Below are 71,866 nucleotides of genomic sequence, written 5' to 3'. Positions count from 1 at the left end.
TTATTTTTATTGTTTCAAACTCTGTGAAAGTAAGAGAAGCGTTTTTTCAATTCCCAATACAGCCTCACAGTGAGAATCGGGAAATGTATCATAATTTATCTATAAGTCTTAAAATAACTTGGGGAAAGTTTCAGTAACATTAATACTTCAAAATTTCAAAATTCACACCTAACAACATTCGTATTTTTCATGCGCCTCGTTTCATATAAATCTCTTATATAAGAAAAATGATGGGAATTCACAATTTATGCCATTATGTCCGTTAAAAACGAATCTCGAATAGTTGTTGTGTCTGAGTAGCCAAATGATGTCTTTTATTCACATGCGTTATGGGGCTTAATGATGAGGAGGGTTTAAAGAAGGCATAAAAAAGCCTCACAGCAATTTACAGCTAATTTAACCAAGTCTTAATGAAAATATGCGGATCTTGCTTTTTTAAAATGCATCATGTTCACTGAACACTCTACGCAGCTTTTCCTCCCCGAGTTAATCATATCGTATTTATCACGATGAGCTTACTTTCAATTCAACCTGCAATTCATTGTTTAAATAAACATGCTCTGGTCATCTCTGGCCTTCAGACTGCACTGTAACATGTGTTTCAAGATCTCGTTGACTTTGTACTTTAGTGGCAACACACCTATGCATGTGTAAATCCCCCAGCTTCCTGCCACCTAATAGCCAGCGCAGAGAAAATGTATTCCGCACTGAACCAGCAAAACCAAACCTTTTCTTTCCCCACCTCACTTTCACTCTTACTTTCTATCAATCACATCAACACCTATTTAAATCCCACCCACAATATTGAAACAAAATACCCTCTCTGGCTTTAGCACAGTGTCTTCTCACCTCAGTGCCTCCCATCCTCACTGCTTTATCAGTGACAGACCTGCTTTTTGGTGAAAGTACAACACAGAAGAAGAAAAAATACGTCAAGGCTGCCATGGCATTTTCTCCCCTTCACATTCTCCTTGCCAGGCTTGTGCTCCGCTCTGCCATTTCCATCCAAGCCGCCAACTCACAACCCAGCCCACTACCATCTTATGTATTGGCCAGGAAAAGTAGATTACAGAGCGGAAATGTCATAAACTCTATGGAGAGGAAGCATAGGTTGTCAATTATACATGCGCCACTCTGCTGCTATCTCTGACTCTCTTTTTCCACCCACTCCAAGCGACTTGGCCAAGGCTGGCCTGCTCTCCTCTTTTTTATGCTATCTCTGTCTAGGTCTGACATCTGTCTTTTATCACACTGCCACATGCGCGCGCACACACACACACACACACACACACACACAGCCCACATAGATTCTGGAGGAGAGCAGTTGTCACCACGGAACCCAAAACATTCTGAACTGAATTAAGCATGCTTGGAGCAGTAATGGGATAGCTAGCTGTTTTGCAGGAGATAGAACCGGTATGTCTACATGCAGATGGCTCTATAAATAAACCTCTTCAGAGGGACACACAAAGAGAAGATGAAACTGGTGCGGAGAACATGGCTTTGCTCCTGCTAAAAACCTTCTTCAGTAGGATTTTCCGTCACGCCAAACATCTTTGGAGCATTTCTTTCCACCCCAAATGGCATTAAAGTCTAGGTGCTTTGGAAAATAAGAACAAAGGAAAATGACTTCCTGCAACTAAAATCTCATACACGGCAGCATGAAATGGAACTACTTGTGTCCAATACTCGTGCTTCTCATAAGAAAATTTAAAAAGGACTAAACACATTTTCTCCGCATTAAATTTTTAGGCGTGTTCCTAAAAAATCCTGCCAGGCTGTCAGTGTCCCTCCACTTCACAACAAACTCAGCCCATTTAGGAGGCAATGTAGCAAGTTTTCAAGTTTTAGTTAAGTTTGGAGAAAATGGGTTACTTTGCTTGTTTACAATAAACATAAGGTCATTAGAAAAAGAAAAAGAGGCTCAGCAACTGAAACACACTACTGGTACAACATGTCGGGAAGATACTGATGTAAATGTACTGTAGGATTACAGAACAACATTTTCATACTTCATGCCTTTACAAACTTAAATTCAAATTTTATTTGTCACACACACAACCATACACAGTATGACGTGGTGAAATGCCCGACCATTAAACTACAATAAAGAAATTTACAGTAAAAAATAATGTGCAAGTAACATTTAGGAAAGAAATTATAAGAAGTGTGCAAGAAAATACAAAGTGTGCAATTATAAGAAGTGTGCAAATAAACAGAGTGCATATGGTGACGCGATGTATGAAAGTAGCAGGTCAGGAAGCTCTGATCGAATGATGCGTTCAGCCGAGCGCACCACTCTTTGCAGATCTCATCTGTCCTGCTTGGTGCTGTTCCCAAACCAGGTGCAGATGTATCCCATCAGGATGCTCTCAATGGTGCATGAGTAGAAGTTAAGCACCCTCAGTGGCAGATGAAAGTCTCTAAGTCTTTCTTGAACAGGATGTTGATGTGACATGACCATGAGAGGTCCTGAGTGATGTGTACACCCAGGTACTGGAAGCCGTCCATTGTCTCCACTGGTGCACCACTGATGATCAGGGCTCGTAATTCCTCGCCTGCTTTGTAGTGAAGTCCACGATCAGCTCCATAGTCTTGCTGATGCTTAGGAGGAGGTTGTTCTCTTGACACCAGTTGTCCAGGTTCCTAATCTCCTGCAGGTAGACCTTCTCTGTGTTGTCAGAGATCAGGCCCACAACAACAGTGTCGTCAGCAAACTTGACAATGGAGGTGGTGTCTGATGTGGCTACACAGTCATAAGTGTACAGTGAGTAAAGCAGGGGCACAGCCCTGAGGCACTCCAGTGTTGAGTGAGATGGAGGGGTAGACTTGTTTTTTTTACCCTCGCTGATTGTGAGGAAGTTGAGGAGCCACTGGCACAGTGATGAGCTCAGCCCTAGATCCTTCAACTTGGTAAAAAGCTTTGAGGGAATTGTTGTGTTGAATGCTAAACTGTAGTCCACAAACAGCATCCTAACATAATTCCCTCTGCCAGTGTCCAGGTGACTCAGGGATGTGTGGGGCAGGTGAGATATGGCATGGTCTGTGGAACAATTAGTCTGGTATGCAGACTGAAGTGGGTCAATGGTGGCAGGAAGTGAAGAAGTGATGTTGTCTCTTATCAGTTTCTCAAAACACTTCATCACTATTGAAGTCAGTGCTACATTGTGGCAAGCGGGCTATTGTTTCTTTGGGACAGGGACGATGATGGACCATTTAAAGCACGTGGAAACTACTGCTTGTGCCAGGGAGAGGTTGAAGATCTCAGTGAACATCGGTGCTAGCTGGTCAGCGCAGGCTCTGAGGACCCCAGATTGCATCTGATCCTGCTGCCTTCCTGATGTTCACTGTCCTGAAAGCTTTCCTCATGGCATGCTCTGTGATGGTGAAAGCATTGTCTTCACTGGTGCACTCGCAGCCGTTTGTTGTGTTATTTGCTGCAGCGTTGAAGTGAGCATAAACGTGTTCAGCTCATCAGCCAGTGAAGCATCGGCATTCATCATTGAAGAAGCTGGTTGCTTATAGTCAGTTATTGTCCGGACTATATATACTATTATAGTATTGTAGTGCATCTGTTAAGAGGGTATAAATAAATGGATGAGTATTCCTGAAAAATGTTTCAGAAGGGAGCTAGAGTGTATTTTTTAGCTTTTCCAATAATCATTTTTGGATAAAATTCATGTGTTTTTACTAGTGCTGTCAAATTAACGCGTTAACGCAAATTAATCCGCCATCATGGTCAGTACGATTGAAATTTTTAATGCAATTAACACATCTAGAGTGCAGAATGACTCAAAATCCCAGAAATGTTTCTGTCAACGCATTTCAAGCAGTTTGTCCAAGTAGAGTTACCTTTGCACATCCGCAAATGGGCAGTTGATCTGGTTGTGACAATCAATGGAAGATGATAAACGCACATTGCCCATCTCAATGGGACATTTGAGTATTAAAAAAAATAACAAGACGGAACAGTTGACCGACATAATGTACTATCACATTGGGCAAGAAGGAATTTTCCTTTCACCGAAGCACTTCCAGCTTAAAATAGTACATTGACGCAAAGCATACGTTAGTTGGGGATGCTGCTAGGACTTACGTGTCACCCAGCTTGCAACAAACCACTCACGGAGCATCGGGGACTCAGTGAGTCTACCCCGGAAATATTGACTGACACAGTTGCCAAGTGGATTGCAACAAACTGCAGAACTATTAATATCGTTGAGGATTCGTGCTTTACATAGCTTTGGTTCCTCCTTTCAAGGACTTGAAGTGCCTCCCCAAGAGTGACAGAGAGAGGGTGGATAAATGTTTATGGAGTTTTTTGTTAACATGAATGTTCTAGATGTTCAATAAACATGTTTAGTGCGTATATTTTACCTTTTTTCTTTAGTCTGTTTACTCATGCAAAATGAAATGTGATTAATATAGAATAAAAATGAATATTTAATCGTGATTAATCAAAATGAATCCATTGTAACCCTGTGATGAATCTGATTAAAAAAAATTTTGTTTGACAGAACTAATATATATTATATATTAGTCTATACTTACCTATTAGTATATAAGAAGAAGAAGAAAACTATTCAACTTCTCTTTGAATTTAAGCATACATTCTTTATTCTGCATTTACTTCATTATATTCAATAAATGTTAGTTACAAGCTTAAATATAAAGTTAAAAAAATGTAATTGCAACCAGGCTATTGATCAAGTAATTGCGATTAATCGCGATTAATTACAGAAAATTGTGAGATTAATTAGTTCATTTTTTTAATCTATTGACAGCACTAGTTTTTACATATTATTTTATCCTGTTTTTCACTTAAGACATGGACACATCACAGCTACAATGATTTAAATATATTTTATGCAAAGTGAAAACGAGAGCATTCTGGAAGTGTTGGGATTTGTTATTTGGTCATGTATAACCATTATAACTGTCAAAGGCTTTCCTCGCTGCTATATCATAAATAAAATCCTTATAGCAACTATCCATACTTAGCAATATTTACACTTTTACACTTTAACTTAATATACTATAAATTTTGGCCTGTGCCGTATTATTATTAGCCTGCTTCAGTGGTCGGCAACCTTGCTGATGATGCCATCTAAAATTTCCTCAGAAGTCAATGTGCCATATGATTGCGTTAGCAATAAATGTAATAACGCTCTATATTAACAGTTACACACTATATAGAACAACTTTATAGCATTATATTTGTTCGCAGATGTTGGTAGTAGGGCTGGGCGATATGGCCAAAAATCCATATCACGGTATAATTTGAAGCATGTGCGGTAACGATATATAGCGCGATTGTTACGGCCCTAGCTGGGCCTCCTGATACTGCCGTTGTGTGGGCGTGGTGTTTTTCTCCGCCTCCTCCTCTTTTGCTCCACCCCTCTGTCTCTCTCTTGCTCTCTCTCTCCCCAGGACACAGCTGCTGCTCATTGGACTCACTTACCACCTGGGCCCAGTCAGCAATCACCTCTCTGAGGTCATATAAGCTGGGGATGAGCTGTGAGCAGGGTGTGGGGTGTCTCTGCTTGGTGTGTAGGTAGCCTGCCTGAAGTGTGGAGTTGTGGAAACAGCATAGCTGCTTTACGTGAGTAGTGTGGGCTTGTGGGCCTTGGCAGCAGTAAAGCCAGCTGCTGTTAGTGACAGGGTGAGCTTGTGGGCCCCTGGAAGTACCTCCTCGTGGTGTGGAGTTTTTGTTTGGTTGTTGTGTTCTTTGTTGTTGCAACCTTTTTTCCCTTTTTTCGGCATGTTATTGGTAATACGGCGTTGCCGGCTCCTTATGTTATGATTATCTACAATAAAGACTATGTTATTTACTAAGAACACCTGTCTGTTTTCCTTTCATTCTGTTCTGGACTCATTTGTTACTGGTCCCCTCACTCGCATGCCTAGACCCCTTCGGGGGGGACGTAACAAAGTGGGGGCTCGTCCGGGATCGGAATGGAAGGAATTGGGTTGATTACAAGTGTGAACAGGTGTTTGTGTGTTGTGTGAAGGTCATTTGGCTAGCTGCTGCTCTCCCCGGCTAGCACAGGGGAGTGTCTAGCTGAGCATTTGCTCTTCCTTCGGACACTCGTTTTTTGTTTTGCCTTTTTTATTTTCGGAGCAAACCCGGGTGGGGATTAATTCTCTGTTGGGGGTAGGCTTGTCGGTGCCTGTGGCACTTGATGATTTGCCTTTAAAGTGGCCTCGAGCCTGGTACGCTCCAGAAGCTAGGACAGGCTAGAGTCTGAGTAGGCAGGACTGGGGGGAGTGTGGGTAGAATTTTTAATTAATGGTTGACTTGACACAACACATTTTTATTTCGCCTGTGTGTAGTTCTGTTGTGTGTGTGTGTGGCCCTTTAGTGGTTTGCTTGTGTTTTGCAGGCCGTTTTGAGTTTTCATGGCCACTTTTGATATTGCTGGGTTTACGGCAGAGCCGTCGCTTGCCCTGCTGGATGTTTGTAGGAAGAGGGATCTGCATGAGCTGGCTACATATTACGGGATCAGTGTCTCCACTGGTCTACGCAAAGCCGAGCTGAAAGCCGCTCTGGTGTCCGGGTTGTTGGAGAAGAGGGTGGTTGTAATGCAAGAACCCCCGAGCACACCTGGCCCGGCTGGACCAAGTGCGGCGCCTGACGTTCCAGGCCAGGTTGTAGAACCATCAGTGTCTACACCTATGGACCAGGGGTTGCCCGAGGGGGGGCTAGTGACGCTGCCCCGTTTTGATCCACTCTCCATCCAGTCATCAGAGGGTTCTAAGCAGGATGCTAGGCTCAAAATCCGTCTGGCTCGTCTCCAGCTGGAGAAGGACCAGCGTGAGAGAGAGTTCCAGCTGAAAAGGGAGCTAGAGCTTAGGCGTTTGGACGCGGAACTGGCTAGGGCTAGGGAGGTTGAGCTGATGAAGGTGGAGGCAGAGACGAAGGTCAAGCTGCGACAGCTGGAACTCCAGCAGGCCTCCTCCCCTCCTGTGGTGGCTTCGCTGTCACAGACAGACGTACAGTTTGATGTAGGACGGAATAGTCGTCTGGTCCCTGCGTTTCGTGACACTGAGGTGGAGATTTATTTTGAATCGTTTGAGCGGATAGCGACAGCCTTGCATTGGCCGCGGGATGTGTGGGCCATCCTGCTGCAGTGCAAGCTGGTGGGCAAGGCACAGGAAGTTTGTTCCTCGTTGTCCGCTGAATGCAGCTTGGACTATGACAAACTGAAAAGTGCGATCCTGTTAGCCTATGAGCTAGTCCCCGAGGCTTACAGGCAGCGATTTCGGGGGCTGAAAAAGGTGCAGGGTCAATCCTTCCTGGATTTCGCAAGAGAAAAGAGTGTCCTCTTTGATCGGTGGTGTATGGCCTGTAAAGCTGCAGACCTAGCTTCGGTACGGGAATTAATTCTCATAGAGGAATTTAAGAATTGCGTCTCCGAGCAGATTGCAGTATACCTCAGTGAACAGAAGGTTTCCTCATTACAGCATGCTGCAACACTCGCTGATGAGTTTGCCCTCATCCATAAAACCAGTGTCATTAAGCACGACCGACGCGATGACCTAGTGAAGGTTAGTGATGTGCCAGCTACACAGTACCCAAAGGGTGAAGTACTTGTGTCCCATTCCAAGGTAAAACGAAAGTGTTTTTTTTTGTTTCAAGTCTGGCCATTTAATAGCAAATTGTGGAGCCTACAAACAGAAACAGTCAGTCTTGAGAGTTAGGAGTGTGCCAGCTAACAAAGCCGATACAGGCGTGGTTTCAAGAGCCAAAACAAAGCTCTGTTTCTTCTGCCACAAACATGGCCACCTGGTTGCTCACTGTTTGAAAGCAAACTCAAAGCAAAATCGATCTGCTTTCAAAAGAGTGAACTGTGGTTCACAAACCGACAAAGTTGCCAGTCCTAGGCAACAGTTGGAGCATAATTGCTCAGTGGTGTCATTTGGTCACTGTCAGAGATCAACTAATTGTAATCTGCCACCTGATGACGGTCTCTCGGGTCCAGATGACCTACAGTGTGATAGATTGTGTGTGACACAACCATTTCAACCTGCACCTCTGGCTAACCAGCATGCCTTTTGCCATGACCTAGCAAAGAAGCGTCAGAGAAGTGTTGCTGTAAGGCCTTCTAGCTGCCTGATGGGTTCTCCATATGTGATGGCTCCAAAAACATCTGGCTGTCATTTGGGACATGTTGAGGGACTTGAGCCAACCCCGTGCAGTGTTTTCAACCCATCAAAAAGGTCTTGGCAGATTCGGCAGGGTATGCCTAACCGTTATTATGGTGCATGGTAGGTGATATGTTTAAAAGCTGGGTAGGACGTTCTGTGACAAACCACTGGTTTGTATTTATGGGAGGGGGTGTTACGGCCCTAGCTGGGCCTCCTGATACTGCCGTTGTGTGGGCGTGGTGTTTTTCTCCGCCTCCTCCTCTTTTGCTCCACCCCTCTGTCTCTCTCTTGCTCTCTCTCTCCCCAGGACACAGCTGCTGCTCATTGGACTCACTTACCACCTGGGCCCAGTCAGCAATCACCTCTCTGAGGTCATATAAGCTGGGGATGAGCTGTGAGCAGGGTGTGGGGTGTCTCTGCTTGGTGTGTAGGTAGCCTGCCTGAAGTGTGGAGTTGTGGAAACAGCATAGCTGCTTTACGTGAGTAGTGTGGGCTTGTGGGCCTTGGCAGCAGTAAAGCCAGCTGCTGTTAGTGACAGGGTGAGCTTGTGGGCCCCTGGAAGTACCTCCTCGTGGTGTGGAGTTTTTGTTTGGTTGTTGTGTTCTTTGTTGTTGCAACCTTTTTTCCCTTTTTTCGGCATGTTATTGGTAATACGGCGTTGCCGGCTCCTTATGTTATGATTATCTACAATAAAGACTATGTTATTTACTAAGAACACCTGTCTGTTTTCCTTTCATTCTGTTCTGGACTCATTTGTTACTGGTCCCCTCACTCGCATGCCTAGACCCCTTCGGGGGGGACGTAACAAAGTGGGGGCTCGTCCGGGATCGGAATGGAAGGAATTGGGTTGATTACAAGTGTGAACAGGTGTTTGTGTGTTGTGTGAAGGTCATTTGGCTAGCTGCTGCTCTCCCCGGCTAGCACAGGGGAGTGTCTAGCTGAGCATTTGCTCTTCCTTCGGACACTCGTTTTTTGTTTTGCCTTTTTTATTTTCGGAGCAAACCCGGGTGGGGATTAATTCTCTGTTGGGGGTAGGCTTGTCGGTGCCTGTGGCACTTGATGATTTGCCTTTAAAGTGGCCTCGAGCCTGGTACGCTCCAGAAGCTAGGACAGGCTAGAGTCTGAGTAGGCAGGACTGGGGGGAGTGTGGGTAGAATTTTTAATTAATGGTTGACTTGACACAACACATTTTTATTTCGCCTGTGTGTAGTTCTGTTGTGTGTGTGTGTGGCCCTTTAGTGGTTTGCTTGTGTTTTGCAGGCCGTTTTGAGTTTTCATGGCCACTTTTGATATTGCTGGGTTTACGGCAGAGCCGTCGCTTGCCCTGCTGGATGTTTGTAGGAAGAGGGATCTGCATGAGCTGGCTACATATTACGGGATCAGGGGGGGGACGTAACAGCGATATATTCTGCATCCACCACCTTTCATTGTTTATACCGTTACAAAAAAACAACAACAAAATCACCATCGCCCGGTATGCCCGATGTCCAGTCCCGCTATGGTCATGCCATCAGCTAACCCTTCGTGCCCAGGTTATTATGTTCTTAACATATCTGTTAATTCACTCGGAGTTGGCTTTTATTTTGAAATCAGGTTTCCACATCTCTTCCCGTATTACTTTGAATACACAGGGAACAGAAAACAAACTGGAGGATGGCTTGACGCCAGTGGGTTACAGTGTAACTATAGGTGAGCTCACTGGAAGTTGAGGGCAACAAGTCAGGTTTTTACAGGAAACAAAGAAACTATACAATAAGAAGTTTACTTTTTTTGCTAAAAATTTCCCAATTTTACATAGTAAATAAACGGTACTTTTCAGGACATGGATATGGAGTGGATTAATCTTACCTTTTTCTATTTTTTTTTCATCTTTATTTATTATTTGTGATGCTGCTGCCTATGTGATGTTATAATGATAGAGACAATCCTCACTTATGTTTCTGTTTTTCACAATCACTGCTCAAAGATAACTTTCAAAAGGATTTTACAGCAAAGGAGTGCTGTAAAACACCTGGAAGTTAGGGAAATTTAAGTTACATTGAATGTAAGATGGGGAAATAGTGTTACTGTATTTTAAATGAATAATTATTCCTTCATTCCTACCGATTATGTGAAGTTATGCAACCCTTAGAATTACTAACGCATTACCTTGCATTACCTGGACCAGTGTTGTCTCATTTCACTGTGTACTGTGTCAGTGCACATGGTTGGAATGACAATAAAACCACTTGACTTGACTTGACCTTAAATCACAGAAAGACTACTTAAATTTATTTACAGTGTACTTACATCTTTGTTTCCTGTAAAAACCTGACTTATTACCCCTGAGTTCTAGTGTCTCTGACTTTAAGTATTTGCAGGTAAACATAATTACAGTGTTTTTTTTAAACGAAATACAGTGAAATACCATTTGATTACAGGGGAATTAGCTCTGAGCTGCAGGCTGGAATCTAAAGTTTTACGATGTGCATTCAAACCAGCGGCAGGAAACCTTGTGCTTTGAGAACTTTCACACATTTTAGATTTTGTTGACTTGCAGGCATGTTGCAATTGCTAGCATAAGTCTAGCTAGCCTAGTACGTTATTCTTTACACTTCAAACCTCAGATCCCCTGCGAACTTAGACTCGCAGCTAGCCTAGCGTGCATGTCTTTGGACTGTGGGCAAAGGAAGAGAAACCTTCTTGCTGCAAGAGTGAGTGTGCTAACCCTTCCACCACTTTGGCACCTTATTACAAATTTCATGTCTGCACTTTGAGAGAGGGTTTCTTGACATGACATAAGATCTATTTAATAAGGCGCTACGATGGTGGCGTGGTTAACACTTCACCACTGTGGTGCCTCATTACACATCTCATGTCTGTGTCAAGACGCCATCTGTCAAAGCACAGACATGAAATTTGTAATAAGGCGCCTGTGTTCTCAGTATGACCTCTGCTCCTTATTTGTACCATATATGATGGCTCTTATCAAGAGTCCACCAGCCTTTAAAGAACAACAGGTGGCTGTTTCTGCATGGACCTGGGCAAATGTGGAGTCAACACAGAGAGTTCTCTTTACTGTAATTCTAAAATCCATGTAAATAGATACCAGTCAAATCCAACCTGGAGCAGTTTCAAAGACTTGGCACACCTAAAGTACCATTAAGAAGTATTTGCCCCCTTCCTGATTTATTAGTTTGCATATTCATTACACTTGAATTGGTCTGAAACATGCAAGTGTGACAAATATGAAATGAAACAAAGAGATCAGGAAGCAAATACTACTTCACTGCACTGTACTCAATCATATACTTTTCACAGGTCATCAAACTTGAAGCTAAAAGAATGACATTTAGGGTATTTTTACTGCTGTCAGGTGTCAAAACAGGACAAATTTGACCCAAACCTCAGGTTAAATAAACTGCACTTCATTGTAACGAAGTGGTGTGATGAAGCATACTCTTGTAAATCCTTTGCTGCTGATTCAGGTTAGTGCTGGAAGCAGGTGTGAGGTGGAATTTAACTGTGTTAAGAGGTGCTTATACTGCCTGGGGCCTGGATCAGGCCAGGCATAACTTCTGCCAATTTGATTATTTTTTAAGACTTCACTAGAACCCCCTCCCACTCCTCATTTCTCAGTTTGTGCATGCCCCGATTTCCTCCCTCCACAGATGTGGGTGGAGGAGGTGAGAAAGCGACACCAGCAGAGAGGAATTGAAGCAACAGCCATTTAACTAAATAAGACATCCCACATTTTAAAGGCATGCCAATTAAATATGATGTGTGGCACAGCTGCATCATAAATTGTTTTGCTGTAGCCCAACAAAACATTTAACCACAGTTGTAATTTATGTTCCAGATGTAACAGCGTTTGTGACATTTTTAATATTTTAGGAATAATTTTAATTATTGTGACAATTTTTTTAAGAAAAAAAAATAACAGATTGGCAGAGTTTAATCACTGTTGATTCTGCCAAATAGTTCAAACAACTTAATAATACAAAAGAATAGCTCTTTGAAGAGTCGCCCCCACACACCACAGTGGGTTTACCCACTGTAAAGCCTCATTGTGGATTCGCTCACGCAGGCTCTACAGGAAATACCATTACGCTTTTCTATACACAAACCATAGTGGACTTTCCCATAGAAAACTCATACAGGAACCCGAAATGTCAAAACTGCTATCGGCACTGTGTAGGCATACCCACTTGGACCCTGCGTAGGATCAGTGTGGGTTTGCTTTTACCACACAGCCCCGCAGTTCACCTACACCTGCCCACTGTGGACCCACATAAGCATCTTTGCTGACACATCTTTTATAACGAGAAAACACCATACAGAGAAGTGTAACTATTGTGGAGAAGATGAAGATGAAGATTTTATTCAACTCTGAGAAATATCACACTGAGAGAAGGCAACTGATTTTCAAACTTAAAGTGGAAGTTAAACTGGATCTTATTGATATACCAGTGAAAGCTATCAGGCCATATGCATTTTTGATAGGACTTACTAGGTCAACATGTTTGACTATTAAACAAAAGATCCTAGTTTGAGTGTGGAAAGAGACATAAAAAGGAAGGAAACCCGCTATAAAGGTCGGCCAAAAGTTGCCACGGCACACACTCCATACCAGTTGGTGGCAGTAATGTACCACGTGACACGAGATAACTGGGACTAACACAAATGACCCGAGGGCGCGATCGCACCTGCAAGAATTCGGCAGGTATCTCTCTCTATACGTTATTCCACCACCCCACCTCAAAAACAATCAACTTCACCACATTCTTTCAGAGGAGTTGTCAGAAAGCTATTAGCAGTGAGCACGGAGAAGACACTCCAGCGTGCTTCATAAGAGTGCGTCACACTGTATGTGATAATCACTCTAACAGAAGTGTTGCCACATCAGTTGTTGGATGGTTTCTGAGTAGACTCTTACTTACAAAAGTTGGGTGAAAATGAACTATTCTTTGAAGTAAGAGCGGAAAAAAAAAACCACACAGCTGCGATAAAAACACCCCCATCTTTTTTTCAAACATCCACGGCGCACGAAAGTCTGTTGATCTTCCTACGGTAAGTTACTCCTAACTAACTCAGCTTAAAAAAAGTGTTTATTCCCTAGTTAGGGTTTTCCATCCTCTTTGTTGGAGATTGTTTAAATTCTATTCAGTTTAGGAAACTGTGGCAGTAATTCCAAACACTTTAACTTGTGTTTCTTGAAGTAGTTCGTGTTCAGTGTTTATGAAGATGGAGATAGTTTTAAAGTTGTAGTTTCTTGGCTTATATTTGTATCCGTAATTTACTGATATTTCATGCAAACCCTTTCCTTCCTGCTGCCTTTGAAATGGGTCTGATGCCACTGGCTGCCACAGACCCTGTGTACAGAATATTTCCAGTGCTGGTGTGTTTTTATGAATCACAAGAGAGCAGATGTGCTCTAACGAACCTAAGCTACTAATGCTGATGTACCTGCCCCCTCCCCCCCGGGTTACGTTTGGCTATGCTTCTTTTACGAGCACCAAAGCCAGTATATTTCTGTATTAAATTAATCTTACCTTCCTTTTATTCATTTGTCTGGCCTTTCATCTCCCTGCCTACACTTTTATAGACCTTTTTAAATCATAATCTACAGAAATCTATCTTCAGGAGATTTGCATTGTTTAAGTGCTACAGTGGAAGTTTGAGTCATGAAAAACAAAAGAGTGGATGACGCACATGATAAAGGCTTGGAAAAAAGGAAGAAGGCTAAGGGGGAGACATCGACAACAGGAGCAGGGCTCTCTGTGCAACTCATCAGGGTAGCTATTGTTCTATTTACAACATATTGGTGTGTAGGAGTCCAGCTGACAGTGAATGACATTCAGAAGGTTTACGGGGATATTCTAAGCTCTGTCAGCGGCCTTCTTCTTTTTAGACTGCTATTAGATCTCACTGCTGGACAAATATCAATGCTGAGAAGGACGCTAGTGTTCAGCAAGAGAAGGAATAAACTTCTGTAGGGATGGTTAGTGCTGAAAGATTTTCAAGGGTCTCTGTCTCATCCAGCAAATTCACAGAAGAAGGGGAAAGATGAATGCTACAACATGGAGTGAATTGCTCATTATGGCCGGTGCTGCAGTGAATTACACGCCTACCTATATATGTGTTTGTGTTTGTGGGTCCATTACAGTCCATTAGGTCCATATCTTCTGACTTCCCCGCAGCATGTCTGCACACTAATGATCTGCCATCACTTCTGAACCTGGATCCGGCGTTTTGCGCTGGCCCGACCACAGGGACACGTTCCTACGGAAGAGCTACTGCACTTCGGCCCTCCGGCCACAAGATACACAGAAGTACACACAGGCACACTTAATAGATTGGGCTACTTCCACAGACATAAAGACCCAATGTGATAAGCATTGATCTTGGTGTTCGCCTTATAGCACTAATAGATGTACTATGGTCTCATGTTGTTGTTTCCAAATGATCTCCCTGGTTATGACACTTAAAGGGCCAGTCCACTATAAAACCACAGAGATACATCCTTACCCCGCTATCTGCTATCGACCGATGCTGGCATCGTCCGTCATAGAGCTGAAGCTACTCCTCTCTAATACCCTTTACACTGCCTGGAATGATTCCAGTTCTTAAAATAGTGTCGGCAACTTGGAACAAGGTATGGCGCACTATGGGAAAAGGAAATTGGGTGGGGAAGACGAGGGAATATGAGAGGGAGGAAAAATGACTGCGGTGGCACGGATAAAGAGGGCTCCCATTAGGGCAGTGGAGGGAGAAATATTGGCGAGTGTAGCCCCATCCCATTTGTCCTCGTCAGGATCTTAAATAGAATCAGGATCAATTATTCATACGGTCCATAACTTGCAATAAATGTTAGCCGAGACAGTGGAGCGTGGGCCAGAGCGAGGCAGAAAAGTGAGGTTAGAAGGAGTCGTGAAGGCCCAGGTTAACAATTCTGGACAAAACTGCAAATAACCAATTACAGATCAGACCTGGAAGTGACATTCAAAAAGCCCTTTCACTTGTTTGATACGCCCCTTTAAGCCCACGATAAACCTCCAGAACACAATGAACCCCTCAGACCCATGGCAACATCACATCAGCTCGGCATGAATGCGGCTCGAAGTGAAAGCTACCACACACACACACACACACACACACACACACACACACACACACACACACACACAGAGAGAGACACACTGACCTCAGAGCTCATCTTTTGCCTCAGAAGCAATGCATTATTGCTGGAACACACAACACGTTTTCAACTCAGCTTGTCGCATACTGACGTACTGATGTCATGCCTCCTTGGAGTCACATTTCAGTCACTGTGTAACCCCTTAGCTTCAGACTGTGACCTGCAGGGTATCAGCTGGCTGAATAAATTAGGAAGAACAATGGAAGTCTGCATAAGTAGGCAGTGGCATAAGGGAGCTCATACAAGCAGGCAGGAGCTTGTGCCCTTTTTTTAATCATTATTATTATTATTATTATAATTAGTAGTAGTTTTATTTTAATTTTATTTCTTTTTGTTTTCTTTGATTTGTAGTTGCTGTTCAGCTGAACAAGTTAAGTACCTGGTTAAGGACAGGAAATGATCATGGTTTGAGGTACCCTTTGTAACCTGTTCACCACAATAACCCGTTTAACCACGTGTTAGAATGCTTGTTCCTCCCATCTGCAATAGTTTGAATATTTAGCCACAGTTTTATGATGTTTACATCATAAAACTGTGGCTTCCACTGAGGCATACAAGGAGGCCTCACGGGATGAGAACTGGTGTTACAAGTGTATCCAGTGTTTTAAGACATGATGCAGAGTGCATCCTGAGCAAATGACTGCATATTAGGAGGGCCTTGTATTACCAGGTTGAGATGTGTTGTATCAGGTTGCTCTCTTTATTAGGGCTTTAAATGCTACAGGTTTGTCAAAGCTGCAATTGCTGGCCACATGGCCATACGTGGATGTCATTTTTCAGTCTACATTGTTACCATGGTGTTGTAGCATATTTGAACATTACCATTTTCTTCTTTGTGTCTTTGTGAACTTTACCAGCAAAAGCACAAAACACAAAGTCTTCAAACAGTTCACAAACTGGGGCCTCTTGGCTGGCACACTCGTGACATGCTCCCATATAACCCCTGCAAAGACCTAATGTGGACTTTTCTGTTCCCTAAAATATGACTGTTGCACCAAGACACACACACACCTGAGATGAAAACATTTGCAGTCAGGCCTCTTTGATGGTATTTATGGTAAAAACGAGGTTATCCTATCAGTTTGTAGTGCCTGGAAGTGGCTCAACATACTCACTGGACTTACTCTTCACACAGCTGTCTGAGTGCTTTTGGTCACTTCAAGCAGAAATTATATTCTTGCTTGATTTTTGAAGTGAAAAGAACTATGTAGGAAGTAAACAGAACTCAGGGCTCTGCAGATAGATTATGTTGTAAAACTGACTTCAGTTTCACTATATCCATTCTTACACTTAAATTTAACCAATTCAGGGCCCTGAGGGCTGGAGCCTATCCCAGCTGACAAAGGGTGAGAGGCAGGGTAGATCCTGGACAGGTCACCAATGTGTTGCAGGGCTAACACAGAGAGACGGAAAACCATTTAATCATTGTCTGTGAGACGGTGGGCTCAATCCCAGTATGTTCTTACTGTGAGGCAACAGTGCCAACCACCGTGCCACCATCTTACGCTCAGTTAACTATAAAAGTATAAAAATATGTTTAGCCTGCAATGTTGGATCATTATGGAATAGTCACTAAGAAGAAGTGTATCAATGTGAGATGTGAACAGCCAAGTTTGCGAGGGGGGGCAAGGACGCTTGTTACTATGGATGCAATTTAACTCTTGCAGTTACTTCTCTCAGTAACCTGAAGCTGCTATGCTACTTTTCTTCAGTTGCAATAATGAAGTGAAATTGTGGAGTCAAAATGTTAAGGCTGCTCTGGAATGTCATATATGTATGCTCTTATACATCAGTACAGACAGAACATCTTTAAACACTACTTGTAGTAGATTGATTACATCATTATGAGCGTTCAATAAACAAGTTTTAAATTGGAAATTATTTCACACATTTTTCTGTGGATGTTAACCAGTAGGTATAGGTTTTATTTTGAGTTACAGTTTTATTATAATATTATATTTGCTTTTGCTGAGCTTTCAGTTGACCTAATGTGACATCATAATATTGGAGAGATCCCAACTGTGTACTCATCCAAAAATGAATCCCAAGAATTGATGACTAATTGATAGCGGATAACGGTCCAGCTATGTGCAGTGAACATACCGCCATGGCCGTATAGCTCTCTGCAAGAAAATAACGATTTTGAGTAGCGGTTCATTGTGGAGAAATTGCTTGTTTAGGTTGCCTAAGCAAAAGAATTTCACAGAAATAGATGCAAAGAAAAGACCAGGAAATGTATTTTTCAGTACTGATGCTGTAATTTTTTTTCTTTTAAAAAGGGAAGCTTGTGTTGCAAGGACCTTAGTACTGGAAGTTGTGCCCCAAACAGGCAAATAACAGTTGAAGAAAAAGGAGAAGGAAGCAGGAGGATGGTGGGGGTCAGCTGATCTGTCAGCCAAACAGGAGAGAACTGCTTAAATTTTTCAATATAACACATATTATGCCAAGAAAACAGGGTTTAAGTGATGTGTATGGAGTAAAAGTTTAACATCCCTGTGTCATGATGCATTTTGTGTTTATATTTTTTAAAAAGAAGCACAGAGCTTACTGAGGCTACGCTTTTTATTCCGGGACTGAGAGAAAATATATTAAGTAATAAGTAAGCCTTTTTTTTTTTCTTTTTTTTTTAATTTCTGTAATTACCAATACTGTTACTATTATAATTATTATTTTTTATTATTATTATTATTAATACGCCCGTATTTTCTATGCTCGGTCCTCAGATGGTTGAGGCTATGTTTGAAAGATAAAGACACTAGAGTGTGTTCCTGAGAGAATATATATATATATATATATATATATATATATATATATATATATATATATATATATATATATATGTGTATTTTTTTTTTTTTTTTTTTTTTTTTTTTGTCATAATGGCCAGTCAAGCTTTGGCTAGTTGATGATACCTCTGTCCCATAGCTGTAAATGTCTTTTATTGTTTGTTTCTGTTTGTTTGTTGTTCGTCTTCAATTTAAAAAATGAAAATAAAAAGTCTTAAAAAAAAAAAAGTAATAAGTGGTAATAAGTGTCTAAGAGCATCTGCTTTAACTCCTACTGCCTTTTCATTAAAAATATGCAGTAAATATAAAACTACATGGACCTATCTGTCTTTAAGTCTAATGTCATTCGTCATGTCTGGGCCCAAACTACGCTGCAGGTCCCAAAGGCAAACGATCACTGTGGGATCACTGAGAGTTGAAAAACTGTCTAAATTCTTTCATCTTTAATAAAATTTAATAAAGTGTGGCTGCTCTACTAGGTGTAACAATTAAGTTTAAAATCCAGGCATCCATGAAAACAGAATTTATTATATTTAATAGAGTTAGAAGTTAGCAGAGAGTTAGCTTGCTAGCTTCCATCTAAATATAATACACCATGTTCAGACTGAGGGATTTTTGAAACAAAGTAAGACATACAGCTCTGCTATCACTTCCAACATAAATGAAGACAGGAAAGTAAACAGCAGGGACATTTGTAGGGTTACTGAAATTTGGCTAGCTGGTATATAATGATGTGCTACGTGATCGCTAGCAACACAGCTATGTTAGCTTAATAAATAGTGAAGGTGGAGCTTCTACATTCATTGAGGTGGAGGATGAACGCTAACCTTTTTCCACTCAATAAAAGTTAGCGTGAGGGTTCCTGACGGTTAGAGACAAATGCAATTGCATGGTGGGATGCTATAAATGGACCAAACTTCAGCCAGGAGAACAACTGAGATAATCCATCCACAATATGAAGTTACCGTAGTCTTTAATATATTGCTGCATCGGCTGGGCTGTAGTTATGTCAAAACTGAGCTTTAAAATGAATAGAGGTTAAAAAAAAAACTGACAGAGGCCGACAGTGATCACTGACTGTTTTTAGGGGCTTGCTGAGATTAAACAGAAAAAGATACAAAGCATTAAAACATGTTAAAACACAATAGTGTGTGGAGGAAAAGCAAAATTATGGCATGAACAATAAATATGGTCTGTTCAGACTTGAAACACTTTTAGCCACAACAGATAAGCTAATGTTATACACATCCATATTCATATCCACATAGAATGCAGATTTCTCTGTATGACAGTCTAATACATGTGCATTCAGAAGCATCATTTCACTTCAAGCTTTCTCTATTATTTCTTTTTTTTTCTTTAAACAATAATGCACTCTATACAGCTAGTTGCACAATATCTAACATTCCACTTTTACTTGTATTAAATCACTCATATGTGAGTATGAAGCAGGGATGGCTGATTGCTACTTTGAATTTGGAAGCTCTGCTCAAAACCTCCATCAACATGTCCCTTGTATACCCACCCTGGCACAGAGACACAAGCCCGAGGCCTGAATTATCACACAGAGACAGTTCTGGTGATAATTGACTGAAGGAATGCCAGACACTTACTGATGAACATGGAAAACACTCCACAGTGCATCTCCAAATGGCTTTAGCGAGCTAATGGCGGTGTGGGAAAAATGAGCTCACATAAGGCAGGGGAGGTAATGTAGCTTCCAGCTCAGCTCATTTTCTCCAAACGAAAGAGATAATCTGGACCCCCCGAAGGCCTCAGAGATTGAAAGCTCCGCAAGCGGAAAGGCCAAATAACTAAGAGAAATTAGACAGGAACCTGGCCCAAAGTTTTCTCATTTCACTCCCCCACCTCAAATCAGAGTCCCCGACAATGCTCCTACAGTGAGGCATAAACTCCAGATAACTAAATTAACCTATGTTTTCCTCCATTCCTTCCACATTTCACTTATGTTTGCCTTCCTTTCCTTGTTCCCACAATGCTTTCACATCGCTTTTTCTTCAGTCATTCCTGTCCTTTTCACCATTTCTCTCAGTAACACAGGACAGAAATGCAGACTGTTTGTGACAACTGGAGCACTTTTCATACCCAGATGGACTGGCAACCAACTGTCTCAGCACAACAGACTCTCATTTCCGCCAGCAGCCTCTCCTCTCCTCGATCTACACATGAAATATCTAAGTGAAGTGAATACACTGTTAAATAATGCACACTTCGCATGCAAGAGGTGTCGCAAAGCGAAGCTGAGCTAAGGTTGATTTTTTTCCCCCAGTCAGTATAATGATACAGAATGACAAACTATGAAATAAAAGAAAATGACTTGTGCAATAATTGTGTTCTTTGCTAGTGAATTACTTGCAGTACTGACAGGTGGAACAAAGGTAAACCGCTGCCGTCCAGCCATTGTCCTCACAGTCAAAAAGTCATAGTAACACAGTATGAGTATCTTACTTTCCCCCACTGACGTTGTGTTCAGATATATTGGCAACAATATCAATTCAATTCAATTCAATTGTATTTATATAGCACCAAATCACAACAAAAGTCGCCTCAAGGCACTTTATCGGTTTCAATTAAATAGAACAAAAGTTTAGAACAAATTATGTTCATTCTGATAGTAAATGTTTTATTTATAAGACTCAGTATGTGTCTCTACTAATGACAGTGCCCCCCTTTTACTTATTTCCTTCTTGATTTTGTTAGAGGAGAAAAACGCACTTTCATGAATAAATCACAGTACGAGCCATATAAACCTGAAGAGTCATGTGATGGGAAGTTATTTTGGTCACTTTCTGAGCCAGAGGCAGGGGCACCGTGGAAGATGTGCGCAGGGATTAAAAAGATAGAAATAATATGGGACTATCATATAACCACTCCAAGGTCTCACAACGAAGACCTTGAGCAGTGTTTGGGAAGCATCTTGAAATTAGAGGACGGTCCTGCTACAAATTTTGTTTTGATCTTAATTACACGCCCAAAGACATCAAGTCCCGGCATCAGTTGCTTTTTAGTGTTTAAAGCAGGGGGATTTAATCATTCGAGATATATATATGATGCTTCTAAAGTGAACACATTATATATAGGCTTCTTCTTCCAAACTCTGGCGTTTTCTTTTCTTTTCCTCTGCTAATTACTTAATCAAACAAATGTTTGAACACAAGGCAGCGTCGGATGTAAGAGAATGAATGCTCATTATACAAATCCAAACTTGCACGACAACAGGTTAGCAGCATAAGAGTCTACGGCGCACTGGTTTTTGTCAACAACTGGGAAGAAGAAGAAGCAGTGCACTGAAATTCATTTTCCATCGGGGAGGGGCTATGGATACAAGCATGAGTGTGACAGCTGACATGCCTGTGCATACTAATGTTTAGAATAAACAACTGTACGCGTGAGAGACGCACAGAGATTCTGTTTCAACACAACAGGAAAACACTGGATTGGCAGGATAAAAGCCGCCACGCTGCGCAAAAAAAAAACCAAACCCAGCGTCAACTCTGCATAAATATGCCAAGGAATGCACCGATAGCGCAGAGCCTCAGATTTACTTGAACCACCACAGGATAAGGGATCCACAATGACGTTGTCAGGAACAGATAAAGCAAATCTCTTATGAGGCAGTCTTTACATGTCATTTCTACAAGTCCAGCTGTCTTGCCACCTAGGTCAAAATCAGATTTGTCCCAGGAATGGAAGGCCTGAAGGCATGACAGATCAGGCATCAATGACAACACTTGGTGTTGGTTAAGTCAGAAATACAGTAGCATGAATAGAATGAAATGGAAAAAGCTGAGATAGTGGTGGGTTCCTAAGTGGCTTGCAGTTGCACCACCAACTCTATGAACCAAAGTAGCCTATATAGCAGTTAGGTCCATAAGTATTTGAGTAACGACATAAATCGGTTTAAATTTTTCTCTTTTCAACACCACATCAAACAAAAAAGAAAACTGTCCAAATACTTATGGACCCATGTGTATGAGATTTGACAGCTGGATGTGTAGAATCCTATCAGCTGACCATCAGCTGATGTGAGCTGGCAGTGAAATCAGCTGATCTGCCACAGCTTGACTCCCATGGAACGCCTGAACCAACACGGTGCTCGAATATAATATTATTTGAATCATAAAAATTAAATACACACTAGAAGAAACTTTCAATTAATAATAGATTTGACAAAAAGAGCCCTACATTTTCTCTCGTGGCCCTGATTTAGATGAAAGCCAGTAAGATATCTTACAGTAATCTGAACAGGAAATTTTAAAAAACACACAAACTTCATGTTTTCCTTCAAGCTCCGTTTTCTTTTTTTTTGTTTTGTTTTTTTGAGGTGCCCAGCCCCATGCAGCAGAATGTGAATCTGGACACCCCTTTCCCAGGCTGATCCCACAGGACTCACAGCCCTTTCCAGAAGCACATAGGAAGCCCCATGCATTATGCATCACCACCCAGGCCTATTTTGGAGCAGAGAGGCAAAAAAATAAAATAAAAAAATAAAAGAGAAACACACAGCTTCCCAGGCTCCTGCAATCAGTCCCAAAGTTGCTCATGTTTCTGTGGAAAACGAGGTCTCGTTCCAACCGCACGGAATTACCAAGAGGAAAACATGAAATATTTAACATTGTCATTCCCCTCTCCTCTTCTTTACTTTCCTGCTCAAACTTCCTGAGGGAAAAAAAGTTAGTTACTTTTTTTGATTTTTTAAGTGAAAGATGGCAGCAGAGAGTTTATTTACAGTATGTGGTCTTGCTATATCTGAATGGTTGGCGGGGGGGGGGGGGGAGCCACGATGTGGATTGGCAAAGGTCAGAGTTTTTTTTAAAGGGGTGGGTTCCCCCTCTCTGGGGAATGAGTCCACACAGAGGTGTAAAAAAAAGATTTTGATTTATTGTGAGAATGATAGACTCGGTGCAGGCAAGCAACAAAGAACACATGTAGCGATGCTGATTGGTTGGGGGTGAATCATTTAGCATGCATAAATGGACAAACAAGCACAGCTGAGTGCATGCAGCACGTGCATACATTCATGGCAGCATTCTGTACAAATGACAGGAAGCAGAGCTTGCTTTGTAGATCTGACTGTTGGGGGTTTTTTTTCTTCTTTTTTTTCTTTTTGTTATGAAGCAGCCTGCAGTGCACATTGAGTGACCTTGACAAAGGATACCTCCACAGAGCATGTCTTTGACACCTGAAAGGACCCTGTGTATTGACAGCAACACTGTATAACCAGCAGATCTATTATTTTCTGCAGTCTAAAGCCCTGCATATCATTTGTAAAAGTGCAGAAGCAATAAAAACAGACTTACACTCTACCTGGATTGTGTCCTCTGTCTGAAATTGCAAAGGTTATTTAGGATGAAAATGTCTTTTTATGCATCTTTTTGTGCGCGTGAGCATGCTTTCCCCCTGTTTGCGCAATTTCCTCTAACACGGCTATTTTTCAGTGCGTACTGATGCATGTAACACTGCTGAGCTTCTTTTTTTCCCAAACAGGCTTCCATAAGGAGGGTAAAAGCAAAAAAAAAAACCATTCATTTGTGTGGGAACATTGGGGCCCTTTCAATTCTCACTGGGACATCAAAGCACACAGCAAGACACTGCACTATTAGAATCCATGGGTGGGATGAAGGAAAAATACTGCAAATATATCTATTCTCTGCTGAAATCTGCAACTAAGATTTCATAACAAAGAGCAGACTTCTCTCAGTCATCCGTCTCCTCTGAGGATTGTGATTAATCTAACCTTTGATGTTTTTTAAAACAACGGGGAGGAGGAAGAGATGAGGGAGGGATGAGAAGCCCACTGCGGGAGCTGCACGGGGGTGTAAAGACTTCGTAATGCAAAGCTTTGAATGCCACACTAATGAAGCAAATTGAATTGAATCGCACAGGATATTGAAATCGCATTTTGTGGAGACTGATGCAGAATGCGAGCACAATGCACGACATCTCACCGTTAAAAAGATTATGCTGAGATAAGTGGAATAAGGCACTCACAAGTTGGGGTGGGGAGGTGGGTAGGTGTGAAGTCTAGCAGGAAACAGAATCGTGAGACTATTTCAAAGATGTGTATCAGTTAGATGCCAACGTTGCAGGCAAGTTGTGAAGATATCTTGAAACACACACACACACACAAGGAAGTGTGTAATCAGCTGACAGAAGTAAATGCCAATGCAGTGTGTGCCTACAAGGTTACGGGGGCTGTGCCATTAGGTGTGAATCAGGCAGAATTGAAAATGTGATGCACTGTCATGCATTATTAAAACTACCCTAATTGCATTTGCATACGTTTATGAGACGCCGTGCACACATGTGCACATAGTTGCAGCCATTCTTTCTTAGGGGACTGCTTGTCATTCTCTGTGTAATTAACCGTCTCTGTCTTTGTGTTTACTATAAATCAGCTAATACTTTTCTTTAACCTAACAAAAAAAAAGAAAAAAAACATGAACAGATTTCCACTAAGTCGGCCTCTCAGTTCCCAGATGGCTCCGTGTCGTCTTAACTTTGATCGCAGTATGAAATGTGCTAATATTTTTGCACAGAGTCCAAGATATTCTCACAAGGTCTCACGAGGTACTTTGTCTCGTGTGTAGCAACATCGCCCCTGTGTGGTAAAATGGGGAAACTGTAGAGAGGGAACTTGAGAAGAAAGAGACTTTTTCGTTTTCTGCTGCGTGTGCGGCAGCGAGGAAAGCTTGGTGAACCCTCACTTATCAAATGTAAGCTCACCTTCATGTGACTTCATCTTACAAACAAAGAGATGAACACACAACAAGAAGTAAGTGTTACTGCAGTAACTCATACAAACTCCTTTAGCATTAACAATAGATGCTTCCTGTGGCTGCCTATGATAATTACACAAAGAACAGTAGGAAGTGGTAATCATTTCTCAGTCCAATCTCAGTCTATCAATATTCCTAACGAACCACAGCATCTCATTTGGTGTGAAGTCAGGATTTAGCGCCTCACAAACATGGATTTTCTTCTTTCTTTTTCCTGGGCTGTGGATAAATTGCCTGGTTGCGTTGCTGACCTTTCATAAGTTTCAGGTGATGAACTGCTGCCCTGACATTCTCCTTAATTCAAATTCAAATTTGCTGTCCCTACAAAACCATGAAGCCTTAAATGATGTTCCCTCCACACTCGTTCATAGCAGTGGTGAGTAGTGATGTGTCGGTCGCGAACGAAATGGCTCTTAGAGCCGGGTCTTTGAGGTGAACGACACGAGCCGGCTCCTTATCGTGAGCCGTGGGTTTTTTATTTTTCTTTCTCTCACCCTCTCTCTCGCACTTTTTTTCCGCTTTGCTCTTTGCGCTGGGCAGAGGGGGGAGGGGCGGTTGCACTCGCAGTACCACAGGAACAGAGCAGGAGGGAGAGAGAAAGAGAGCCAGGGACAACAACGTCACATTAGAAAGGTATAGTAATCATCCACAACTATTTTCAGTTGCAGATGATAAAGGATTCAGGAAGTTTATTCATGCGGGCCCATATGGCAGAGAATATGCATCTTCTTTTCGTTTTCATATTTTAATTTATATTTAATTGTGTTGTGGTTTGCAGTGTTTTGTGTTGTTTCACTTTAAATTTGTTTAAAAGGAAAAAGCTGAAAATTTAAATAGTTAAAAGTTGAAATGTGAATAGTTGGTTTTTGTATTATATGATTTATTTATTACATTTTATGTGGAGGGAATAAATAAAAGTATATTTACGGTGGCCCCTACAGACAAAGCACATACTGTCATATGCTGTGGGAGTTTCTGGTCGGGTGTGGTCCAGGTTCCTGTTGTCCGCCCCCTGGGGTGGAGTTGGCCAGCTCATCACCTGCTTCCAATTTCCGGGGCTCCATCTAGAGGGTTTTTAAGCCAGCACTGCCTGCTACTCCTCGCCAGTTCGTCCTGCTACCACCCATGGTAAACTTGGCCTCCTCTGTGCTCAGACTCTGTGTGCCTGGATCGTGGGTTAATGTGTCCTCCGTCTCCTGTATTCTCCAGATTCGTCACCCGTCATACTCACCAGCAGTGCTGGTTCTGTTTCCGTCCCGTTCTCCCATCTGCCCAGAACCCGAGGACCACACACTCATCTTCTCCTCAGCCTGCCCTCCAGCCCGTACTTCAACCTCCCTGGACACCTTGGAACCTGGACCAGCCTCCCCACACTCTCAACCATCCCTGGAACGCTCCCACGGCAACCCCTTCCCCGCCTAATAGCCGGTGTTTTCAAGTAAGCCCAAGACTCTCCACTAGTACCACTCACCTCTGCCCTTTAATTGTTTCCCATTCAGTAAAACCCTTCTCCTGTGTTTGCAGAAGTTCCCGCCCGTGTCCTCCCTGTGTTCTACGTCCATTTCTCCGCCCTCGGGCCTCCCTCAGTTCTTGCGAATGATTTCTGTTAGACCCAGTCTTGTTTAAGCTCCTTTTCCTTTCAATAAATTGTACATAGTTCGAGCAATTGAGTCTGCTCTTGAGTCCACTGCATCCTTGTTTGTGACACATACAAACTTCAAAACATGTACGAACTTCAAAACATGTACGAACTCCAAAACACGTAAAAACTCAGAAGCACATAAAAACTCAAAACACGTACAAAAGACAACAGAAGTGCTTCAGGATGCTGGGCGCAGTGTTGAGCTTTTGTTACCTAGTGGCTACACAAGCCAGGAAGTACCAACGACTGGATTTGGTGTGTGGTAGTAACAGGTAAACTTTTTTTTTTAATTAGTTGAATATATATGAGTGCTTGTGTATAAATGCACAAACAATAAATAAATTCAAATTTTATTTGTCACGTACACAGTCATACACAATACGATATGTAGTGAAATGCTTGGACAACTGCTCGTGACCTAAAGAAAACAAAAAAGGAAAAGGCTATGAATAAGATAGGAAATAAATATGAAAAATTAAAAAGGGTAAATTTAACTAGGAAGGAATAAAATATAAATTAAGGTTAAAAATGAAATAGCTGTACAACACAAATTAGAATGAAGGGCAAATTTAACTGGGAAAGAATAAGATAAAATATATAAATTAAAGTTGAAAATAAAATAACTGTACAACAAAATACACAATATAGAACTATATAAGAATGTATGAAGAAATATAAATAAATATATACACAATAACAGCAGCTGTACAAGTATTAACCGGAAATGAAGAATGTAGTGACCAGTGTTGTGCAATCCACATTATGTCTTGTGCAGTGCAAATATGCTTAAAGGACGGCTACAAGGCACAATCCCGCCCCCCGTTTGGCAAATCTGATCACGCCGCCATCTTCCTCATGCCAAAATACAAACAAAGGCTGAAACAGGAAGTTCCGGTTCAGAGGAAGGTCGCGCGCTGGACGGATCAATCGGTGGCCGCGTTACAGGACGCACTCGATGACGCAGACTGGGGCATGTTCAGAAACAGCTCCGACGATGACGTCAACGTGTTTACGGAAGCGGTTGTGGGATTCATCGGGAAACTAGCGGATGATACCGTGGAGACAAAGACTATCACAACGTTTCCCAACCAGAAGCCGTGGGTGGATAAAACCATCCGCGACGCTCTGAGATCCCGCACCGCTGCCTACAACACGGGACTCATGACGGGGGACATGGACCTGTACAAAGCCGCGTCATATAACGTGCGGAGGGCGGTGAAAGAGGCGAAGCAGCGCTACGGGAGGAAACTAGAGTCACAACTCCAACAGAGTGACTCTAGGAGCCTGTGGCGGGGACTAAGGACAATAACGGACTATAAAGCACCAACAACCGGTATGACGAACGCGGCCGTGACTCTGGCAGACGAGCTGAACACTTTCTATGCTCGCTTCGAGGCTGCAGCTAAGGTCTCCAACAATGCTAGTGTTAGCGGCGCTAACGGCTGCAGACAGGAAGATACTGCCAGCACCGGAAACGTGCTCGTCATCTCCGAGCATGAAGTAAGGAGAGCCTTCAAGAGAGTGAACACCAGGAAAGCAGCAGGACCAGACGGCATCCCAGGTCGTATCCTAAGAGACTGCGCATACCAGCTAGCTCCTGTGTTCACTGAGATATTCAACATCTCTTTATCTCAGTCGGTGATCCCCACATGCTTCAAAGAGTCCATCATTGTTCCTGTCCCGAAGAAACCCCACCCTGCTTCTCTCAATGACTATCGCCCTGTAGCCCTCACCTCAGTAGTGATTGTTGTGATATTTTGATACCATGGTAGCATTTACAGGATATTGTTTTATTGTGATATTATACAGAAAAGAGTTACTCAATAAGGCCCATCTACTAGTTGTTTTTCTCTTTCTCTGTGACCCAAGAATTAAGGTGTAAGACTCACAAGCTGGTCCCCCAAGGTCGAAAACACCACAGAGATGAGACCACTTCCTTACTCCCATCCTCCCTTTTTCTTTATCTCCTGGAAAAGGCTCGTTAAAGGCTAGGTGGTTTGTTTCAGAATTCACTAATGAAAGAACTCTGTATTTTATGTCTAGGAGTGTATTTTGCTGGGATGATCATAAATTATAGCTGAACTGAGAAACTACACACAGGATACTTCTTTGCTCACAAGGCAGGAAGACGTTTCCTTATTTGGTCTGTACCGGTTTGAACTGGGAAAGCTGACACACGAACCTTTTTTTTCTCTATATAAGCTGTTATGTACTAAATAAACCTTTGAGTCGATTGGGAAGGCAACCTAAAGCAGTCTCTGTTTTCTTGTTCTCCCAAGCTGCTCCCGAGCTCGTACTAACACGCTGAATGGCATACCCGAGTGTTACTTTAAATAATTAGGAATCTTAGAAGGAAAGGACAGAACTCTGCTTATCGCTCGTGCCTTGGAGGGAAAACCGGGATGGACATTTTTTCCTTCAGTGATGAAGTGCTTTGAACGCCTGGTCAGAGACTTCATCATTTCTTCACTACCAGACACACTGGACCCACTACAGTTCGCTTACCGTCCAAATCGTTCCACAGACGATGCCATCTCTCATCTCCTCCACACATCACTCACTCACTTGGACACTAGAAGGGGGAATTATGTTAAAATGCTCTTCATAGACTACAGCTCTGCATTTAATACCATAATTCCCTCCACACTCACCACCAAGCTGGAGCATCTGGGACTCAGCTCATCTATGTGTCAGTGGATCTCCAACTTCCTAACTGGCAGACCACAGGCAGTAAGGATGGGCGGACATGTCTCAGCCTCCACCACTCTCAGCACTGGAGCCCCCCAGGGGTGTGTTCTGAGCCCCCTGCTGTACTCTTTGTACACATATGACTGTGTGGCCACTACCAGCTCCACCACCATCATCAAGTTTGCTGACGACACCGTCGTGGTGGGCCTGATCTCTGATAACAACGAGACGGCCTACCTGAAGGAGATTAGGAATCTGGAGAACTGGTGCCAGAGGAACAACCTCCTTCTAAACGTCAGTAAGACAAAGGAGCTGATAGTGGACTTCAGCACTAAGCAGGAGAGGAACTACCAGACCCCCGTCATCAACGAGTGCCCAGTGGAGAGAGTGGACAGCTTCAAATACCTCGGAGTTCACATCACGCAGGACCTGTCATGGTCCTGTCACATCAACACCGTGGTGAAAAAGGCCCGACAGCGTCTCTACCACCTCAGACGCTTGAGAGACTTCCAACTGCCCTCCAAGGTGCTCAGGAACTTTTACTCGTGCACCATAGAGAGCATCCTGGCGGGAAACATCTTAACCTGGTTCGGGAACAGCACCATGCAGGACAGACGAGCTCTACAGAGGGTTGTGCGGTCAGCTGAGCGCACCATCCGCTCCGAGCTCCCTGACCTGCACTCAATCTACAGCAGGCGGTGCTGGACCAAGGCCAGGAAGATGGTGAAGGACCTCAGCCATCCCAACAACAGACTGTTCTCTCTGTTGAGGTCAGGAAAGCGATTCCGCTCCCTGAAGACCAACACAGAGAGACTGAGGAGGAGCTTCTTCCCGCAGGCGATACGGTCTCTCAATCACACCACCACACAGTACTGACCCACACATACAGTTCTTACACACACACTGGACTTTCTGGACATTGTTTTTGCACAACACTGGTCACTATATTCTTCATTTCCAGTTAATACTTGTACAGCTGCTGTTATTGTGTATATATTTATTTAGATTTAGATTTCTTCATACATTCTTATATAGTTCTATATTGTGTATTTTGTTGTACAGTTATTTTATTTTCAACTTTAATTTATATATTTTATCTTATTCTTCCCAGTTAAATTTACCCTTCATTCTAATTTGTGTTGTACAGTTATTTCATTTTTAACCTTAATTTATATTTTATTCCTTCCTAGTTAAATTTACCCTTTTTAATTTTGCATATTTATTTCCTATCTCATTCATAGCCTTTCCTTTTTTTGTTTTCTTTAGGTCACGAGCAGTTGTCCAAGCATTTCACTACATATCGTACTGTGTATGACTGTGTACGTGACAAATAAAATTTGAATTTGATTTGAATTTGAAGTGATTTAAGTGATGAAGTGAAAACAATGTCCAGAATGTCCAGTGTGTGTAAGAACTATATGTGTGGGTCAGTACTGTGTGGTGGTGTGATTGAGAGACCGTATCGCCTGCGGGAAGAAGCTCCTCCTCAGTCTCTCTGTGTTGGTCTTCAGGGAGCGGAAACGCTTTCCTGACCTCAACAGAGAATACACATATGCTTTCAATTGTGTAATTTAAGTGATCTAGGTAGCTCTGTTTTGGAAGTTCAGTTAACGCTAGAAATGTGTTTTGGAGTTTGTACATGCTTTGTCTCTAGAGGTCATCGCATTTTTTTACATTAGTAATTTCTTTTGTGCATAATTTTATATTATTGTTAATAATGGTAAATGGTAAATGGCCTGTATTTATATAGCGCTTTACTAGTCCCTAAGGACCCCAAAGGGCTTTACATATCCAGTCATCCACCCATTCACACAATGGTGATGGCAAGCTACATTGTAGCCACAGCCACCCTGGGGCGCACTGACAGAGGCGAGGCTGCCGGACACTGGCGCCACCGGGCCCTCTGACCACCACCAGTAGGCAACGGGTGAAGTGTCTTGCCCAAGGACACAGCGAGCGAGACTGTCCAAGCTGGGGCTCGAACCGGCAACCTTCCGATTACAAGGCGAGCTCCCAACTCTTGAGCCACGATCGCCCCATAATAATAAATTAATTAAAGCAACAAAACAACCTGAAGAGCCGGTTCGGAGCCGAAAGAGCCGGTTCTCTAAAAAGAGCCGGAAATCCCATCACTAGTGGTGAGGATTTAGAGTCAGTGTGGAGTTCCATTTTTATTTAAAAAACTACACAGTGCTAACCACTACGGTGGTTAGCACTGTTGCCGCACAGCAAGAAGGTCCTGAGTTCAATTCCACCATCAGGCCGGGGTCTTTCTGTGTGGAGTTTGAATGTTCTCCCCGTGTTTGCGTGGGTTCTCTCCGGGTACTCCGGCTTCCTCCCACCGTCCAAAGACATGCAGCTTGTGGGGATAGGTTAATTGAATAATCCAAATTGCCACTAGGTGTGAATGTGAGTGTGAATGGTTGTCTGTCCCTATGTGTTAGCCCTGCGACAGACTGGCGACCTGTCCAGGGTGTACCCCGCCTTTCGCCCTATGACAGCTGGGATAGGCTCCAGCACCCCCCCGCGACCCTGAAAAGGATAAGCGGAAGCGAATGGATGGATGGATGGATGGAACTACAAAAAAAGAGAAATCAAACCAAGGATAAAGATGTGACTATGAAGTTCAACATTTCTACTTCTTTTCGCTAAATTTCAGACGTCCAGTTTTCCGTTTTATTTTTTCTGGAGAGTAACAGTTTTGTTTTTTTTGATTAGTTCAGTTAAAAGCATGAAGCTGATGTTCATATAATGGACGCACGGTTTAATATTTAGTCAGTTGTAGAGATTTCTGCAGGTGTTGCTGTTACCTTTCTTCTTATCTAATTCAGGGCTGGATGCTGTGGTCTTGATGTTGTTTGCAGGACTCCCTCTCATGCGAACTGATAAACATCTGGGTCGAGAAATGATTTGTAGCATTTCTCAGATTTGTGCTTCTTGATAATGCTTCTCCTCAGGGCTAAAGGGAAATTTGCTGTGCTTGAAGCGTGGTTTACATGAACCAATCTCTCTTGAAAAGATCAAACGTTGCCGGTAACCAGACTATGCAAGATTTTTTTTTACGGAGAGGGACACAGTTACAGCCCACAATCCTTCTCCAAAATGAAAATTTTGGTATCAAGTAGCTTTGTGAGACATTTGTAGATGATCAAATGCTTTTTTCCAGCATAAACTGTTAATGACTACCCAGTGTGTCATCAAGACATCAAGAGTAAAGCTGTTCGTGTGTTTAGTTCAGTTTAGTTTAGTTTATTGCAACTTTGATGAAGAGCAGTCCACATTTCAAAGTGTAGGTAGATACAGGTAGAAACTGTTGTGATGTACAGGCACAGTTCTGTATTGTGAGTTAGAAATGTGGTTTTTAATTAGGATAAATAAGTGCAATAGTTTTCTCTCTAACCTTAAATATGCAGAAACAGCCACCAATCAAGCTCAAGTTAAAATGTTAAAGAGGGAAAGCAACCTCTAGTAATTTGCTTTATCAGTGCTGTGCTGGTGCACTTTGATCAGATGTGATTAGCAACTTGGCAGTATAAGCAAACAACCCTTCAACTTTTGTTAGATTTTGCTTCAGTTCATAACATCTTTTTTTTTTTTTTACAGCAGAGCCTGTTCTACTGTCCAGAGCAGAGAAAAAAGTGCAGCAATATTTCATATTGAATCATCACAAGTGTTCCAAGTTGGCCAAAAGATGCACATTCATAAAGTCCCTCATACTTTTTAGTGAATAGATAGCGTGCACAGAGTTTTTCAAATCTTATAAACTGCTCAAAGCACATTAAACTACAAGAAACATTCAATTATTCTGGCTGTGAACATGTGTGAATGAGTGAACAATTTACCTGTGCAAGTGCAGAGGACGGATTGAATAATAAGTATCTGAGTAGTGGACAGCCTACATGCTATACCTCCTGAGCCCCATAGAAGGCTTCCAGGCCCTTTCTGCCGTTCCTGTTCATTTGATCGAGACCTTGCGCAAGAGCCACACTGACTAAAGATCAGGACAGGAGGGCACTGAACAAACTGCTGCATCGAGGACGACACATCACACCCACTCCACATTCAGCAGAGCTCCTTTGCTCTCACACTGATTCAACCACACTGCCATAAAGACTGCTTTAATGCTAGAAAACTTTATAACTCTTCTGTGTATGACAGGTGAACACACCTGTCAGGCATACGATTCCACACACATATGTCTGTATTATACCTTGCTGTAGCTGTTGTTCTTAGATCTATAGTGTACATATTAGTTATGCAATTTGCACTACTCAGTCAGTCTTATTTTTACTCTGCTTTGAGTAACTTCATTTTTACTTTTCTTTCTTTTTTAATCAGTGTTGCACATGTACATTTTTGCACTAATAATATAAGACCTCAGTATTGACAATTTCATCTATTCATCCATCTACCTTGCAGGTATACCTTAAAGTGTCATTGTTGTGTAACTGTTTATAGAATCTATGTTCTCTTATGTTAAATGTATAGTGCTTGATTTTATTGAGGGCTTGGGGAGTGTGCATCTGTCTGACATACTGTTAAATATACAAAGCTCTTATTTTTGCAGTTTCTATACATTCAACAAACATAAATTAAGTCTGTTATTCAGCCTCATAGATTTTTTTTTTTTTGCTCTCTTTTAAATAACCAGCTTTTGACTTGTTGTCAACTAACTGTTGTTTGTGCTGGGCAGGTAGAAGCCTATACAGTGGCTTTACCTGAGCTGTTTTTTTGCTTTATGTGCTGCTGATGAAAATAAAACCATTGGGTGAGATCACTTTGTGCCAGAACCTTCAAGGTGGCGGCTTTAACAAAATGAATACAATGAGCTGAGAGTTGCTAAAGGTCTCAGAATTCTGGAAAATTAGAGATAAGAGATAAGAGATAACTCTTTATTGTCATTGCACAGTCATACATAGTACAGTAGTACAATGAAATTGGAAAACTGTCCTAAGTCGGCACATGTAACACAACACGACACAATACGACACATCACAACGCAACACAAACAACACAACACAGTATAATAACTTAGTAATAAAAAAGAAGAATAAGTGTATTTGTATTGCACACTGGTATTATTGCACATAAAATTATTATTGCACGTTGTTATAAATATAAATATTATTATTATTACTGTTTTTACTGTTGTTAAAGCCCCCCCAAAGAAAAAAAAAGTCCAGGTAGGTAGCCAGTCAGGTCAGCTATTTGCATTGATCAGGGCTATTGCCCTGTTGTAAAAGCTGTCCTTGAGTCTATTTGTTCGGGACCTCAGCAGCCTGAACCTCCTGCGAGACGGCAGCAGCTTAAACACCCGGTGTCCTCGGTGTGTACCGTCCCGTAGGATGCTGCGAGCCCTCTTGAGACAGTGAGTGCTGTACAGGTCCTTCAGAGAGGGAAGAGGATGTCCAATGATTTTTTGGGCCATATTGATGACCCTCTGGAGTGCCTTTCTCTGTGCTGTGGTGCAGCTGGAGAACCACACACCGATGCAAGCACACTTTCAATGGAGCAGCGGTAGAAGACGGTCAGCAGCTCCTTCTTCAGCTCCATTTTTCTGAGGATTCTCAGAAAGTGGAGACGCTGTTGGGCCTTCTTTAAAACTGCAGAGGTGTTAGAGCTCCATTGAAGGTCTGTGTCTATGTGCACACCCAGAAACTTGAAACTGGAGACCCTTTCCACACACTCCCCGTTGATGCTGACAGGCTGCAGCTCAGACTTCCTCCTTCTGAAATCAACTACCAGTTCTTTTGTCTTGTTGGTATTGAGGTCCAGGTTGTTATCTACACACCAATCTGACAGCCTCTGAACTTCAGCTCTGTACGCCGTCTCATCTCCCCCAGAGATGATCCCCACCACGGTGGTATCATCTGCAAACTTGATGACTGCCTTGTCTGGGTGGGAACTAACACAGTCATGTGTGTACAGAGTGTACAGTAGGGGACTCAGTACACAGCCTTGTGGAGAGCCGGTGTTAAGGCTGAGGGCCGAGGAAAGATGAGGCCCCACTCTAACTCTCTGTACACGGTTTGAGAGGAAGTCTCTGATCCAGCGGCAGGTAGTAGAAGGAAGTCCAATTTCCAGCAGTTTAACTATTAGTCTGTCCGGAGTATCGTATTGAAAGCAGAGCTAAAGTCAACAAAGAGCAGCCTGGTGTAACGGCCCTGCACTTCCAGGTGAGAGATGGTGGTGTGGAGCGTTGTAGCAATGGCACACGATGTGACGTCGGACCAGTTTCTCGAAGCACTTCATTATAACAGGTGTTAGAGCAACTGGTCAGTAGTCGTTGAGGCTGCTAATGTTAGTACGCTTTGGCAGTGGGACAATTGGCAATTTGTTCTTGTTGAGATGACATCATACAATCTAGTAAGAGCGGTTAATTGCCTGGATCCAGCCACTCTTACTTAATTAAGTTGCTGAATTTCATGCAGATGCTACATGATTTAATTACGTTCACCATAAAAACATGGAATTATTTAGTTCAAATTACAAGTTTGGATCTTATGCATGTAACAACCACCCAATTTCATTTTTTTGAGTGTACCCTTGAGCAAGATACCGAATCCAGAGTTGCTCCTGATGCATTCATTAGAGTGTGAATGTTAGATATGCAGCACTGTAAAAGAAGCAGTTTTGTTTGCTTTAATTTTATGGTTGATACAAAATCCCAAAACACACCCAGATTTGCCTCAAAGCAGATTTGGTGAGCCTGGGGTCAGACCCATTTTTAAATATGTATTATGTAAAAATTTCAGCAGTAGGTGAGACAGTGTAGAAGGATTCTTCTCTGATTCTTATTTCGGCAATCAGTGTATTAGTCTTACTAGTATTACTTAGTCTTACTAATTCTCTACTGCATATGTATTATGCATAGAATCATGCATAGTGTAAGGAGAACACAAACTAAACAGACTGCAGGCAGAGTCTGTCAATGATTACACTAGACAGCTGAAATGCAGTGAGATGAAGCAAAGAGTGCAGTTGGACATTGCGATCTGTTCTTCTCTCTGTGTTAAATGTAAGTGTTGCTGTGGTTAGGTTATTATCAGCTCTGATAAATTATGAGGTTTATCAGAGCTTCTGCTCCAACATCACCTTTGGCCCTCCACATACAACATCATCTTTGAGCCGTAGATGAATTAAATGCGAGCGGGAGCGCGCGGTACCGCTGCCGTTGTGAAACCATGTGACAACAGCACAATATTTTATGAAAATCACTGCAGCTTCTGAAAGAGATCCAGAGAGTGAGTCATATTGACTCTGTGTCGGACACAGTCTCTGCTGGGGTATCTGATTCAATGAACAGACATGGAAGAGGACTGGATTAGATGGCAGCTTTCAGAATTCTTAAACACAAATAAGGAACTGTGATCCAATGCCGAAACCCCCGCACACATAAACCAACCAGAAACTTTTCATTAACCCGAACTAAGCAGCTCAGACATTAACACAGAGAAAGACTGTGTTGTAAAAATGTGAGCACACACTCACACTCAATTGCTGATAAAGTAACTCCAGCTGACTGAGGCCTGAGTGTCTTATCTTATCAAACGATTTGCCAATAAAGAAAAAAAAGTCTGTGTTTGAGTCAACAGAATTTCTTCCTTTGAAGTTAAAAAAAAAAGAGAGAAAAGAATGTCTCCACTGCTAAAACTCCCAAACCTATCCCTAAGGTAATCAGCACACATCTCCATGCTCCACTACAGCTCATCTCCACTCCAGCACATTAGAATGAGTGATTGCGGAAGTTGGAAATGGAGATTGGAACAAGTGCAGGAGGCTCTTTACAGTGCATCAGTGTGATGCTCGGAACTCGAAGCATGCACAAAGTCTACTCTCAGCTGTAGGTAATATGAGATTTTATATCACAACATTACACACAAACCCACATGAGTGTGTTTACAATGCAAAAAATGCAAACCTAAGCTTATTCTGCATACATACACACACACACACACTCACTGAAAGGACAAACAATGACCCTGTCCTTTGGTCCACACACACATGCACACAGACGCACACACATGCTTCCCTTTTATGCCTTAGTGAGGACATCTAATTGACATAATGCTTTCCTTAGCCGCTCATCCTAACCCTAACCATCAAAAATGAATGCCTAACCCCAAACCTCAGCCTAAACCTAACCATAACCTAACTGTAACCCTGACACTAAAACCACATTTTGACCCTCAAGCTTGTGGGAAATGTTGGTTCCCACAAGCATAGTCCTCACATAGTGGTATAAGTGTGAACACACACACACATGCACACTCAAGCACTTTCACACACACACACACACACACACACAGGAACAAACACAGTATATATAAAGGGCTGGGCGTCGCACTGCCTCTCTCTCTCTGCTTAACAAACACACGTTACAGTAAACTCCTGCCTTCAAACGCACACCAGTCAAACATGCCTGCAGATTACAATGGACGTTGGGAGATGGTGAGCAATGACAACTTTGAGGACGTCATGAAAGCCCTCGGTAAGTCACGCTCATGCAACATCTGATACGGCATAGAACGAGACAATTTGGGGCTTGACAACTTTCTTTAAAAAACCAACCCAAAAACACACACTGTAGCTTACTGTAGCTCAGTTACAGTGCTGTAATTAAAAGCAGCCAAATAGACAGGAAGGTCTGGGCATGAAATCTAGCATGTGTGTGACAGAAAAGATGAGAGAGCAGCAGCGTGAGAGACAGATGAAGACAGTGGAAAGAGGAAGGGAAAAAAAAGAAGAGTGCTATGGCACTGCTTCATTTCATCATTGAGCTGCTGTCAGGCCGAGTTAACCTCCACTCTGTGAGCGGTTGCCATCTGTTACGACGCCAAATAAATATTGATTCACTCCTTTCTGCATTTTCATCCTCCACGATCCGCAGAAATGGAAGACAGATTCCGACCCTGGATCAGGCAGCGGGCCAGCTCGTCAATTTTTTAAAAAGGAGGGGGAAAAAAGGCTCTCCTTCCTTTTTCTTTTTTTTTTTTTGGCGTGTCGTTGATCAGGCCCAGAAACACTTTCATTATTCACGACTCTATCTGCAATTCATAAAACAACCCTCAGTACACTCGGCTCACACGAAATCCAGGAAATCCTCAATGCCTCCGCCTCATTTCCATCCAGCGGATGGGAAAATGACATCCTTATGGAAATGGGTCAAAAATATCATTTAGATGGGTAAATATAGGGACCTCATCTGTAAGAGTGATGGGAAGAAATTGAATTTTCACTTTAGGGCAAATGGGATATGAATATCTAAACGGTCAGGATGGGTGGTTCTCTTTGGCAGAGCCCAAACTGAGCAGGATGGAAAACTCATTTAGGCCTCTTCTGACTGGGAGCAAGGTCATTTTTAAAGGGTAAACAAAACTGTCAAAAGGACCGGCAGGAGAGGAATCATAATAAGTGGCCTGTGGTGTTGTGTGTATTTCTGTTGGATGTGTGCTTTGGGTGTGTGCACGCACACACAAAGACAGGACAGAATATTCTTCACAGACCCACAAAGAGTTGATGCCTCAGCTGACACTGCGTTCACTTTTTGCATCCCTGCATGCTTGCAGACATTGACTTTGCCACCAGGAAGATCGCCGTCCACCTGCATCAGACGAAAGTGATAGTCCAGAATGGAGACAAGTTTGAAACGAAGACCCTCAGCACCTTCCGAAACTACGAAGTCAACTTCACCGTGGGTGAGGAGTTTGAGGAGTACACAAAGGGACTGGACAGCCGAAAGGTCAAGGTAGGACTGAATTTGTTTACTCCTAGAACCTTTAACAAGTGCACCTTGTGTTGAACCAGTGATGCATTAAGCGCTATGTCTTTGTCCTATATTGTGGTGTAACAGACACTAGTTACCTGGGATGGGGATAAGCTGGTGTGTGTTCAGAAGGGGGAGAAAGAAAATCGTGGCTGGAGACACTGGATTGAGGGAGACCTACTACACCTGGTAAGAAAAAATGTGACATGCTGGGAAATTTCCACCATATATTTAGATGTTCTTGTGTTTTGAATCTTTCAAAAGCAGTTAAACTTACTTATTGGAATCTTATCCATTAAGTCAGTTAAATGTCATAACAAAGATAATGAATCACTATCTAAAAAAAAAACAACACACATGCGGGCTCAGCCTTGTTGTGTAATCTAGACAGACATGTGTTGCACCATGTTGGACTTTAAGTCTGAAGGTCTGTACCCTCTCTTCTAGGAAATCCACGTTCTCGACAAAATCTGCCACCAAGTATTTAAGAAGGCGAAATAACATGGGAATGAAGTTCAACTGCACAAAACCGTCTGCTGTGTCTTTTTTTAAAATGTGATTATGGAGAGCTGCAATAAACTGATGTCACACAACTTTTCTAATTTACTGTGATTTTGATATGATATATTTTGTTTATTAAATGCATACAAAAAGTGAAGTCCAACCTTGCTCATAAATCCAGCACTGGATTAAAAAGTACAGGCTTTTAAACACATAAAGAGTGTATGTTTTATACATTAAAATTAACTTTTATAATTAAAGGTTTCTCTGATATGTAAGTAATGTATGTAATAATGTCTGATGTCTAAACTATAAACAGAGAAATACTAATTATACACGCCAGAATGAATAAAGGAATGCGTCAGAAAATAACGTTCATCTGTTCTTCTGTCAGACAAACGTAAATAAAAGACCAAAATAATAATTTGCTTGGAAATTATTGAGAACCAAATGCGGAGGTAAAAGTGTACAAGTGATGCCGTGTGTTGCCTCTACAGGAAATGCGCAAGAATCCACGTTGGAGGAAGCTGTGTAAATCACACAGCGGCTGAGATATACAGGCCGGAAATTTCTGTCTTCACAAGAAAAGATTTATGCTGTTGCTGAGAAATGTGTTTGAAATGGTGCTCACCCCCAAAAAACAGGAAGCAGCACATATATAAACCTGCATACATACTGTAAAACGGGATACAATCTATCCCGTATAGCCCACTGTAACTTGTTGAAATATCTACCTTTATATATTTAGTGTTGCATTAATTACTATACCTAATAGTTAAAAAATTATTCACAGCTAATGTGTAGCTCTGATAACGAGAAAACCTGTTGTAAAATGGTATTTTCTGAACCATATTTATATGTGCAGAACAACTGCTAGCTTAGCTTTCCTAAGTGTGAACATGCAGAGCTAGCATCTTGTTATTGAAGAAATACTAGTCACTTATTTGCACAAACGCCTTTAAAGCTAGCAAAATCTACAAGACGGGTGTTTATACTGAGCCTTGTGGTTCTATATTCGGCTTTATAACGCTGTTGAAATTTGGGCGTTCAGGCTTATTTTGGAAAATCTGTACCGGAGGTAGTTTTTGAAGCTCCTCGAACTTTCTTACAGAAACTTCCTCCGCTGAGCTCCACAGGCAGGCAGCAGTGAGGCCCGTATTTACAGTGGACAGCACCGCAGAGACTCACCGATGTGCAGCCATGGTAGGTACAACTGAAACACTAAACTGTTTATGTGACTATTCTTTAAGAAAAAAATTATAGTTATTTCGTTTGCAGTTTTTTTAAGGGTGTTTGTCAGCGACATAATAATTGTGACATAATAACTTGGAATAACTTTGTATGTCTTAAACTCTCAAAATGAGACAATGAAAAGGCTGAAAAAAACACTTTTGTCCTTTGGTTGTTGGATATTTTGAACATGCATTCGTAATACTAAATAAGCAGAGTTATGCAAAGACTTGAAAGGACTTGTTGTTATGGAGCAGGCATGCATATAAAATCTGGTATGGGAAGTATCAACAGACACAACCCCACCCTCAAGGTAGCCAAAAACTGAAATCAAACCGCAGCTGAGACATGCTGATTACTGACAAAATTGGATGATTAAAGCTTACTTTAACATATTTTTGCAGCGTTATTATCTCTTTGTCTTTTCACTCCTATTCCACAGCCTCTGAGACTGGACATCAAGCGGAAGCTGACAGCTCGGTCAGACCGGGTGAAGAGTGCGGACCTGCATCCCACTGAGCCGTGGATGGTGGTCAGCCTCTACAGCGGCACTGTGGTGGTCTGGAACCATGAAACACAGGTCACCATCCATCTCTGCACATTTGTACAAAGCCGTTTGATCTCCCCCCTAATCGCTCGTTAAGTGGTTACATGAAATAACCAATCTTTTCATCTTCCTTCATCTGTGCTTTTGATGTCTTTAATGGTGATGTAGTCTGACAGCATGGGGCTTTTTTCTGTGTGTAGACGATAGTGAAAACATTCGAGCTGTGTGATCTGCCTGTAAGAGTGGCCAAGTTCATAGCCAGGAAACACTGGGTCATCACTGGAGCCGTAAGTATTTGAATTCATGTGCACTGCTGATTCAAATCTTTTATTTTTACTGTATGTTTTTTGTGCAAATACCAATACAAATGTGACAGTTTTAAGGTTAAAAAGAATGAGTCTGTTGTGTGTAATGTTGGCTTTGGTAGATGACCCGTTTCTAATTGGCAGAGAAATTCAAATCTCTTTGACTGTCTGCAGGATGACATGCAGGTCCGAGTGTTTAACTACAACACGCTGGAGAGAGTTCACTTGTTTGAGGCTCACTCTGACTACATCCGATGCATCGTTGTCCACCCCACACAGCCATACATCCTCACCAGCAGTGGTAGGAAACTGCCACCGCACATACTCACATAAACACAAATGCTCTCATATAAAATGACCTCATGCATGTAACTTTTTAAACTTTGCAAGCTGTAATCATCATCATCATGTTTTTTCCTGCTTCTTGTTTACTGCCTCTCTACGCTCTTCTCTCCTTGCCTTTTCCCTCACCCCAACCGATCACAGCAGTTGGATGGCCTTTCCGTGTCTGGCTTTTTTTTTGTGATGTGGTGCTACGGTGTGTAAATAAAATTGAATTGAAATTACGTTTCTCGTGTTTCCGTGTTTTTAGATGACATGTTGATCAAGCTGTGGGACTGGGACAGAAAGTGGTTGTGCAGTCAGGTGTTTGAGGGACACACTCACTATGTCATGCAGATTGTCATCAACCCCAGAGATGCCAACCAGTTTGCCAGTGCCTCTCTGGACAGGACTATTAAGGTATACACATACGCACACACAAGCACACCTAGCGAATACAGGAAAGTAATTGTGAGAACAGGCAAGGAAGACCGCTGTAAGCCATGAAGAAATGAAAGTGTTTTTCAGTTTAAATGAAGTTAAAGGAGACAAAAAGGAGGAACACACAGGTGTAGTTTCTCTACAGGAGGAAGAAAAGGGGGATTGGTGGTCTTCATTTTGAGAAACACTACTGCTAACAATACAATTTAAGTGAGACAGGAGCAGTAATTTGCTGACATTATTCAGTTGCTCAGTGATAAACAACTCAATTGTTGTACTGTAGGTGTGGCAGCTGGGCTCCAAGACTCCCAACTTTACTCTGGAGGGCCATGAGAAGGGAGTGAATTGTATTGATTACAACAGTGGCGGAGACAAGCCGTACCTCATATCAGGGGCTGATGATCGCCTGGTCAAGATCTGGGATTATCAGGTTATCACAAACACACTAGACTGCTTTTTTCTTCCTTTCTGCACCCTAGGATCAAAACAGTTTATTGCCATAATTATGTGACATCTATTATACAAAACATGCAAAGAGGTACACAAAAACAATAAATACAATAACAACACACTACAGTATTAAGAAAATATTTCCACCATAACCTGTATATAAAAGATGGACATATTACCCACTGTTATTTTCAAGCCTTCAGTTTGATCATTTGTATTTGATTTGATTTGATTTGATTTGTGGATGAAAAGTTTCATGTCTAACTCATCCGCTAACAGTAACTAGCTTGGTTAGCAAGGAGTATCCAAACACTGTACATAGTGCATGACACAGACACAGCTACCTGCTAATTAGGGCTAATATATAAATAAAATATTAGAATTTCACTCAACAAAAAAATGTAATGCAGAGATTTTTGGATGGTCTGATTATCAACACTATAAAAAACACGGTCACTCAAATGGTAACACTGTTATCTTTCCTGCATCAGTGTAACTCCTCTTTCGTCTATAAAAGCAAACATGGAAAATGATGGACAAAAGGCCAAACTCATCGCCACTCCAAAATAGATAATCAAGCACTATACTATCAAGTCTTTTGATAGTTTCATATTTGAAGTTAGCTCTCTGAGCCAGCGGTGATGTTGCTGCACTGTATAAAAGTATCCACAATCTACCAGAGTGTGTAAAAATATGAAAAACATGTAGTGCTGACTCAAGGTTAATGACAGCTTCAACTCAAGGAGTCTTTCATCTTTGGTTTCCATCTACAACATTTGGGCAAAGCTGCTTTCAGTTAAGGCGGCTGAGGTGTGTGTGTGCATCAGAGTGTGAAGCACAGATTGCAAATATAGTCTGAAGACGTAACTGAAAGACTCTCAGGTCTGCCTTAAACTGTAGCCAACATTGGTACCCATAGCTGAAATTTCCTTGCCCTGATGAAGTGTTTGTTTTCTTTGGGACTGTTGATAGTGATTCTCATTAGCTAAAAACTAGACACAATTAAGTGCTATCATTATTACTTTGGACATTAGGGGCCTTTGTATTAGATTTTTTTCTATATCTGGTACAATTTATGTATGTACACTGTACATGCTAAAAAGCAAAATAAGAAAAAGGCTTAAAGATAAACACCTTTTATTCTAAATACAGCTAAATCAGGACAGTTAAATAACTCATATGGTTATTATGAATGGAAAGCAAAACCATATCTATGTAACCATTTCTATTTCTGCTGTTCCCATTTAATTTTGCAACAGTAAGAGGTGCATCTGTAGTAGAAGTAAACGTAAGAAGGTGTTATATAGCCATTATATGCAAAGTCGTTGTCCTTCAGCGTTGATATAGTCAATTCACACACGTTCATGTGCATTCATATAAAAAACTTACCACATGTGAAAAGAACAAGAAACAGTGTGTGCTTTATCTCCCTAGAACAAAACGTGTGTTCAGACTCTGGAAGGTCACGCTCAGAATGTGACCTGCGTCAGCTTCCATCCGCAGCTGCCAATCATTCTCACAGGCGCTGAAGATGGTGGGTCAAACATTGGTACATGTTTCTGCTCCCAAATGGGCACGGCATCTTGCTTAAAGTTTGACCTTTTGTCCTTTCCATAGGCACTGTTCGTGTGTGGCACTCCAACACCTACCGGCTGGAAAACACACTCAACTATGGCATGGAGCGGGTGTGGTGCATATGTGGCCAGCCCGGCTCCAACAGTGTGGCTATAGGCTTTGATGAAGGCAGCATCATCATCAAGGTAGTTATATTTGTAGTTTTCTCACAGATTTTCTGAATAGACTTTTTAAGTAGTGGCGTGGTTAAGATTCAGCTGATGATGTAACATCTCCGTCCTCCATTTCTTCATATACCTTTCTCTCTTGTTTCCCTTTATTATTCTTAATCCTTCTTCATCCACTCCCTCTTTGTTTCAGATTGGTCGAGTGGAGCCCGTCATGTCCATGGACTCTAGCGGGAAGGTCATCTGGGCTCGTCACTCTGAAGTGCAGCAGGCCAACCTAAAGACACTGACAGAGACTGAGATAAGGGATGGAGAGAGGCTCCCTCTGAGTGTGAAAGACCTGGGAAGCTGTGAGATTTACCCCCAGACAATCAGACACAGCCCTAATGGGAGGTAAAGCGCCAGGCTTTGGGTGGAAACAGCATGAGGTTTTGACTAATCTTTCTTTTTCCTCTAACCAAAATATGACCGTTATTAAAGTGTAAATTAGACTTGAACTGGATTTATGTCTAACTGCAGTGTGATTGTGTAATGCCTATGATTGTTTCAGTGCAGGTAAGATAGTGGCAGCCTGCGTGCTCACGGAGTCTTTGGGGTAAAAATCTTAAAGTATAATTTGATAATCATGTGTGTAATTTGAATATTTGCACACTGACAGATTTGTAGTGGTGTGTGGGGATGGGGAGTATATCATCTATACTGCCATGGCTTTGAGGAACAAGAGCTTCGGCTCTGCTCTGGAGTTTATCTGGGCACATGACTCTTCACAGTAAGTCTTTACCTTTACATTAAGGCTCAGCATTTTAGAAAATGTACTTTGTGCTGACTTAGATAAGAAAACCAATATCACACGTATGCTAAATATGCAGAGGCTGATTAGCTCAGAGTAAATACTGGAAACAGTAAACACTGTAAAAAGTTGCAGTTTTATAGGGTGAGTGGTACAGCCCAATTTCCAAAAAAGGTCTGAGGACTGAGTTCATTTTTAGGGAAGACCTAGCTTGTTTCAGCAGTGCAAATCTTAATCTATTTACAGAAGTGTTGCTTGATAGTAAAAGAGTCTAGGTGTGTAAATGGGCCTGTTTGCAAGATAGAACTATCGCCCATTAAAACCATTTGGCTCATTTTGAAATAAGAAATATGAAAAAGGAGGCTCTGTTGAGCAGCTAAATATCTATATTTTACATCAAGAATTGAAATATATTTGGCTTTCAAAAATCTACATCATCAGTTTCCCCCCCCCCCCAAAAAAAAAAAAAATCACAGAATATTCTTAATGTGATGTAACTCAGGGGTAATAGTAACATCAAATGAATTTAACCTTAAGATAAAATCAGACTTCCTTGATTTAAACCCTGATATGTTGCCTTGTACTTTTTGCAAATGAACATAGCATTCATATGATTTGCAAAGTGTTCTTGCTCTCTTTTTTTTTTTTTTTACATTTTACACATCGTCCAATTTCAAATCAGTTCAATTTAGTTTTATTTGCTAAATCGCAGTAGCCTTAAGGCTCTTTTGTTATTGTAAGGCCCTACAGCAATACAGCAAAAAGTCCAGTTATCAGACAACCCCCCAGCGAGTAAAGCACTTGGCAACAATCGTAAGGAAATACTCCCTTTTAACAGGAAGAAACCCGGACAATCAGGGAGCGGCAGCCATCTGCTGAGACTGTTTGGGGATAAAGAGAGAGAGAGAGGACAAAAACATGCTGTGAAGAAGAGCCAGAGATTAATAATAACTAATGATTATATGGAGAGTGATTTTTTTAAAAACAGGATTTAAACTTGCTCATCGAACTGTCAACATAAACCCAAAATATGTACTCGTGAAAATGGTCAAAGGACTGATTAGCCTTACTGTAAGTCCCCTGTGGTCTGGTACATTATCATTATTATTATTATAAATATTGTTATAGGTATGCAGTCAGAGAAAGCAACAGTGTGGTCAAAATATTTAAGAACTTCAAAGAGAAGAAGACATTCAAACCCGAATTTGGAGCTGAAGGTGAGTTTCATGTCACGTTTTTGTTTGAATTTGTTGAATATATTTTTGAGAGCATATGTGTGAGTATCTGTGCCTATGTATTACTATCCTGCATCCCTACAGGCATCTTTGGTGGCTTCCTACTAGGAGTGAGGTCAAACAGCGGCCTGGCCTTTTACGACTGGGAGAGCTCTGAATTGATCCGGCGTATTGAGATCCAGCCTAAACATGTCAGCTATAATCCAATGAGCACTTTATCAGCTTAAATCGATACTAAATTTACTACTGTGGCTTTCTAATAAGAGTTGTTTTTGTTTTTTTTAATTGTGTCTTTAGGTCTTGTGGTCTGACTCTGGGGAGCTCGTCTGTATCGCTACAGATGAGTCTTTTTTCGTGCTGCGCTACCTACCAGAGCGAGTGTCCACAGCCCAGGAGTCTAAAGAAGGGGTGACAGAAGATGGGATAGAGGCTGCCTTTGAGGTCAGAGACTCACATGGTTAATTGTCTAGACTATTTAAGTAAAAATTTGACGTCTTAGAAGAATTCTGTTACCTTTTTAGATCATTTTTCAATCTCTTTTATGTCTGTCCTCTTTTTCCTGCTGGTCAGGTGCTGGGGGAGGTCCAAGAGGTGGTAAAGACAGGGGTTTGGGTGGGAGACTGCTTCATCTACACCAGCTCTGTTAACAGACTCAGCTATTATGTAGGAGGAGAGATAATCACCATTGCTCACATGGACAGGTAAACTCACAAATATGCATCTGCATTGTTTTTTTTTCCTTGGGATATTCATAAATGTTCCTGTAATGCTGCAAAATCTGTTGTATGGCTATGAATCCATTTAGTGTCTTATTTCACGTTTTATTTCCACTTGCTATCCAGTAAATTCAAAACTACAGACAGTCTTTCTTTGGTGTAGGACGATGTATCTGCTGGGCTACATCCCGAAGGATGACCGTCTCTACCTCGGAGACAAGGAGCTGAACGTTATCAGCTATTCGCTGCTGCTTTCTGTGCTAGAATATCAGACAGCTGTCATGAGGAAGGACTTCAGCACTGCTGACAAGGTTCTACCCACGATTCCCAAGAAGCAGCAGACCCGTGTAGCCCGCTTCTTGGAGAAGCAGGTATGTTTGCATGCCAGCTTTTACCTTGAAAATCCATCTTTGTGCTTCTCTTGCTCCTTTGGCTGAGTAAAAATTCAGGACTTGGACGAATGCATAATTTACAGAACATGAGGCAGCCAGATGGTGTGATACCTCTGGGCAGAATTTCTGTGTGTTTCTTATAAAACATATTTATCATGCAAGGGTTTTGGCTTCTCACGCAGTCACTTTTCCCCTATTCATATTGCTTCATATATCTAGCCTCTACTGCTGGCCATCACAACGAGTGAGAAAGGATAATATACAGAATATAGACTAATGACATTGTTATTTTGTGCTGTGTAGGGCTTTAGGCAGCAGGCCCTCGCTGTGTCCAATGACCCAGAGCATAAGTTTGAACTTGCTCTGCAGCTGGGAGAGCTCAAGACAGCCTATCAACTGGCCCTGAAAGTGGAGGTGAGAGCCTGGACAATTTCTATAGCTACTAAATGTTAGCGGCTATGTAAGGATGTCTTTAGACACTGTGCTACTCTGAGCTAAATGCTAAAGTTAGCTAAAGCTACAGAGTGGAATAGTTGTGTGGTGTATATTCACATAAATAAATCAATGATTATTGGTTTTGTTTTTTAATCAACAGCTGTGTAATTTGATGCATAATGTGCGCAGAATCAGTTATTTCCCCTATACAAGCCTGAGAGTGTGAGTCACAGACCCGGTGTCCCTTATTTAGTAACCGCTTTACAGTGTTTTGTTGTCGAGGTTCATGCCTTTCGTCCTGAGATAATCCGCTCTCCTGTCTCTTTGGCACCTCTGCTCGCGGGGGCCGAGTCAGTCAGAACAAAAATGGAAGCAGCTGGCAGAGCTTGCAACTACAAAGTGCCAGTTTAGCTTGGCTCAGGAGTGTCTCCACCAAGCTCAGGATTATGGGGGATTATTGCTTCTGGCCACCACTTCAGGCAACGTTGACATGGTGGGCCAACTGGCTGAGGGGGCAGAGAGAGATGGGAAGACCAACGTGGCCTTCCTCACCTACTTCCTGCAGGGGAGGTTAGTGCGTCAGGGGTAAAGAGCACAAAGGAGGTTTTTAAACTGACTTATGTGTTTAAACTTTATTCTTTTTTTCTGTCACCACCATCTTTGTTTTTTTTGTACTTGCTCAGAGTGGACAAATGTCTGGACCTTTTGATCAAAACAGATCGACTGCCAGAAGCTGCATTCCTGGCAAGAACATATGTGCCCAGCCATGTCTCAAGGTAATGCTGCTTCTAATGAATACCTAACATATGTCCAAGTGTAACACTCTTTGCCTGTGGGCCTATCTGTTTGTGTCCTGAAGAACCTCTGCATGTATCACTTGGTGTGCCTGTTTTCCTCCCAGCTGTTGAAATAATTACTAGTCTGAATCAGAGTTTTTAGAAAAATGTTCTTTCTTATTAATTAGAATTTCTATAATATATTATGCATCACTGTGGCGATGTGTGTGCCTCTCTTCCTTCAGGGTGGTGAAACTCTGGAAGGAGAGTCTTTCCAAGGTCAACCAGAAGGCAGCAGATGCTCTGGCTGACCCCAGCCAGTACACCAACCTGTTCCCTGGCTTCCAGCAAGCCCTGCTGGCTGAGCAGTACCTGAAGGAGACTCATGTCGGGGTCAGACCTGCTTCAGAATACCCTCTCATTACGGTCAGTGCGAGAGTCAGTCGAACTGTATTTTCAAAGTTAAATCAGCATCTAAGATTTTTTGCATTTTCTGCAAAGCTCGTTGGACTATAGCTGTTCATACTTTGAACATAAGTTAAGAGTCTGAGATCCCACTTTTCCCATTTCTTTGGTTCTTTAGCCAAATGAAGAGCGCAGTCTTCTGGAGGAATCAGCAGGTTTTAGACCTAAAGGAGAAATCACTGACTCAGAGGTGAGAGCACAGTCTTCATCTCTACACATGCTCATTCAGTCAGTGCAGTCAAACAGGCTGCTCCTGTGTGTCAATAAGTGCCTAAGCTACTCTAAATGTCACAGCAGCATACCAGTCTTTTTTAATTTCCTTCCATGGTATCTTGACTACAGTGTAATATCCTAACCTAATATGTGTTTTTAGGGTAACAATATAAGCTAATGGATGATAACAAAAATGAAAAAGATTTGTAAAGATTTGTAATGGTTCACTGTGAGAAGCGAAAAAAACCCATTCAAATTTACCACTGATTCAGCTCCTTTCACACTTGACTGTTCTCTTTCATGCACCACGTCTGGCACATGGTGCATGAAAGAGAACAGTGTTGCTCCTTCTGTAAAACTTAAATGTAGTATCCAAATTTTAAAAAAGATATAACTTAAACAGATAATTAAAGCCAGCGGTTGAGCAAACACTGCAACTCCTTTTCTGAATTTGATCGTTCTGTGTTTTCTTTAAAGCAAGGGGCAGAGAGCATTAGTGAGGCCACCAGTGTGCCAGCAGTAACAGAAAGTAAATATTCAAAAGTTGCAGTAGTGGAGGAGGACACTTCAGTAAAACAAGAGTCGACTGATCCCGTTTCAGCAAGTGAAGTAGAATCTGTCCTGAGAGGAGCAGACCCTTTTCCTACTGCTGCTACAGAAGAACAAGCAGTGTCAGAATCAGGCGAGTCTAAAGCAGTGGAGGTGGGCACTAAAGCAGACACTCTAGTCTCTGTAGAGGAAATCACCAGGATGCCTGATGAGGAGGCTGAGATGGTACAGCTCAGTCCTGTGGAAGATGTCAGGTCATGTATGAAGAAAGACGTTCAGGAATTATCTTCAGAAACTGAAGCTCCACCTGCTGTTTGTGCTTCTGAAACAGAAACCACTCTAACAACACAAGAAGCGCCAAATGAGGCATTAGCAGCTGAGGATGTCCTGGTTAGCGCTGGTCTGACGGTCGATAATGAAGTTACGTCCGAGCCTATAGCACCTGGGGAAATGATCATTCATCAAGATCTGGAAAAAGATGGGATCGCCTCAGAAGTTCCAGGTTCAATGGGTGGAGCAGCAGAAACAGAAGAGACTCCTGTTACGTGCGAACTTGTTCCAGAAACAGCACCTTCACACACAGCAGTGGAGGAGCTCATCTCTTTTGAAACCGCAGATGTTCCAGCGCTGGACGCAGCTGTCCAGATTTTACCGGAGCTGACCCTGGATCCTCTGCTAGACTTGCTTGAAGATGCAGCGCCAGTACTGAAGCCTGTCCCAGCACAAGAACGAGAACAAGAGAAACAAACTGGAAAACTTCCAGTAAAGCCTCCTGTTATTCACAAGGCTGAGCCAGAGGTTTTAGCCCTCACTGTAGCTCATGCAGAAGGCCATGCAGCAGAAGAGGAAGGTCCTGAAAGACCTGAGGTACTGCCAGAGGACCTCGAGGCAAATGATGAGGTAAACAAAGGTTTATAAGTTTGTTACACTAATATTGCTATGAATGTTAAATCCAGAATCGTTTTGCCTTACACCTGTAGGCTCTGGATGATCTGGACAACTTTGACCTGGAGGATATTGACACCACAGATGTCAACCTAGATGAAGAGTTCCTGGGTGAATAGAAACTAGCCTTTCACAAGCCATTTTTTTCTGTTCAGTGATGCGAGTTTCATAAATCAAAACAATTAAGACTGAAGTGAATATTATTAGGCATTTTGCGTTCTTAGTTCTGGTCTAAACCCTTATCCAAACACGACAAAAAACAGCCTCCCAACTGCCCAGATCCCAGACTAATCGAACACAATGGAATAAGCCCAACCCACCTACCTTGCAGCCCACAAATCCCAAAGTATCTGCTCTCGATGCACGATGCCAGACACCGTGAAAACCCTTAGGAAGCCCGTCTATGCTTCAGTGGGACAGAGCTGTTTTGCTGGTTTCCAGCCACAACTCTGATGAGACCAGGCTGTATTTTAACACTATCTGCATATGCAGTGTATTAAAGCCAAAAATGTACTGACAGACAAATAGGCATTTCTTCATTGTTGCTAGCGTGCCTTTATGATTTTATTTTAAATGGTTTGTATCTTTAAATAAATACTTTGGGGTTTGCTGTGTCTCAAATCTAAGTGCTTCACGCTTTACTTGCTGACAGAAACATAGCCTTCATAGGAAAGAATCGCAATACCTCTCCCACAAGCATCACAGCATTTTATCAGACTCCAAATTACCATTGCACCGGTTCAATGCGAGTTAAATGTTCCGCATGCCATTCCACTTTATGCATTGTCTTAAATGATAAAGTCATAATTTTATTTCTAAGCTTATTAAATGATCAAAAACATACAAAATGTTGCTGTTGTTAGTGTGTTTAACATGGTTTTCTGCTTCCTTTGTTTGAAATAAAAACTGCATGCTACTGTGACTGTTTTCTTGGCGAGTAAATTAAAGGAGCTTCCACAGTCTCTAATATAATTCCAATAACATGACACTCAAGTACAAAGGCTGTATTTATTTTATGTACATGATATAAGCAGACATGAAGCTTGATTCAAAGAACCACACTGACAATTTCTCCGCATAACAAACAAACATCTTAAAGTATCTCACAAGACGTTGCAGCCAACTCTTCAAATTGTTGGTTGTGATGTGAAAAGGTTTCCTTTGGAGAAGCATATTTTACTCTTGGCCCAACACAAAAACAACAAACTGTCATATTTTATACATGAGAGGCAGGATTTCCAGACGTTCTGTATAGCATTTCTCTATTGAGGTATGGACCAATCATGAAGCAGAGCCCTCAACAGCAGTCTGTTCATAGGCCTGCAGAGCCAGCTCGATGTAGCCCGACCTTTGGGAGTCCCTCTGGGCATAGATCTGAAGGGGCACACGTGAGTAAATAGAAAAAGAAAAGAGATCAATTACACTAAAGTGCAGTCAAAGTGCAATCACAGTATTAATAGTATTATTACTGGACGTAGTAAACACAGCTAAGATTGGGTTTCGAAATCAACTGTGACTAAATGAGAGGCCTTGAATGTAGAAGACAGACACACACCCACACCTCCTGCCGCTAACCTTTCACATTAAATGGTTGTCATTCTCAGTGTCTCTCCCCCTTACTTCAAGGCTGAAGGCCTGTGAGAACAAATAAGACCTGATGTATCCTGGACCTGGTCCCTCTATTCCCACTTTAGAGTAAAAACCCAAACGTCTAATGCAGGAAACAGCCTAGATTTGACCTCTTAACAGCTATACTGACTCCTGATTCGCCTTGAACATCCAGGAATACCATTTATATAAACTAGATCAAATAGCAATACGTTAAACAGACTTCAAATGAACTCAAGTGCCAAACAGAGATACAAATCGGCACACTGTTTGTCACAGTTCAACTACCTTAAGCAGGTCGGTGCCTGTGGCCTGTTGGCTGGCAGCTTCCCGGGCTGACTCACTGTGGGGGTGGACCATGTGGAACAGAGACACGAGGCTTACAGCATCCTGGAGCCTGGAAACACCAACACACACACTGAAGGCTCAGATCAGAGCTTTTGCCAGCAGGTACAATGAGTACATACTCAATGTAACTCAATTCTAAAATAATGCAAATGCTTAAAAAAAACTCACAGCTCTCTTTTTAGCATGTCCACTATGAGCCCATCCACCCTACGAACACTGACTAGGTACCAGGCCATGCCTCCGAAGTGTCTGGTGGACCGCAGCAGATCATATTTGCCATGCTTGTCCAAGTCCTCATATGTGGCTGTGTGTACCTAGACACAAAACACATTAAGTGAATACAGACCTTGATGATTTAGCTCATTTGTAATTAATCAGCACAACACTCATTATGCACATTTTTTCACTTCATATCAAATGAAGCAGAGAACATATAAAAAGACAGAAAATTTCACAGCATAACAAGTTCTAGATAGAGTTTACAGATCTCAGTGCAGCCAACGATGAGGTCAAAATACCACAAGGTCACTGGTATTTTACCTTGATGTATTCTGAAGAGTCTGGTTCAAACTGGACGAGGCACAAGTCCAACACATCCTCATGGCGGTCCTGGGAAAACACCAACTAATGAAGAGAAAGAGGTTTAAGTGGGTAACAGTGTACTGAGGAAAACCCTCCAGACACAATGACAATGAACAACATGAGGTGATGATCAGTTGTCAGTCATGGTTAATAGCCGTTTTTTAAATGGACAGAATAATGTGTAGATCATGTTATTATCACAACACTTCACTCGTGATATTTTGTGATTTTAAACATTTTGTGATATGCTGAGTTCTGCAATAACATATACTGCGATTTATCTGCAAATTATGGCCTCCAGTGATAAACTTAATCTTATTAATTAAAACAAATGTTGACAAGGTTTTCAGTCTCTTCCACTTGAATGACTTTTATTGTTAGGCACACAGGTGGACCGACATTGTCATTAAAACCTGTCGTAAATGCAGCACCCACCTGTCAAACTGTTTGTATCACATTCTAGTCAAACAACTGAATGCAAATGTGTGAACCATTACATACATTTAGAATATGAGACAGCAGTCACCGCTCCTCTGAGACAAAATGAGCCATATTAATCACATATGACTCCACTGCCTGCGACTTAATGTAACCCTTTGTGTTCTACACTAACTTTCCTCGGCCTTACAGTTCACTCCTCTGTACAGCCTAGACAGGGCTGCATCTGTGATAAAACACTGTGACAGTGTCACATATCTCATTCCAGTGGCTTCAGCATGTACCCTATTCTCTTAGCTCACCGTTAACTGTGAGGTAGGTTTCTCATTTCATTCCAGGCCAACTTTCGGGATCAAAAAAGTTTTACTGAATTGAATCGTGATAAGTAGGTCAAGTGTTAGTTGTTTTTTGACTGATCTGATTTAACATGAGGTATTTCAGGATAGCGGTGCATGAGACAACTCCTCGCGTTTGTAACATTCTCAGAGTATTTCACTTGCATACTGCACCTTTATCCCGGGCTTGTTACAAAAGTAAAAAACAAACAAACATATTTTTCATCTTAATGCAGATGGTGTTTTTCTCATTTCTTTCTCTGATGCCCATTTGTTTAATGAACGTTCCTCCTGCATGCTGACAATCATCATAGCTGACCTGGCTAGGAAAACCCCACAGCACCCTCTGGTGGACTACAAAAGGAACTGATTTTACCATTCTGGTACTTAAAAGTTAATTTGTATCTGCAATTTAAATAATAAACTAAAATTTGGTGCCCATGTATGGATACAATGTATCCACGGTAATGCTATACAAGCAGCAATATTCTGAAATACAAGAGTTTTCCCTTGTTAGCCCTGTTAATAGAACATCAGTGTAAACAAGGATTATGCTGACTGTGTGTAAATAAAAAAACAACTTTAAAAAGTAAAGTAGATTACATCAACACATTTTATATCAGAGCAAACATGAGCTACATACTGGGGGGAAATAAATAAATAAAATAAATAAATAAATCACAGATCCAACAAATCACAATAATGGCTAATAGTGTTCAGCAAACTGTGACGATGAGCCCAGCATGCAGAATAAAACGACGCTGGAACAGGCAGACATAAATGGAAGGCAACCATTATTAAACATATTAACTACAGCAGTTCAAGGCCAAGTATCTGCTGTTGGCCAGCACCACACTCTAGTGTAACACTTTCAGCACATGATGTTTTCACTGCGACCAATAAAAAAAATAAAAGGGAACAACTCATGGGCATAAAATGAAGCCTTTGTCTACAGAAGGCTGCTGCCGCTTATAAAACCTGAGCTCTGTAAAAGATGCATCGAAGGAGTTTTATGGAATATCATTTAAAAAGAAAGAGAGGTAGGAGAATTCTTAGGTCCTACCTTGAGGTTCTCCTCTTTGAACAGAAGTGGTGCAGTGAGCTTGCGTCCCTCCTTAGGGAAGTAGACCTGGATAAGTCGGTCTCTCTCTTCCCAAGTGGCCTTCCTAAGGATTCCATTAGGTTCCCGTACAACTATGAATCTCTCCTGTTGAAAAGACATACAGAATATATATATGGTATATTTTAGTAACATTCTTGAATCCAAAGCTAAATCAAATTGGTGAGTTTTAGGCAATTAGGGGTAGGGCTAGGCCATATCATACCGTTCACGGTAATACCGGTATAATGTTGGGCAACGATAAGAAAATGAAATATCGCGATAGAATATGGGTGAAACGCGCATGCGCAGTGCCTTTGTTTTCATATGGCGGAAAAAGCATGGCAGTGACGGAGAATAAGAAGGGCGAAAGCGGGTTGTTGAATGAAACGAATGAACCAGAATTTGTTTGTAAAAATGCTGCAACTTCAGTGATGTGGAACTGGTTTAGCTTTCGTCCGTCAGATACACAACAAAGCACTATTTTTGGTAGAGCATGCTAGCGGGCCATCGTTATTACCGTGTTTTTTGGAAAATACGGAACACTTAAAATCAATCCTTTGCTTTTTCTGAAAGTCGACAGTGCCCCTTATAATCCCGTGTGCCTTATGTTTGAATTCTGGTTGTGTTTACTGACCTTGAAACGATTTTATGTGGTACACGGCGCTCGAACATCGGTCAAATGTTTTAGTACGACTTTGCTAAGCTACGAACCCACACCGTTGGATGGATTGTCGGAGCATTATGGCTATCGTAGGCAGGAGCCTCGCGGAGTGATACGTACTGTGCTTCAACATAATATTACCGTATTGTGTGTGTATAACCTCTTTTTAAGTTTTGTGGATATTATACATGATTATGCTGAGGATATGTCAGCTAATTTCCACTGGAAATGCCTTTTGGTTAAACTGTCAGCGAGGAATTTGCACTGTTAAACTTTAATGCACATAAAAAAAGGCTGCTTGTTTAAGTGAAAATACATTGTTTTTTTATTTGCACTAATAAAGTTGTGGAGTTGTAAAGTATTTTGTCTAGTGTCAATTATATCATTATTGCACATTTTCAAATGTATATTGTGATAAATATTTTTGGTCATATCACCCTGCTCTAATTAGGGGCATAGAGATGTATATATTATGGAAGCTCACGTCAGTCAGGACCCCTATAATAAAAAGCCTGTATTTTATATATGGCAGTCTGGCACAGAGCAGGTACCAATAAAAGCAATAGTGATGGTGACTAAATGAGAAGCAGCATGAAAAGATGAGCTGGGGTGGAAGTGGATTGCAAAGTCACTTGCAGATATGATGCAAATGTAGCTTAAAGCAAATAAAACGGAGCATCCTATACGAGAGTCGCACGTTGGATATGTGGAAGGGTAACTACTGCTCTGCCAGGACTGCGGCTGATCGACTTGTGGAAGCCAACTAATACCCACTTAAGCGCACACACACACACACACACACACACACACACACACACACACAAAGCAAGATGTGTGTACCCTGTGTGGAATATTATAGGTGATGTCTGTAAAGGCGTATTTAGCTGTGTCCATGCCATCCAGGATCTTATCCTCACAGAGCACATCACTGATGGGCTTCCTCTCTTGTAACACAAGGGGCATCTGCAGCAGCTTTTTAGCTCGCTCTTTGGCTAACTCGACTGCCTAGAATCACAAAAAAAGGATTGGATGAAACAAAAGCAACACCAACATATGTAAGAATGTATGCGATCAAAAGGGGTGGACTCTGTAACACTTCAACAGGGCACCTGTTCCAGCTGTTCATCCGTCATGAGTTTATACGTGGGTGGCTTCAGCTCCTGCTTAATTGGTCGGTACACTTTCTGCAGGTCCAGGCCTGTAATCCTGGTGAGGATGTCCTGTACAGCTGAATCGGTGAATTGGGGCTTTGCATGGTCTGTAGCAGCTGCAGAGAAAGACATACTAGTTAATGAGTTAAATAATTTACAAAGTCTGGCTTGGTGACAGTTATGTTTAACTGTAGATTGTTTACTTTCCAGACGAACTTAGCTTGTATAGCATCATTCATTGGGATTAGCAAGCATCGACTATACCGGCCAACACCTCCAAATACAGCGGCTTGTAAAAGAAGCTAAGCCTTTACATGCTGCACATAGGTGCCGAAAGGCAGAGCGACAATAAAGCGTCCGTGAGCGTTTGTCACCGGCACCCCAACTGCTGAGCCCAACGAGCTACAAGGTCAGCGTTACAGCGAAGAAGAAGCCTGAGCTGCAGTCATGTTACCAGCAATAAAACGCACCTTTATCTTGTGTTTCACTACAAAAAGTCCTCGCGCCAGACCTCATCAGTATCTGTTTGCTGCTTTGCACATTTTTCACCCCAGAGAAGCTCCGCAACAAGCACCGTGCAGTACCGAGGGCCGCCATCTTTGTTATTACCTCATCTGTGCGACAGGACCTTTCAACCCTCGCCCCCAAGTGATCATGGGATATGTAGTATGTTTACACAACGCTACGAAAAATAAAATAAAATCACCTGTATTTGTTTGTTGCTTTCTCATAGCTTGCGCAGTTTAAATTAATAATAATTAAGCAATTTAAAACTATTTTTTCTTTCGAGTGTTAAACTGTGGCTGTTTAAAAAAAAAGAGAAGCTTTTTTAATTTGTTGTTTTTGGGTACTTCATTTTTTTGGTAATGTACTGATATTTAGAACTTGTCTACAACAAAACTTCATTGTAGAATATTAAAAAAGTTAATTCCATTAAAAGATAATCTCAGTGAAAATATCCACCAGGTGGCACTGTGCTGCCACATGCGATTAGTCCCTTATGAAAGCGTTCACTTGTGACCTTAGTGTGGTCACTGGAAAATAATTCATTTTCAAAAATGTCGTACCATTGTATCAGATTTTCAAAGACCTTTTTTTCTTGTTTTTTGTTCCTCTTGTGCGGATTAACTTTGGGTAGCCCACACACATTCCTAACTTGCCATTACAGCGTGTTCTTGAATTGTCTGATAACTGGATAATCTGTCTGGATGATAAATTACACACTCTTCTTCCAGCGAAAAACATATGCTACATTTTTTCTATGTAAAGATAGGTCTGTCTCAAAAAATACCCATTGGGTGTTTTGAACTTTGTCCTATTTAACACCAAGTTTGTGCAGTGTGGGACTAAAAGAATTAAGTGTAGCTATAAAACGCTAGACGGTCAAGACTGTGTTTTTTTCTCTTTCCCACTTTTTGAAACATTTTTTTAAAGAATATGAAAAGATTTAAGAAATTATGTTATTCTAACAGACTTTAACGGTGAAAAAAATAGTGTAATATGTTTAAACAAAAAAAGTTGTCGATGACTTTATAGCTTCAAGAAAATGCATGCTTTCAAATATTTGCAATATTAAGAACGAGCAAAAACTGTACAGTGGTGTTTTACACTTTTTTCTTACTTCAGATTAACTGAGACAGTGTGGGAAAATGTGGAAAAGTGTTGCGAGTAAAAAGGATGAAAGTTTTGCTTAATGCGGTTGAAAATGCCCTTGAACGGTGGAGCATTTTAGTCACTTGCCCTCTCGAGTATGAGAGGGCAATTAAGGGCAAGTGAGTCAGTTGCTGACACACAAAAAATCAAACCACATGTTATCAACGCTGTATAGACACTCCAGCCTTGACTTAAAAAGCAGTGTCTATTGGCCAACCGGAAAAATGAAAAGAAAATATTTTTTAAAAAGAAGTGATAATGAGTAATCATTAGCGGAAGTGCTTGGCTTGGAAATTCAATCCAAGATCTTTTTCAATATAAGTTTCCAAGATATTGTTATTATTTTATTTTTAAGTGAGTCACTTTTATGTTTGAAATAGTTTGTAATTCCATGGTGGCTCTACTTTAGAATGGTTAAGGTAATTTCATCATCTATGATGCCTAATTTGTCTAGAGTAATATTAATATTACAAACATATCCTTCTCCACTATTATTAAATGTATAAAAGATAGTAAAAACTAACAAATAAAAAAAAGTAAAAAAAAAAAAAAGAAATAACACCTCTGAATTATCTTGGGAGGTGCAATTAACGTCTAGTACTGATTTGAACTAGTTCAGCAGGCCTACCACAAGCTTTCTTTTAATGTTTTTATATATGTTTTGTGATGCATGGTAAAATAGGATTAAAGGGTAATTCTGGCAGGGTTTTTTATACTGTAATATAGTTCTCAGACTGACACTCAATTGTTTCCAAGCTTTAAAAACAAATAAAAAAAACAAAACAAAACTTAAAAAAAAACAACCTAAAAGTATCTCTTTTAAAAAAGAAAAAAAAAAAAGCCTGATTCAATAATAAAGCAACACTTTATTTTTAGAAAATGTCACTAGAGTATGAGGGAGCACTATTATTCCACATTTGGTGCTCTATATTAAAGGCATTAATACCAGAGTAATAGCATTCGATAGTGATAATTCAACAGGGAACGTGAGATCCAGTCCAGTATTTAACCATCACTGTGACTCTGTGGCACAGAGGAAAAGGATAAATTAGACTTTGTCTACACAGGCGATACATATGCACAAAGACAGGCATTGAAAAGAAGGCTGTCATGCAGCTGACCTTCACTATATGCAGACCAGAAACTTTAGAAATAAGTCTTTTCTAGATTTTATATGACGGCACTTCTCTCAGTTTCTCTCTTTCTCTGTTTGTCCTTCAACACTCGTGTGCACAAACGACAGTAGCCACAAGCCCCCCACATGCTACCACAGTCCGCAAACCCAAAATGCAGCCGCTTTACCCTCCACCCGAACACCACCACCATCACCACCGCCACCACATAGCCATGGGGATCATTAATATAACTTCATGCGCCATGCACAAACTCTTCCGCCAGGATCTTAGTTGCCTTCTCCCCCTCGACCCCCTTCCTCCTCCTCCGGGCCCCGACTCCCCCTCTAATCTGCAGTGGGATTTAGATATTAGACGGACAGATGGAGGTGTGGCTCAGTTGGTAATGAGGTGAGCAGTGGCAGTGAATCCGGAGGCCCAGACACCGGCGAAACGACGTGTGGATTGAGATGTAAGAGGCCCCTACGCAACCAGATGTACACAGCTGTCACACTGCTGACAGAAAGTAATCCTGCCACCGAAGCACAGAGCCAGAGAGAGACAGAGACAGAATTAGTGTCTATCCCGTGGAGGTTTAAATGACCGCAAGTACTTTTACTTCCAATTCAATTAATCTATCTATCTATCTATCTATCTATCTATCTATCTATCTATCTATCTATCTATCTATCTATCTATCTATCTATCTATCTATCTATCTATCTATCTATCTATCTATCTATCTATCTATCTATCTATCTATCTATTAAAATTCTTACTGTCGAGTCGTAGTACACGTGCAACACTCACACACACAGATTTAAGGGTTTTACTGTAAGATTCTGAAGTATCTTTGAAAAACTCCAGAAAAATCACGCTGAAATGATTTAATTATTAACTCCTAAATGCATGATCATCTTTGAAAATATGATGGATAATATTAAATAAAAAGGCCATATAGCTATTAAAACAATCTCATCCTCCACCAGCTGTAAGAAATACTGTTTGTTCATTCATTTATAACTATAAAAATGTGATAGAATAAACTTCAAATTTAAGTGATTTTAAAAAATATATATTTTAAATATATTTTGCTGCCAGTCTCTGCTTTTTCTTACTGAAAGTGTCATTTCATCATGAGCCTTTATCTATAATGGAAGACTTCTTAATAAAGGTTTGTTACTTCTGCTCTATTAATGAAAAGGACTTTTCTACTGCTGCTCTGGCTACAGTGAATAGGTTGAGTGTAAGAGTGTGTGTCAGCGTGACTGGGAGCAGCAGGAAGCTGAGAGGTGAAACCTGAGTGTGGACGAGAGGCTGGATGTGGAGGGGGGGTGGATGGGATGAATCGGGGAGAGGGGATGCAGGGTTGAGGAGTGCGGTGAGCCGGTGGGTGGGTGGGTGAGTGGTGATGGTGGTGGTGGTAGGGGCACTCTGGGAATGACTTGCCGCATATGTTTATTTAGCTTTCTGCACGGTCAACGGAGAACGAGTTCAGAGCGAGGTGAAACGGAAAGGTGTGTGTGTGTGTGTGTGTGTGTGTGTGTGTGTGTGTGTGTGTGTGTGTGTGTGTGTGTGTGTGTGTGTGTGTGTGTGTGTGTATGTGTGGAAAGAGAGAGAGAATGTGAAGAGGATGTCTGTGCTCAAACAACTGGAGTGTAAAAAACGCAGGGCTGTGAGAGGAGATGCTGGAACAAATAAGTTCAACTTTTTCAGCTCGCCATTGTCAGTTCGGCCCCGATACAGTCTGCCCCCCCTCGCCCACACACACACACACACACACACACACACACACACACACACACACACACACACACACACACACACACTACCAACTGTGTGTGACACTTTTAAAAAAGAGTTCAATGTTGAAAATGATGTGCAGTTATATGGCACTATCATTTTTTATGATGTTGATTTTTTCATGTAAAAATGCAAAAATAGATACAAAAGCTGTTATTTCCCCCTCTTTTTAACCTTTACTTAACCATGAAAAAATTGAGCTCTTGAGATCAAAAATCTCTTTTACAAGAGTGTCCTGGCCAAAGAAGGACAGCAGTGCAACCATAAGTTGCATAAATAAATATTGCATGCAGATATAAATCCATACACCAGTTAAATATGTTTCTGTGTGTGTCAGGTGTTCACTCTCCTCTGTCACTTTGTGCTTCTTTATCGTGCTTCTTTTCATTGTTGTCATATTGTGACTGTGCCAGAGTGCAGAAATGATTCTGAATGAATGTTTTCACACCACAGTGTGAATACATCAAATGACAGCATATTTCATCATTTTTATTATTGCACAAAGGTAATTGCTGAATGCTAAATATCAAAGAATTGGACAACATCTACATTATTAACATTATTAACCTTCATTAACAATCTTTATTACAGTTTTTCCCGCTATGAGATAAAGAAACAATTCAAGATTAGAAAAAATATTTATAACGCGAACATGTGTACTTGTGACTTCTATTAGCCATGACGTTTTGTATCCTACTGCTGTGCGCTGTATACTGCATGAGCCTTGTGAGTTTGACTGTTTCTTCTATTCTGAGCAGCTTTCTTATAAAAGAGGTATTTTATCTCCAGAGGCTTCCTGTTGAAAGATAAAGGCCATGTATGAATGATTTGCTTTTAAATGGATTCATGTAAGTTAAAAATATGAAGAATGTTGCTGTGTGTGTGTGTGTGTGTGTGTGTGTGTGTGTGTGTGTGTGTGTGTGTGTGTGTGTGTGTGTGTGTGTGTGTGTGTGTGTGTGTGTGTGATATGCACCTGTGCATGAGTGCATGAGCTGTTGTGGCTTGGCAGTGGGCTCTCAAGGCCAGTGTTATTCTCCTCTGCCTCCTCCATCCCGTCTTTGAAGAGGAATGTGGATGGGAGAAAGAGGGCAGATGGAAGGTCAGAGGAGACGTAGTGATAGCAGGAGTGAGAGGGAGGGAAGGAAAAGATTCGGGTGGGGGTATCACAGTGACACTGGCTTCAGCAGCCTCCCTCTCAAACTCTGTAACTCAAAGGCCGAGAAAAAAAAATCACTTCTATAGACATTATTGTTTATTTATTTGACTTTTTAAAAAGAAAATTGAGCAGCAAGGTATGTGTTTAGTGTTTTTAATCTAATACCGTCTAATCTAATACCGTAAAAGACAATTTTTGCAATTTTGCCTCTGTACACCACCACAGTGGGTTTAAAAAAAATCAAACAATCACTAATTGGTTCTATTCTCCCATCATTTATTGCAAAGAATTTTCATCCAAGTATTTAAAACAATCCTTTTATATAAATTATGTTAGTTTTTCCAGTTACATTAGAGCCTCTGAAAATAAGGTATAAATAAAAATAACTGTAATCCCTAAAACTTCATAAATTCAAGCTGAAAATCTGCACTTCGATCTTGATTGCCCCATCCATTCACTCCTTTTCTTAACCACTTATATAATCCAAACTGGGTGGGGGAGCTGAAGTGAGTGGTGCGGTGCCCCTTGGACAGGTCTCCTGTCTCTCACAGGCTAACACGCAGACACAGACAACCATTAATGCTCACATCCACAGCTGCACCCAGTTTAGAAACCCCAGTTTACCAGTCTAATCAGCATGACGGAGCAAGGAACTTCTTGCTGTGTGGGTAAGAGTGCCAACCGCATCTTGACTGTTTGATTTAAAACTTACTGTAGTGGTGTACAAGGAGACAAAATTACACACCTGTGTCACTTTCCAGACTAAAGCAGTATCTTGTCCCAGCAACTTTGTGCATTCCAAACTAGACTGGGAGGTGTCTGGTATCGCCGAAGGCAACACTTCAAGGGCACACAACCATAATATTGCTATCTCACGGGAGTTAAGAGATGCAGTTCTGTAAGAGCAAAGATACAGACCGGGAACTAGGAGAGGTACCTCATTAAAACCAGTTTAAAGACACTTCTACTAGTTCTTATTTGCGGGAACCGTTTCCTACAAGTGGAATAATTTTTAATAGACAACAACAAAAAAGGCTTCTGACTTTGCCGACATTTACCGCTGTTTGAGAGAAGAGAAGCTGGAGGAGAGGGTCATATGGAGTTTGGCGTGTGTGCTTTAGAAAGTGGGGGCTGTGAGAAGGGTCAAAATAGGGGAATGTAGAAGGTATGAACAGTAATGGCAGCGCAGTTCACCTGCCCCTCATGACCTTCACTAACCTCCATCCATCTGTTTATATTCACTGATTCGTGCCTCCCAGAGAAGACCACCGCACACTCACAAGCACATATGGATACACGCATGCCTTACAGAAAATTTATTCATGTATATTTTTAGTAGGTTTAAAAATAAAATCTTTAGACTTATATTTGTGTTACTTAGAATTTGACACTATGACATGTTATCCATCCATCCATCCATCCATGTTATAGTCAGATAAGGAAACATATAAACGCAGGAAATAGTACTGTCTTCAGAAACTGGAGTGGATCAGGGTGATTCTGATCAGTAGCGGGTTTAACATGGTATTTACCAAGTCAAGTGTTGAGAGAAGGGAATATCATTAAACAATATCAGGATAAAATTCCTAACCAGTTGTAAGTAACACATAAGACTGGGACTGGTAACCAGTGTGCAGTAATACAGCATGTAGTTTCGCTGTTGCATTAACTCTAGGGAAGATTTTAAAAGAGTTTAAAAGGATGGTAATGGAGGAAAAAAAGACTTTTCCTTGTGTTGTTTTAATGAATCCTACATTACTAACAGCCATTTACAAAAACAAGTAGAGAGTGTATTTATACTTTTTTTTTCAACCAAACCAAGTTACGCTTTGGTGCCATTTAACAATCAGCCCACATTTTAACAGGTTATGTAACATTACTAGCAGAAGTTAGGGTATTTCCCGTGGAAGAAAACTGTGGCAGACATAATCGTGGCCAATCATTGGTGACTCATTGGCTTTTACATCAGTGGTTCCATCATCGTGTCCAACAATTTCGTGATGCTGTGGTGCTGCAAGCATGTTGTCTTTTTTTCTTTCTTTGACAAAACGGATTCTAGATTGGGCAACTGCATCAGCATTGACATTGCACAGCTGGAAAAAAGGGATTTCATTTTTTATCTCCTTTCACTCATCATGTGTTTACACCCTATGAATTAAAGTATTAGTATTTACTGATCTTTGGCTCTCTTCTGGAGTGTCTCTTTTTCGTCCTGTCTTCCTCCCCAGCTGTTTTCCTTCTGTTAAGAGGGAGTTCTTTCTTCCCACCATTGGCAAATGCTTGCAAATAGGAGGTTATATGATTTGGGGGGGTTTTCTCACCATTATTGTAGGGTCTTTACCTTACAATAACAAACACCTTGAGCTAATTGCTGTTGTAAATTGGTGCCATAGAAATCAAATTGAATTGAACCAAACTAACGCTTTTCATATCATCAAAGCAACTTGAAATATCCTGATCAAAGACTGGTTTTCTTGGTTTCAGTGGGAGCTGTTTTCTGCAGCAGTGAAAAATCATGTGCAAAAAATTGTGCAATTAACATAAATTAGGGCCTTGATGGAACCTTGGGGTATACCACACAAGCCCGGAGTTGGAGAGGATTAAAAACATTAAAATTGAAGCTGATCTGTGTTAGACAACTTCAAAGTCTCTTCTTTAATGCCACACAGGTGATAAAAAGTACACAGCAATCAATTATATCACAAATGGAAAGGATCCAACCAACTGGAAGTACCTGATGTCCCCTGTGTAAGGAATTCTTTATGACTAAATGTTGAAAAATTTCATATTTGCCCCAAATAATTTGTGTTTCAAGTTCTGAGGGATTGCAATAGCTTAAGTTTTAATAATAGTAATAGATCAGATCTTGAAAAAACTTTGCAGTCACAAATGTTCTTTTTCAAATAAAAGCATTCATATGCACACAATAACCCCCGCCTCCAATGCATTTGTTTCTAACTAAACCCACAGTCAGCTTGGTTTACAGGGTTTACATGCAATGTGAGAAGCAACACACACATACTTCTCCATGTTCCCTCCACCTCCTCTTTCACCCTCACATTGTTATTTTTATAATTCAAGACTGGGGAGAGTAAGAGATGAGGTGACAGGGGGAGCGTGGCACTGATAAGGTAGCTAATACCCAGCTTTTTAAAATGTCAAAGGTCACCTCTGCTTGACTGCTGGTGATTGGGGTGTGTGTGTGTGTGTGTGTGTGTGTGTGTGTGTGTGTGTGTGTGTGTGTGTGTGTGTGTGTGTGTGTGTGTGTGTTTGGGGGTGGGGGTGGGGGGTGAATGGGTATTGTGTGGTATTATTGTTCATCACATAATATTCAGGGGTGAAAAATTTCAACCAAAACACTGCAGCAGGAAAATGAAGGTGCTTTGCCTAAGTGACAGCAAGCAGAATCAGTGGCTCAGAGGAACAGGAAATCCACTGGGATCAGTCTTCTGATCTGCCCTAGCACTCAGACAACAAACACACACAGTTTACCACACACACATGCTAGCACTAAATCAGCCTGTTGATTGAGCAGGCCTCTAATTTTAGCCGTCGGCCCCTGGCTCCCAAATAGCAGCTCTTTGCGAACAGGCGGAAGAAAAGGTGATTAATAACTGTCATGTCTGTCACGGCAAAGTCGCGCACGAGAGGGGAGGGTCTGCAGCGCTGATGCTGTCGGGGAAATGGAGTTACACGCGAGATGCTAACAGCTGTTGTTGTTATTGTTGTCTAGGGAGGGGGACAGCTGGAGCATATGCACTGTATTTCATTTGTTAGAGCTACGCACAGACTCTTGACTCAGACAGTTTTATGTGACTTTAAGTGTATAGATTACATTTCACTGGATGGAATTTTTAGCCACAAAAAGAAAACAAATGAGGACAAAATAAAAGATTCTGATAATTTTGTGAGGGAACTTTGTCAGTATTTACAGATTCTGAGAATATGATTTTGAATCTGTGTTTTTTTCCAACCAAATAAAATAGAGTGGTGCACATAGCTGAAGTCACATTTGTTTCAGGAGCTGCACATTCATTTCATTTCTTTCTTTTTTAAAAAAAAAATAAGAGTAGGATTTAAATTTGTAGCTGAAACACAGTTTTACCTCATGGCTCTGCTTTTTATGGTTATTTCATAATTAAGCAATGACATACATGTGATAGAGGTGTGTGTGCACACTGTTGTCCCTTAATGTCTGCATGCACAGTATCTCAGTGTGTTCTGAGATAGGAGTTATTATTTAATGGAAGATAAACCACTAGAGGGCATCAGGCCAGAGCTCTGTTTGGAATAACTGAACTAACACTACCTGACTTTCACAGATTTTCCACATGGGTTGAAAAATATTGCATGAATTATGGTTGTACTATATGGGCTTGCTTGGCCTACATGATTTATTTTTATAGCTACATACATAATTCTCTCATGTATCTTACATTATGGTATGTTGTCACTTTCATTTGGAGCAAATCTTGTTCTTTAACATTTGGGTAGGAAATACCGTGAAATGGATCTGCCTTCTTCCCCTTCTTTGTTGTTGCATATATAATAGCGGATGTCATTTTTTAATGAGAGTTTTTAAAATTTCAGGAAAAAAGGATGAATCAAAGTTGCATCCGAAATAATTAGATGATCTTAGTTGAGTAGAAATTGGTCATTATACCATCTTAAATTGAGATTTTTTTGGTGTCACTGGTTTAAATACACAAAATAAAAATTCAGCTCAAGAAAAAATATTAAGATTTAAATCTAGCCAATGAAATGAAAGCAGAGATGCAAAAACTGTCATTGGGAATAAACAGACATAAGAAAGAATGTTTTTAAACTAGGTGGAGAGCGTGCTCGGAGGTTTTAGTTCAAAACAATACATGTTTAAGGTTCACCCCGGCTGAAGCTGGATGTTTAAATGTAATGTCACGAGACGTTACACACTTACTTTGTATTACACTTCTCCTATCACTCAGGCACTCTTCACAAATACACCCAGACACCCTACACCCATATATTATATTGCTTGTCAGTGGCGTGTAGAAGGGTTTAATTTTAATTAGCAGACAACATTAGAGATGTTTAGACGTGTCTGTCAGCACTAATCACTCTGAGCTGTGCTGGCAAATCAGCCACACTTGACTTTGTTCTGCTAATGATTGCCCTTTTAGCACCTGTTCGATCTGCCACAGGTAAATGTCCCTGTCATGGCTGCTTCTTGTATAAAGTGATAGAAGTACGGAAAACGTGCTGCAAAGCTCGATGACACTGCAATAGACACAATGGACCTCTACTGGTAAGCTGAACCTCGGTGCACAGTGTGCATGCACTGAAGCATGCACGTGGGGGTGTGCGTCCATCTGTGTGAGTGACCTCAGTCTGTCCACCATACTGTATCTCCGGCTCTTCTGACTTTGTACCCTTGAGAGTGGGAGGTTGCAGGCTTCCTCTCCCTCTGGCTTCAGATCAGTGGCCAGGGCCCTCGTGGGCTAGCCCGGTTAAGATGACCACAACGGCAATGGTCAGCTGCCAAACCCACTAGTCAGGTTCTCCTCGGTCACATGACCCTGGTCACGTGACTCAGTGGGGGCAGCCAATAGTGCTGCTGCCCTCGCTTCTTCGTGCGGTGGGAAAACATTCCAACAGCTGGCCTCGGACAGTTCCAGAAACATCTGCAACGTCCGCCAGTGGTGAGAATCTCCCCCCTGCAGCTTTAGAACTCAACCTTACGATAATAGAGTTGGTGGATTAAGGATGATATTGAAGGGCCACGCTTTTTCTTTGATATGCACTGCGGTTGTCTCCCATGATACAAAGGTTGTGGGAGAGCAAGTTTTTAGAGCTCCCTTGTCATATCAGTGTGACACACACACACACACACTCACCGTGCACTGCTCTGAAGAGGTGCTGGGGTTATTTCTTATCTTCAAGCAGATCTGAGTGTGTGTGCCGGAGAGCGCTCCATAGCCTTTGACATATCTTTAATTTGAAGAATGTTTGAAGTATGATGCAACATCAGCTGCTCTCACTTAGCTCTGAGCCGCTTTCCTCTGAAAAGTCCCCCTTACTTACTCAAATTACCAGAGCGACAGCACAAGTACCACACTGTGCGTCCGTTATGGGGGCGAAAAATGCTTTAAATGCCTCGTTAGTGCACTTTCATTGAGAGTCATATTTATTTTTACGGTGTTCATTTAAAGCATAATGATAAAAAAATGGGGGGGGGGAAGATTCCAAATATCCAGATCCAAAATGTGGAATTGATAAGATCCGTATTTGTTTTGGAAATTTGTGCATGGTTAGTGCACCACTGAGACACAGTCTCCAGTTTGGGGGTTGTTATGAATAATATTCAGTTTAGCACATGGCTTCTTTGTTGTGATGTGGATGTTAGAATATAAAGAGGGTGGAATTAAACAGTGTTTCCCCAATTTTCCATAATGTGTTTGTGGAAGTGTGCGGCAGAGATCGTTTTGTTTTCCACTGCGTTTAATTTGTTTCTGTTCTTTTTAACCTGGAGGAAGGCGTTTTCACTAAACCTCTTCATCCTCTTGTCATGATGTCATATGAAAGGTTTTTGTTATCTGGAATTGCAACCAAAGCCCCTCGTGTCCTATTGTTAAGGTGAAGTTATGACATGCCGAGTATCCAGTGCTAGGCAGTCACAGAAAAGTGCTTGTGTGTGTGTGTGCTACAGCTTTGACTTTACCCCTGACTCATGGAAGACTCTGTTTCCTCACTTGCACTCTCTTCCTTTCACATGCTACTTCTTTCATTCTTGCCATCTTCCTTATTGCATGAGCTCATTTCGTTCATTTACCTTTTCAGCTCGGCCACTATCTGTCTACATCGTCCCCGGTGCTTACTCTCGATCTCGATCTTTGGTACTTTACTGTCCGTTGGCGTTTTACATGAGCATCACGGTTACTGGAATTTGATAAACAAGGAAAGACAGGATTGGCGGCGCCTAACCTGGCTACAGTTAGTTTCTGCTCAAATTTACATAGTACTTGGCTTTATTTATTGTAAATGCATCAGTTCTGTTTGTGCAGACGTTATGTGGCACATGGCTGATAAAGCATTTAAAGTACATATATATAAGGTTAATGTCATCCTTTCACTCCGTAAGCATTAAGTTGCTGCAATCATTACATCCACATACTTTGTAAAAGTATCAGGTTTTTTGCCGCTAGTTTTAGTTAATGTGTATAAAAGAATAACTAATATTTTTCATTTTTAAAAGTAAGAATAAAAATAACTAAATAACTGACTTGTGTATCCCAAGCTTATAATGTAGGCCACGGTAATATAATATAATGTGATAAGACACAAAATAATGTAATAGAATGTAATCTAATATAATGGTGGGAATCAAACTGGATCTTATTTTGACCCGATGTCAGAAATGTTGTTAAGCACATACGTCATGTACGGTAGTTAAAGATTAAAGAGGAAACTGAAAAAATGAAAATGACAGTAAAATAAATAAGACAGCTCTTGATGCTATCTGAAATAATGGATAGCATCAAGTAATTACAAATGAATAGCAAATTAGTAGTAATTTTATGACACAGATGGTTTAACGACAGAAAAATACAAATAACCCTTCTGTCCCTATTTCCATCCATGATTAGCAGATGTATTAAATCTTCAATAGACTGGCATCTGTGTAGCATTTTTATCTTGCTGTCCACTCACAGCATTTTTGTGCTGACAGTTAAATGAAACAGCGGGTTTCTCACTGGTCCTCTGTATACAAGATGAACAGGGGTTACAATTTGTGATGGTATTGTCTTTGACCTCTCACCTACATGCAGTGACCTCAGTGTCTGACCTCGTCTTTCAACTCCGAGTGCAGACACGGGCCCTCTAGTTGCTAGCCCTTGGGTCGACTTGGATAAAAAGCTCTCCATTATAGGAAAAGGAAGCAGCACATGTTGAGTTTGTTTTACGTGCAGCTTAATGGATTCCCGCTTATGCGTGCATGTGTGAACGTCCGCTTCCCTTCGCCACTGGCCCAGCGGCACAGAAACGCGTGACCACCACGCACCATGCCTGGGGACAGGATGGGCACCCGCACATATGCCTTTAGTGGTGGGGGCTCAGGAGACGCGATGCAAGGGCAGACAGTTGCCGAGGCGGGCACAGCAGGCACAATAGAAGGATGTGATATATTGTTTTAGCCCATGGGGCAACAGGGCGAGGGCTACCAGGGTGCGAACGTCATGATTTGACATGTGACAGAGCCGATGACTGATGGTAGTAAGAACTGAACCGGTGCACGTGGTACTGAGCCCAAATCTAAAAGTTGAACTTTTGACTGTGGCCCGTATAAAAGCGTGCTATCAGTGACACGAGAAGGTCAGGAATGGAAGGCGAAAAAAAATACTAACACAGAGCAGGTGCTGCCAAAGTAGCTTCAACTGAGGCTATTTGCTAATTATGCAGCAAAGCAGCTACAGCTTATTCACCGAAGTCTCCCGAGCTTACATTTAGACCAGATTTAGCACATTTCAGCAGTGTTTAGCAGCCGCATATAATTTGATAAGGCGACAGCAGTGTGAATGCAAGATGGAGTGTGTTAGAATGTGGAATGTGCCACAGCCAATCAGGCGTCTCAGTCTCAGGCTGACAGCCAATCAGGTCATGGTACTTCGGGTTCCCAGGAGAGCCCTGAACTCCACGCAGATGACATTTCTGAGGAGATCATGAACTTTTCACTCCAGGAGATCTCTGCTTCCTTTTCTCTTTGCATAAATTGCTTTTTTCTCTCTCTCTTAGAGAAGTATGTCTGTCTGGTAATTGTATTTCACTTCATGCCAAAGAAATGTTTCCTCTCTCTCTCTGCCCCTGATCTCTCTGTCATATT

At 41.5% G+C, this 71,866-nt stretch overlaps 3 protein-coding genes across 4 annotated transcripts; 2 read left to right on the top strand and 1 right to left on the bottom strand.

Moving 5' to 3' along the window:
- The first annotated feature begins 37,507 nt into the window (after positions 1–37,507).
- On the top strand, positions 37,508–39,932 carry LOC113036153 (retinol-binding protein 2). The gene is made up of 4 exons (XM_026192283.2): positions 37,508–37,732; positions 38,811–38,989; positions 39,095–39,196; positions 39,455–39,932. The coding sequence occupies exons 1-4, from the start codon at positions 37,660–37,662 to the stop codon at positions 39,506–39,508; spliced, it is 408 nt and encodes a 135-aa protein (XP_026048068.1). The 5' UTR covers positions 37,508–37,659; the 3' UTR covers positions 39,509–39,932.
- A 487-nt stretch (positions 39,933–40,419) lies between these two features.
- On the top strand, positions 40,420–51,982 carry LOC113036151 (COPI coat complex subunit beta 2). 2 transcript variants are annotated; one of them, XM_080288629.1, is made up of 22 exons: positions 40,444–40,711; positions 41,181–41,318; positions 41,486–41,572; positions 41,765–41,891; positions 42,183–42,331; positions 42,636–42,782; positions 44,237–44,336; positions 44,420–44,562; positions 44,738–44,937; positions 45,203–45,313; positions 46,463–46,551; positions 46,654–46,760; positions 46,867–47,010; positions 47,140–47,270; positions 47,449–47,656; positions 47,981–48,091; positions 48,468–48,682; positions 48,796–48,888; positions 49,134–49,314; positions 49,472–49,543; positions 50,044–51,015; positions 51,096–51,982. In XM_080288629.1, the coding sequence occupies exons 1-22, from the start codon at positions 40,709–40,711 to the stop codon at positions 51,177–51,179; spliced, it is 3,612 nt and encodes a 1,203-aa protein (XP_080144755.1). In that variant the 5' UTR covers positions 40,444–40,708; the 3' UTR covers positions 51,180–51,982. The 2 variants fall into 2 exon arrangements, with proteins under 2 accessions (XP_080144756.1, XP_080144755.1); XM_080288630.1 differs by lacking the exon at positions 51,096–51,982 and having other exon boundaries at positions 40,420–40,711; positions 50,447–50,607.
- Positions 51,983–52,054: 72 nt separating this feature from the next.
- On the bottom strand, positions 52,055–57,918 carry mrps22 (mitochondrial ribosomal protein S22). Its single transcript, XM_026192282.2, has 8 exons — positions 57,756–57,918; positions 57,244–57,401; positions 56,975–57,139; positions 55,435–55,578; positions 53,557–53,640; positions 53,185–53,330; positions 52,957–53,065; positions 52,055–52,434 (listed from the first exon to the last, which is right to left on the bottom strand). The coding sequence occupies exons 1-8, from the start codon at positions 57,880–57,882 to the stop codon at positions 52,342–52,344; spliced, it is 1,026 nt and encodes a 341-aa protein (XP_026048067.2). The 5' UTR covers positions 57,883–57,918; the 3' UTR covers positions 52,055–52,341.
- Between the last annotated feature and the right edge of the window lie 13,948 nt (positions 57,919–71,866).

This window comes from Astatotilapia calliptera, chromosome 14 (genome assembly GCF_964374335.1).
Source record: "Astatotilapia calliptera chromosome 14, fAstCal68.1, whole genome shotgun sequence".
NCBI classification, from domain to species: Eukaryota; Metazoa; Chordata; class Actinopteri; order Cichliformes; family Cichlidae; genus Astatotilapia; species Astatotilapia calliptera.
The sequence above is the reverse complement of the archived record's forward strand: the minus strand, read 5'-3'. Positions and strand labels throughout refer to the sequence as shown.

Excerpts from the sequence above, each read along its gene's own strand:
- LOC113036153 (XM_026192283.2), top strand. The coding sequence starts at position 37,660 with ATGCCTGCAGATTACAATGGACGTTGGGAGATGGTGAGCAATGACAAC. Across the intron at positions 38,990-39,094 it reads TGGACAGCCGAAAGGTCAAG|ACACTAGTTACCTGGGATGG; the intron begins GTAGGACTGAAT and ends GTGGTGTAACAG. Across the intron at positions 39,197-39,454 it reads AGGGAGACCTACTACACCTG|GAAATCCACGTTCTCGACAA; the intron begins GTAAGAAAAAAT and ends CCTCTCTTCTAG.
- LOC113036151 (XM_080288629.1), top strand. Across the intron at positions 44,938-45,202 it reads AGACACAGCCCTAATGGGAG|ATTTGTAGTGGTGTGTGGGG; the intron begins GTAAAGCGCCAG and ends GCACACTGACAG. Across the intron at positions 48,092-48,467 it reads AACTGGCCCTGAAAGTGGAG|TCAGAACAAAAATGGAAGCA; the intron begins GTGAGAGCCTGG and ends GGGCCGAGTCAG.
- mrps22 (XM_026192282.2), bottom strand. The coding sequence starts at position 57,882 with ATGGCGGCCCTCGGTACTGCACGGTGCTTGTTGCGGAGCTTCTCTGGG. Across the intron at positions 57,140-57,243 it reads CGGATGAACAGCTGGAACAG|GCAGTCGAGTTAGCCAAAGA; the intron begins GTGCCCTGTTGA and ends TTGTGATTCTAG. Across the intron at positions 55,579-56,974 it reads CCTATAATATTCCACACAGG|GAGAGATTCATAGTTGTACG; the intron begins GTACACACATCT and ends TCTTTTCAACAG.